Source organism: Gastrolobium bilobum, unplaced genomic scaffold (genome assembly GCF_033153095.1).
Source record: "Gastrolobium bilobum isolate Gb01-03AN ecotype WA unplaced genomic scaffold, APGP_CSIRO_Gbil_v1 utg33915, whole genome shotgun sequence".
Classification (NCBI taxonomy): Eukaryota; Viridiplantae; Streptophyta; class Magnoliopsida; order Fabales; family Fabaceae; genus Gastrolobium; species Gastrolobium bilobum.
Window position 1 is genome coordinate 73553 of NW_026900060.1, and position 61067 is coordinate 134619.

Consider the following 61067-nt stretch of genomic DNA (forward strand, 5'->3'; position numbering starts at 1 on the left):
GTATACCTTCCATGTAACTAGAATTCTAAAGATACTCGTTATATTCAGTTTTGAAACAGAATCAAAGCTTCAAAATTAATAATTGTGATTACTCTACTTGCGCATAACAAAATAAAGATAAGAGCTTATGTTACCATAATCTTTCAGAAATAATAATATTGATGTTGCCATTGATCTTAGGTTATGATATATGTTCTTATAAATTACTCTAAAAAAAGAACTTGTTAATTCTCTTTTAATTAGTTGGACTTTTGGTACCATGATTTGGTATTGGCGAAGTCTTTGATTCGAAAGTCCAGAATAGCCTAATTGCGCCAAGGACATTCTTATATTATTTTTAGGGGATTACAGTTTTTTTTTTTAAAAAAAAAATAAACAAAAATAAATATGACCTGTTTAATTATGTTCTGTTTTTTATTCTTCTTAAAATTATTTTATAGAGTAGTTAATAAAATAAGTATTTTCTGTGTTTTTTTTTAAAAAAAAATACAAGACAGAAACAATTGAAATATAATCTATAAATTTGATTCTAGAAACTAAAATGTAGATATAATTTTTAGAATTATTTTTACAAAACAAACTTTATCAAACAAGTTTTTTTATTTTTTTATTCTGAAAATTAAAGAATTATTTTTAAAAATAAAATTCAAACATACCCTATTACTTAAATAATATGGAGGAGTCACAAGTTCGCATTTAGCTTAAGAGGAATACCCTAAAAATGTATTTAACATAAAAAGCAATACAAGCACAATTTCACCAATGTATTTAACATAAAAATGGAATACCCTAAGCTGCTCTAGAAGTTGTCATATCATTATTTTAATTTCAATGGAAAAATGATCTCAACCTCTACAAAATCTAGACCTATCTTTTTTAGAACTTGACAGAAAATTACTTGATGAAAGCTTAAGCTTCCACTCTCATAAAAAGAGAGATCCTTAGGTGCTTCTAAAACAAGAATTTTTTCTGGATCATTAAATATGTATCATATTAACTATAACATTTAAAATGTAGTTCAAGTAAAGTAAGAGATAGTAATGGGCCACATCTAAAATGCATGAAGCAATGCACCCCACAAAAGGCCAAGAAAGAATGGTTCACTTACATGGAATTTGTAGTGCCTCACTCTGCACTCTACCAAAGCCGGAAAAATGCAAGCAATCAGAAGTAGAACTCGAACCCAAGAATCCATTTCACTCACTCACTTTCTTTTAGCACCTATCTTTTTTTTATCGTACAACTTATGTATTTATGTTGCATTCATAAATGACTGGCCAACGCACGCTTTTATAGGCTGAAACAGGCATTGCTACCACGTCGTTTTAACTTGGTTAGGTGAGTGATGGAGGCATTCTTGGAAATTAAGCCTAAGTAGGGGGAGAAAAGGACAAATTAAACCAGGTTATCTCATTATATCTTGCATGTCACATAAAGTCGTACATAATGGGAATAGGTGTATTTTGGAATTGAAGTTATTAACCTCCTTAATTAGACACATTTGTTTGATAATCACTACTTTGAGATAAGCTTACTGGCTGTGTTCTGCCTTTTAAATATTTCTCTATACCCCACTAAGTAAGTTTAACATAGAAAGTTAACCACGTGGTCTAGTTTCAAAAATTAAGGTTTTTGGTCATTCATTAGATTTTTTTTTACTTTTTATTGTTATTATTTGTAAAAAACAATTTCAACACAAAAGTCTAAGCTTATAAGTGAAAGCTTATTAATAATTTTTATATTATATATCTCTAACATATTTCTTCGTACAAGAGCCACACACCCATTTTTTTATATATTCTATTTTATGCTGACTTAATTTCACTAGAAAGTAGAGACGGTGAAGATCAAACTTGTGATCCCAAAATCATCGATCAAATAAAATAATCATTTCAACCCAAAAATTTACGCTTGCAAGTAATAGACCTTTAAAGATTTTTATATTATATCTCGCTAACATTGTTCTTCTCCTTTTTAAATCACTATTTCTGTTTTAGAGAAACTGAGATTTCGTATCTCTGAATTAGGTATGAAAAGCAATCAGTGGTTAATTAATGTGCCAAATTCGTTAAAAAAAGACATAATCTCAATCTTTAGATCATTTAATGGTAAGGATAGATGTTTATAATTATAGTGATAGGAAAAATATAAATTTTCAGTCAAATATATATGTAGAATAATGGTAAAGGGTAAGTAACTAGAAGCTGCTTATTGCTTAGCTCACAAAACAAAATATGGTTGAGAAATGGCTTTCAGTTTCAGGTCATTTATCAGGTAGCAAACCATAGAGGTTGTGTACATCATGGTTGGTTTGAAAGCCAATATTAAACCAACGTTGGGTAAGTAACATCTCTGTCACGTTCCTGTCTCTTCTCTGTTCCATCTGCTTCTTTATATATATATATATATATATATATATATACGAGGTAGGATCCTTTGACACCGATGTCAAATTTTAATTTTAACACCTCATCCGAGAGCCGTTAGATAAAAAAAGATCAATGGTGTCACATGCTTGCAAATCAGAGTCGTTGATCTTTTTTGATCTAACGGCTCTCAGATGAAGTGTCAAAATTGAAATTTCACACCGGTGTCAAAGGATCCTACCTCTACACCTCATCCGAGAGCCGTTAGATAAAAAAAGATCAATGGTGTCACATGCTTGCAAATCAGAGTCGTTGATCTTTTTTGATCTAACGGCTCTCAGATGAAGTGTCAAAATTGAAATTTCACACCGGTGTCAAAGGATCCTACCTATATATATATATATATATATATATATATATATATATATATATATATATATATGAGGCAGGATCATTTGACACCGGTGTCAAATTTAAAGTTTGACACCTGACCTGAGAGCCGTTAGATCAAAAAATATCAATGGTGTCACATGCTTACGAATCAGAGTCGTTGATATTTTTTGATCTAACGGCTCTCAGATGAGGTGTCAAACTTTAGGATCCTGCCTCTATATATATATATATATATATATATATATATATATATATATATATATATATATATATCTCTCTCTCTCTTTGGTTAGGTAACGGACTAACACATAAATGACTAGTTAAAACCATAAAATGCGAAATATTGATGAAACAAAACAATTATAATCTTTAGGTTTAGTGGTCTACAGTCAACCTAGTAAGAAATGAGCCTACATCGTGCAATTTGTTGATGATGATTGATGGCACGACGGTGGTACTTTTTTTTTAATCTTACCAATCTGAGATAGATTGAGGTTAAAGTATAAACCAACAACTGGAGAAAGACATCTATAACAAAATTGAGTTCTTACCAATTTACAACTAAATAACTAGGGTGATATGTTGCAACTGCATAATCATATTTTCTAGAATGAATACAGTTCAATGAATGATATTGTAACAGTTTATTACCTGACACCTTATTTTGTTTTTGTTTTTGGAAGGAATGAGGGGGTGAAAGAGGCAAATTGCAACACTTCAACATTTTATCTTCTGTCATATTTTTTATTTTAACTTCGGAGAGCCCCTAACGATCAATTGTCTATTCTATTTTAATCTATCCTATGATATTGGATCATTTGCACTCGACTGGATGAAAAGGGAAAGAAATGGAAATACAGGATTAGAAAGATGTTTCTAATTTATTTAACAGCTTGATGTTTGTGATTTAAAATGACATAAGTTATGTCATTTTAGGAGAAAGATAGACACAAGAAATAAAAATCATGGGAGAGAAAGTGGGTGAATTTTTTTTTAATTTAAATTTTAAATAAAAAAATATTATCTTATGTCTATCTCTCTTAAAATGACATAATTTTATGTCATTTAAAATAACAAACACTCCTTCCTTTATTTAAATGCAGTTGCTACAATTTAAACTTAAATATTATCTAAAACTTTACTCTCCCCAATCTTCTTAAGTTCAAATGCTATTTTAATTTCAAAATTTTTTGCTTATATCATTGCTGCAATTTTATTTTCAGTTCTTGAATGTACTTATATATGATTAATAAGGTTTGATTTCCACACCAAAAGAAAATAAGGTTTGATTTTTAGACCATTTAGTTATAGAGATTCTAATATTATATCTTGAACCAATTCTCCTTGAAATTTAAGTTATTAGATAAAGACATATGAATGAATTTTTATATTATATTTTTAACATATTTACAAATATTGGGTAAAGGAATCTCCTTCGCTGAGTTATTTTTGAGGCATTAGCATTTCCTTTGAAGTCCATGCTATTGTGATTGAGAAACAAAAAAGCCTTCTCCTAGTGCTCTTCCTCACTTTTGATTGAAAAATTCGAACACAAACAGAAGATAATGATCTGTGTATTAATATGGATAAATATGTAAGCTGGAATAATGGGCTGCCAAGCCCAATCTCTTTCCTCTCTTCTTATAATATTCTTTCCTATGTGTAAAGATTGTTACACTCATCAGAGAAAATTATATTGACATCTCTTAAAGGTGGTGCTTATTTGTACTCAATATATTTCTTATTGGGAAAACGACTCGTATCACTTTATATAATTTTGAATTTTGAACAGAAAAAAAAAAAAAAAACTATATACGTATACGTAGGGATAAAAAAATTTAAAAGTATTGACCATTTGTAGAAAAAAGACTGTAATGATTCTGTGCAAAAATATGACACGGCTTTCATTTTAATTATTTTACAGGAGTTTCAGAAAATAATTGTTTTAACTTTGTGTTTATTGTTGAACAGCAGATCTTAAGCATTTCGCACTGTCATAATAATTAGCTAACTGTATGAATAGTTTAAATTTCAGAGTCAATAATGCTTTCACTATCTTAATAATCTTTTGTTAGAAGCATAATTTTATATAATGTTGTGATTATTGATTAATACTCTCCAAGGAAAAGACAGAACATAAGACAGATTTATCTGGCCAGCTCATCTATGTCCCGTCTCCTCTTACCCTTAGAAAATTTGATTTAATGATAAAACATAAAAGATTAATGTGTTGTCAAAAAAATTTAAACATAGGATGATAACATCAGGTACAGTTATAATCTCACTCGTATAAATTAGGTCTAATCACACATAATTGAGTTTGATTCAAATTAGAGAAGTTTGATACTACTACTTGCAAGTATTGGGACTCTTGGTATATTTGCAAGATGATATCCCAAATTGGGGATGATGAGCTTTAGACCTAATGATTTGACTTGAACGAAAGGGGATCAATATATACCAAGACATCTCATGATGGGCTACATGATTGAGGCTTAGATGAGAGCTTGTTAATGTCATTGCATCTGGCTGGATGAAGTAGGAAAAAATTTAACATGTTCCAGACCCACCATTTATTCAGTGGTCCCTTTTTTATAAATGGAAATTTCTCTTCCATTTCTACCCTTTTTTTTTTATTTTTCCCCCCTCCGTCCCTCTTTTTTTTCTATTTTTGGAAGGGACCACCATGGTCTCGCCCCACAAAAAATCTTCTCATGAAGTAGTGGTTAATTCTGAGCCAATGATTTAATCTGGTTAGATAATATGTATCCACATCCTATCCATTTCTTACTCAGCGGCTGTTTAAGAGGTTTTTATTTTATCTTCTCTTCTCATAGTAGAAGTTATGTCAAATAAATTTTTACAAAAGCTCTTATAATAAAAAGAGCATTTTTGTATAATGAAGAAAAAAATCAATAGTCAAAATTTCATAGGAGGAGTTTTTTTTTTTAAATTGTATCAGCTTTATTTAAAATGCATGTTTTTTTTAATAAATAATTTTTAAGCAATTTTCAAGCTAAAAATTTTATATAATCATCAAACAACTTGTAATTTTATTTTTGAAGCTCTTTTCTTAACTTTAACTTAAAAATATTTTTTAACTTAAAATGTCAAACAAGCTCTAATTAAGAATACTTTGACCTGGATCATCTCATGAGCTTTTCCTGAGTTGAATAAGTTTCTAATTTGGGCATGAATTATTGATCCATATATACTTAAAAAATAAATTGTACCAAATCTGTATCCGACCCAAGCTCTCAAAACATTGTTTAGGCAAGAGTATTTTGTGCTTAAAAAACATATTTATGTATGTAACATTATGAAATACAATAATTAAGAAATTGATTCTGGACATTCTATGTAACGTTCCCGTCTCGAGCCGGTTCAATTAGCATACATATGATACAAACAGAAACATGCATCAGCGGAAGACTTAACTTAATATCTTGCATTAGCTTACTAAATTACAAGCTAACTTTTTCCCTTATTCTTCATTTCGTTTCACATGATATATATACTACATACTTCTTCTAGTGTACTTTTCATTTGACGGAGACGAAAATCGGACAAATGAAGATTAAATCCCACTCTCTTAATCTATACCTGATATTTGGTCCAACAGCGAACCTAATACCCATCCATGGGCGCAAGCATAACTGGCTCTGTGCCACTATGTCTAACAGCATACATAACTCAGCACGTGCATATATCTGAACCTTCTAGCCATGGTAATGTCCTTGCCCCGTAAGGCTCTCCAGTTAACTGTTTCCTGAAATCATATTCCCCAAACGGGGTTAGAGATGAATCTCTAGTAAGCTCCAAGTTTATAGAGAACTCTCCATACCCTATGCTCACTTTCTGCATGACAGTCAGATACATAAAATATAAAACATCATATATCATACTATACTGAACATATCTCATATAACATATCATGTAATCCAATATCATAACTAAACAAAGCATATACACAAATCTTATCAGAGACGTACGTAGTCATTCTCAAGGGATGACCCCAAGCGGAAATCAACGCACGTAACAAATATCTTTTACAAAAATCATCACAATACTCACATCAGAACAAAACATGTATCTCAGAACGTACGCAATCATTCCCAAGGGATGACCCCAAGTGGAAATCAACGTACGTAATAAATGTCCTTTACAAAAACATTACAATAATCAAATCGGAACAAAACAAATCATATCAAAGGTGTACATAGTAATTCCCAAGGGATTACCCTAAACGGAAATCCACGTACGTGTTCCCAAGGGTGAACCCCAAGCAGAACCAGAACATATCAGAGGCGTACACCGTCAATCTCAGGGGAAACCCTAAGAAGACATCAGTGCACATAGGATCAATGGCCAGATATCATCACATAACAGAGTGTACACAATCAATCCCAAGGGAAGACCCCAAGCGGAAATCAGTGCACATGTTCCCAAGGGAGGACCCCAAGCGGAACTCAACATATAACAAACATATACACAGTCAGTCCCAAGAGAGGACCCCAAGCAGACATCAGTGCATAAACAAATCAATGTTCAGAAATCATATCGAAACATATCAAAGTAAACACATCAAAACATATCAAAGTAAACACATCAAAACATATCAAATTAAACACATCAAAACATATCATATCGCATCATCATATAGCTCTATATGAATGCATCTATATCATATATCTCATACATATCATACAACCTGACCACAACTCGTACACTATGGCGGAACACAAAGTAGGAGCGAACCCTATAAACATAAAGCTTACCTTATAGAAGCTTTACCAAATGCTTACTTATTTAGCAAGAAAGCTAAAACTCCCCTTCCAATCTTTGATCCACAATCACAGAGTCTCTAGATATAGACCTAGAGAAGGAATCAATATCAAATATTTATTTAATAGATCAATCGTCAAGTATAATTTCAAGATATTCACACTTGTATGATTCCTTTACTTTACATATATGACATACCAATTAGTTTAATGTCATTTCACCTTATCATAATCTTACTTCACATATTCATATACCAATTACATGTTAATAAAAAGTCCTTACTAATCCTTTCAAAACTTAATATATAGGACTATAGCTAGGTAATTATTTGTGGAACAAGCAACCACATGGTTTCACTTACATACCTACACTAAGAGTGACCCAAGGGTGTATCCTAGGTACCAATTGATAATTAACAAAGTCTCTAAGCCCGTAAATGCCTATGTATGGCCGAAGCCATAGGCCTAGGCACCATTTTCCTTTCACACCTCAATTCATCATATCTTAACCTATTAGCTTAGACAATGTGCAAGGACACACCTTACAACTTACATAATCTCAAAATAACCTAGGGCTATCGTTAGCCCGTGCCACTAGTTATGTACTTCATTTACTTGATTCACAAACAATTATCCAACTAGTAACCATAAAGGTCCATCTAGGGTTCAAAATCTTCAAACACCCCATAGGTTATTCAAATCACTTAATTAAGCCCATATATCAAACTTATAGTTCAAACAACCCTAATACCCAATTATGTCTTCATTAAGCCCGAGGCCCATGTACTTAGGGTTGAACTGTACTACTTTAACTTAGCCCACAATTAGTTGCTATAGCAGTTAAATAATTAACACTCATCTCTTGTCTTATTTTCCCATACAAGACCATGTCATGCCTATAGGAGGGCCAAGGTCCATTTCATACTTTATTATGTTCTAATTACATTGAAGAATGTTTATTATTTATAACTCCCTAACCGTACTCACAATTATAGTCATTATACTTTTATCAAATATTAATCCCACAACTTAACCTTTAGGCACTTAGCACTTTTCTTTGGCATTCCATGATTAATAATTAATGGGATCCTCAATTCACATAGCATTTAACTTTTTAACTCTTAGCATTAATCATTATCATAATATTCATAGTTATGATCATTAAGCCCACTTTCATATATAAGTCTAAAGGATAACACTAGGCATATTACATAGTTAAAAAAAAACAAATATAATCAAAGTATTATCTCATATATATATATATATATATATATATATATATATATATATATATATATATCACAAGACACCAAGGTACCACCAAAATCTCATTCAATCCAAAAAATACAATTTTTCCCTACAAAAGGGCCAAGAAGGCCGAGAGCATGCAATAGGCATATCAAGGGATTTTCCAACAAGTGTCAGTGGATTCTTACATTGAACTTCAACAACCAATATGGTATTCGTCCTTCCATCAATCAATGAAGATTAACACAATCCCAAGTCTCTTTTTCACTATATAGGCCGAGGCACACCTAGGCAAGTCAATAAGGATTTTCAAACTTTCATGCAATATTGACATGATTTATCCCATCTAAATCAATTTCACAACACACCATAAGTCTATTATATTCATCATGTGAATTTAACATAACAAACCCCTAAAATCAAAGGTTAGCCCTAAATCATATATAGTGTTTCCAAATTATTTTCAAATTTCCAACACATCCAAACTTGCATTCATACTCTTTGACTATAATCTTTCATAAACACACCACTACACTATCAAATTCAATTTTCACAATCCATAGCTTTCCCCCCAATATATTCATGAACGAAGAATCATGGAACCAAGCATTAAAATCATAGGAATTAAGCTATCTTACCTTGAATGGCTTCTATATAACCAATGCTTCAAGTTTCAAGCTTCAAATCATTCAAAACCATGAAATATTTCTCACTTTATGAACACTAATTCGTGACTGTTCAAGGAGGATATCTCACTCAATGTTGAATCCCAAGGTGAAAGGTTACATGGGTTTTGTTCCTAAGAGGAAGGCCTACAACTTTCATGTTCAACACTTTTGGATTTGATGATTGGAAGATGATGAAAAAAGAAGGAGAAGGAAAGCAACCCTAAGACCCTTTTTATCGATGCAGCCACGGGTTGGAGGAGAAGCAAGAGAGAGATAGAGTCTTTAAATTGTATTTTTTCTTTCTTACTATGTCACCTTGAGTGGTCTCCAATTTTTCTTTTCTTTTAAACTACTACTAATTTAGCCCACTTAAAACTTAATCCCACAAACATAATCTTATTAATGGTACATCTTTTACATACACTAAAATTCTCTAATGAACCATATTAGCATATTATAATTGAGTTTGGGCATATTTTTCAAGAAAATACATTGTGGTTTACTAACTATGTCACAATTTCATGTTAATCCGTAAAACTTATCAAAATAATCCTTGTTCATATTATCATATTCATTCCATGATCTACTTGTCACCAATACCCATTAAATCACTTAATAGTGTGCGTTTTTGCATAACTGCTGCAGGAACTAACTACCTGCGATAACATATTTTTGTTTTTACTTGATTCTTGTACTCTTGACTTATTATTACTTGCCTTGACAGTGTGGGTTGTTATATTCTAACTATAAATAACTTTTCATTAACCGTGCGTAAAAATTAAACTCATATTTTAATGAGTTTCACTATGATGCAAAATCTAAAATTTTAAAATGTATATAATTATTGTTGGGGTCCAAAACTAATAAAGCAAGTGAAAATTGAAGTAAATAATTTAGAAATCAAATAAGAACAGTAGCAACAAATAAATGGCACCAAGACTTTCTATGTGGAAAGAAAAATCACGGAACCTTTATCGGAGTCCACCCAAACTTCCACTATCATCAATCAATAATAATGGGTACACATATATAATGTTATCTTAACAATAGAGGGATCCAACAACATCATCAAATAGATAGAAATTAAAAGATATAATAAGGAAAAAAATCACAAAATAAGTTTTGAAGGGAAAAACCAGATCTGTGGCTCTAAAGATCTCCAAACCACAAAATGACCAGTGGATGTGAAGCAATAGATGCCACGAACACTCCTCTGAAATTTGAACTCGTTCCAACAAACTCTCATTATTGGATCTGCTGGAGAAAACATTTTCTTCTTTCCTTTTCTTTCTTCTCTCCCTACGCGCTTATGCTTTCTCTCTCTCTCTCTCTCTCTCTCTCTCTCTGTTTTTCTTCCTTTTCTTTTCTTTCGCAACTTCTGTCGTTGCTCTCCTTCTTCTTTTTTTCAAAGCTACAAATGGGCCATAGGCCCACCACTAATTTAGAGAGGGGTCACAGACCCAACAAATCTCCCCCTATGTGACCATGATGGATAAAACCATGAGCTAACTCTTCACTTGGTGCCCATGTGTGCAAACTTTTTGCACAACTTAAACTTCTCTCGAGTGACAGCTTTAGTCAACATATTTGAGACATTTTTGTCAGTGTCGATCTTCTTAATCTTCAACAGTTCATCCTCCACTCATCACGTAGCCAATGGTATTTCACATTAATATGCTTTGTGCGAGAATGAAAACTTGAATTCTAGCTCAAGTCAATAGTACTATGACTATTACAGTAGATCACATATTCATCTTGCTTGAAACCCAAATCCTGGAAAAATCTTTTCAGGCATAACGTCTCTTTTCTAGCTTTTGTAGCGATGATGTACTCAGACTCAATTATAGATAATGCAACACATTTCTACAATTTGGATTGCCAAGACACAGCTCCACTTGCAAAAGTAAACAAGTACCCGGAGGTAGACTTTTTACAATCAAGGTTACCTGCTATATCAGAATCTGTGTACCCTTCCAAGATTGGATTTGCTCCTCCAAAACATAAGCATTCCTTAAAGCTTCCTTTCAAATATCTAAAGATTCATTTCACAAATTCCCAATGATCTTTACCTGGATTATCAAGAAACCTGTTCACCACACTAACATCTTGTACTATTTCAGGTCGTGTACAAACCATAACATACATAAGAGTACCAATTATAGATAAGTATGGGATAGATGACATGTCTACTTTTCTTCCTTGGTAGATGGGCATGACTTCTTACTCAGATTAAAATGATTAGCAAGAGGTTGCTAACTGGTTTATCATTCTTGATGTTGAACCTTTCAAGAACCTGCTCAACATATTTTTCATGTGACAACCACAACTTCCTAGCTTTCATGTCACGAGAAATTTCCATCCACAAAATTTGCCTAGCTGGACCTAAGTCCTTTATATCAAAGGACTTTAATAACTGCTCTTTCAATTTCGAAATCATATTGGCATCTTGTCTAATAATCAGCATATTATCAACATGCAATAGAAGAATAATGAATTTACCACCAGGGAACTTGTTGAAATATACACAACGATCTACATGAGTTCTTTTATATCCAAGCTCCGCCATGAGTGAATCAAAGTTCTTGTACCACTATCGCGGTGCTTGCTTCAGGCCATAAATTCTCTTTTCAATCTATAAACCATGTGCTCTTCTCCTTTGACTTCAAAACCTTCAAGTTACATCATATAGATTTCTTCATCTAGATCACCATGAAGAAATGCAGTCTTCATATCTAACTGTTCATCCTTAAGATCCAAGCTAGCTGCCAAACCCAAAATTGCTGAAATGGATGTCATCTTCACAACTAGAGACAAGATCTCATCAAAGTCAATATCTTTCTTCTGTCCTAAACCTTTTAACACCAACTGAGCCTTGTATTTCAATAGCTTGCCATTAACATCTCTTTTAATCTTGTACACCCATTTATTCTTCAATGCTTATTTACCCTTGGGAAGTTTTACCAAATCATAAATGTAGTTCTTATGTAGGGAATTCATCTCCTCCTGCATAGCATGCATCCAATTGTCTTTATCATTGTGGATAACTGCTTTCTAAAAGAACTCATGCTCCCCCTCATCAGTAAAGAGGATATATTTATAAGTGGGATACCTTTGCGATGTTTGATGCTCTCTCATGGATCGTTTGACCTGTGGTTTCACAACCTCTGTGTGTGAGGGCTGCTTGTTGTGCAATTTGCAATCAATTAAATCAATCACACAAATACGCAAGTGCACGTTTCACAAGTAATAAAGGGATGTGTGAGTCCAAGTATCGTTCCCACGGAGATGATTTATAAAGCAATAATTATTTAAGTAAAGAAACTAGAAACGTATTATTTTTTATGGTTGGGTTTGTAAATTAAAAGATAATTAAACTAAGAAAACAATAAGCTAATTATAAGATATTAAAATGATGGATGAGATATAGGTCAGATCCAATTTCCCTGATACAGCAATACTGAAACGATGCTTTAACAATGCTTAATTAGTAACCGAACACTAAGGTATGCTGGGGCTTTTGGCCAACCTAACATATATACCCAATAACTAATTCCCACATCTTTATGGCCAAACTAATCACTGAATTGTTCAAGTTCAAGTTCAAGGCTATGTGGTGTGAATGATCTCTCTACCCACAACATAATCAAGTTATAATTAACCTAATTAATCCACACAATTCAACAAGGGTCTGGATTCGGAAACCTCTCGGTCCCAACCTCCTCAATATCACATATGTATCTCTCGACATGCACACATGAATAAGAATAAGCAAACTCGTTGAATAACTAATTAAACATTAATAAAAACAAAGTTTAGGCATGCATCTCAATGTTACAGCATAGGTACTTTATCACCTAACCTATAGAGCAATTTAGCTCATAATGGAATTAAATAAAACAGAGAAAAGAAAGAAAGAACTCATTGGAAAACAGAAAAGAAGATGAAAACGAATGTTGTAGGAAAACGTCGTCACTGCTTTGCTCCAGCACTGCTCCAGCAGCTCTTCCTCCTCCAAGAACCTTACTTTCTCTCTCTAAAATGTGGGAGGGGTACTACATTCTTCCCCTCCCTTCTTTCTTGCCTTTCTGACCTCTCTCTCGCTTTTTGAATCTGTGGGGGAACTCCTCTTTAAATAGGAAAAGTGGTTGGATAATTGGGCTTTAGGGTTAGGAGTGAAAATCCATGAATCTTATTACTGCAGCCTTATCGTATCCCTAGATTCTTGGGCTGTTGGCACTTGCTTGGATAAGATCTTGATCTTCTTGATTTTCTTGTGCTGTTGGTACTTGATTGGATAAGATCTTGATCTTCTTGGATTTCTTGTGCCAATGTTATTGTTGACCGAAGAAGAGTTTGTTGTCCTTGTTCTTTGGGATTTTGGGATAAGACTCAATCTTTGAAATCGTCCTTGATCCTTGCTTGCTGGTGTTTTATCCATTTGTTGGGAATTAACTAACTTTTGAAATTCAAAAGTTTGGTTGTTCCTTTATCCACGCTGTCATGCTGTAGCGCTTGCTATATCATTACTTCGTCAGCTTCTCTGCTACAGCATTCCTACGTCAATTTTTCTTGCAAAGACAAACACTCAACAAGTCATCTTTTCTTACACAAAATCAAGGGATATTGTCTTATTTTCCATACTTAGTCATCTCAAAGCACTTAATCATAAATATACAATATTTAGCTCAATTATCATGCAAAGAGGTCAACTTATATGGAATTTATGCAACAAATTCATCATAGAAATACTAAATTAACTCTCATTTGGGAGAGTTATCACTGCTTCCCTTGCTTAGTAATCTCTTGATCAACATCATCCACTACTTCTAAACTATCATGATTATCTTGATCAATATTCTCTTCATGAATATCTTCTCCTCTAGTGGCACCATGTGAAGAAGAATGAATTGATATAGGATCAAACATGGCTTTTTCCCTCTAAGTAGGCTTCTTAGTCTTCTCTTAGTCTGTAATATTCTCAATCTCACGGAATACTACATCTATGCTTATGAAAATCTTCTTCTTTTTGGGATCCCATAGTTTGTAGCCGAAATCTTCATTTCCATATCCCAGGAATATACAAGCAATAGCCTTGTCATTAAACTTCAACCGTTGCTCCTCTGACACATGTGTAAAAACCTTGCCACCAAACACCTTCAGATAGGAGTAGAAGGCATTTTTCCCTCTTTGTAACCTTTTTGGAATATCTGAGCCTAACGGAGTTGAGGGAGATATGTTTATCAAATAATAGGCAATGTTAGTAGTTTTTCCCCAAAAGAATTTTGACAATTCAGCCACTTCAACACGCATATGATTTTCTCAACAACTATGTGTTTCTACCTCTATGCTACCCCAATGTGCTAAGGGGTTTCAGGAACTGTCTTCTCATATCTGATGCCATAGTTAGAGCAGTGATATGCCTCCAATATATATATGATTTTAAGCCAAAAAAAGAAAGAATATTGATCAATATTGAATAAAAGGGGCTATGATTGCTATTAAATTGATAAACCCCAATCAGATATCTTGTCACTTATTTTCTTATATTTTTGTAGGAAGACAGACAAGAAAGAAGCCCAACTGAGTAGTACAATGAGTCACAATATCTGATCACCGCGCTACTAGTGCGGATTTGGCGCAGTCAGCGCCAGCAATACGTTTTGACACAAATCCACCACACTACTAGTGTGGCACTGGCGTTATCAGCACCAGAAACTTTTGCCAATCACGCTATAAATGTGGGACTCATGCTAATAGCGCGAAGCTACTATATGGAAGGCAACACTCCTATGCTATCAGTGCCAGTCTGGCGCTAGTAGCACCGGAGGCACATGATAATTTTTAATCTTATCTCAGACTATATCAGGAGGATTGGAATCAAGATATACAATGAAGATACGATCAAGATTTCTAGACAAAAGGGCACAACGTCTATAAATGGAGACTCAGATCCCAGAGGAAACCATCTTTTGGCTGGAGAGAAATGTGAGAATCAGAGAATTGAGAGATTTCTTGGAGACTCACGCTGGAGATCAGGATTTCGATGGAGTTGAGGACCGAAGATCATTGATCTTCCATCTTCTTCTTCTTTTTCTTCTTTTCTTTTTCTTCCATGAACAATTTTTATTATATGAATTTGTTTAAGTCAGACATGAATATGTCTGGCTAATTTCTTTTTGTAGTTGGGATCACGGACTCAATGTGAATCCTTTATATTTTCTATATTATTTTTATAATTAATGTAGTTTATGTAGCTTTATTCTTCATGTATTAATTTTTTTATAACCTTGATAGAATTGATTGCTTTATTATAGGGTTTTGAGGGTTAGGGCTCACAATAGACATATTGAGATTTTAATCTGGACACGAGTAGAATAACAATTCGTGCATGACCTAGACATAGGCTTACATAAATTGCAGACTTTTAATTCATTTGCTTAATGCTTAATTGAAGAGAAATTACTAGGACACTAGGATTCTAATTGGATTAAAGGGTTGAAATCACTAAGACATTAGGGTTCAACTATTTAATAGGGAAATAATGAATTGTCTAAGTTACTAAATTACAATCCAGGAATATAAGGGAGGATCGGAGGTGAAGTGCATCCTGGCTAGAGTTCTTTTACAAATTTTCATAACTCATATTTTCTTTGACATTCTTGATTAATTCTTACATGCTTTTGAATTTTATTATTTTTAAATTTCTGTTCTTAAATTACATTCACAAATATTTTAACAATCAAACTGATTTCTTTTCCAATTAAAAAAAGAATAGTTAAAATTATCCATTGGTGCATTAATCCTCGTGGGATGATATCTTACTTATCATTTTATTACTTGAAACAAACGGTATACTTGCCGATTTCGCAACAAGTTTTTGGCGCCGTTTCCAGGGATTAATTACGCCAATATTAGTTTTAACTTTCGATATTTGAGATTGGAATTTTTATTTTTATTTTATTACTAATTTATTTTTCTCTTTTATTTAAGGTAAAGTTCACCGTGAAACTTTACAGTTTGATCCAAAAATTGAGAAGACTTCAAAGAAGAACCAGAAGCAAACCAAGTTAAGGAAGCAAAAGGAATCCTCGAGTTCAGAGCCAAACCTAGAACCCGAGATGGCAGCTCATAATCCACCGCCACCGGAGGATGAATTGATGGAGTCAATCCTTGCTCCTCTTTTCACAAGGCCAAATTCTAGCATCGTCCGATTGCAAATCAATGCCAACTATTCTGAAATCCATCTGTCACTGATAGGATTGGTGGAGAAAACCTCATTCGACGAGGAAGATTATGAAGACCCCCATGATTTCATGGACAGATTTCTAAGAATCTGTGACACTACCAAGCATCATGGGGTATCAGATGATGCCAATTGACCGAGGTTATTCCCTTTTGCTGTAACAAGAAAAACTCTCAGATGGTTGGATAGACAAGTTCCCAACAGTATAAGAAGATGGGATGAACTGGCGGCTAAGTTCTTCGCTGAGCACTTTTTCATGGAGAAATACAACAAGTTAGTTAATGAAATTACCAACTTCACTCAACAACCAGGAGAAACTTTATGTGCAGCTTAGGCCAGATTCCAAGAACTAATCAGAAAGTGCCCCCAGTATGATTTGCCAGACGGAAAGAAAGTCAGAGTCTTCTACAATGGAATGACACCAGACTCCAGAATGAATGTCAATGGTTCAGCTGGTGGAACTATAGGAAAGAAGACAACAGCTCAAACTTTGGAGCTGATTAACTACATGGCAAGGAACGAGAACACATCAATGGCAGATCAACCAGTTCAACCAAGAAAGGGACTTCTGCAATTGGGAAGTAATGATGCGACATTAGCTGAAAATAAGATCATATCTCAACAACTCGCCAGTTTGAATGCTAAGTTGGACAAGATGCAGATTTCTACAGCTCAAGTTAATTCAGATAACTGTGAGTATTGCAAAGGAGAACATGAGACCAACGAATGCCCAACACTGGTAGGATCAGATGTGTTCCAAGTCAATGGAGTCTGGTATGATCCAAGACCACCGCAGTACTTCCAGAGGAACCAGAACAATGCTCTAGGGAACAATTTTCAAAGGAGAGTTCAAGGGGGAGGTTTGGATTACAAATCCAACCATTACTTACAACCTCCTCCCATTCTACATAAGGAGCCATCTGAATTGGAGAAAGCAATGCTGCAAAAAAATAAAGCAAAAACCCTAGATCTCAAACAACAAAAATGGCCAAAACAAATTAAATTTAAAAAAGAATAAGAAATTGAGAGAGAGAGAAAGAAAATGCACACATGTCATTCTGCTCGCAATATTTAGTGTCACTTAGGGGGCGTTTGGTAGATGAGAAATTTTTTTTTTATTTGAGAATCATGATTTTCAGTCATATGATTGGAAAATGAGTTTTCTGGGAATGTTACCAAAAAGTTGTTTGGTAGGTTAAAATATTCCCAAGAATGTTGGGTTAATTTTCTTGATACTATGTTTGGTTGTATTTAATTTTCTCTTGCCATGGAAATCCTAGAATACCACCCCCTAGATGGTATTCTTGGATGGTATTTTCAAAAAAAATTACACACAAAATAAAATCCCGGGAAAGTTAGATTCCCGAAAAAATTTAAAAATAATGTACCAAACGATGCATTCATATTTACCCAGCCAAGGAATTCCAGGAAAACAAAAAAATCCTACTACCAAACGGGCCCTAAGCATAATTTAGAGAGAGAAGAAAAATAACGCATGTGAGAAAGAGGAAAGAGAGAATGTTAACATTGTGATGTTTGATAAAAAGATGGATTGAGCCTAAATTATTTTCAAATGGCTAACAGGAAATGAATGCTGTGAGAGATTGGCTTATTATGGCATCAACACAAATCTCATTAATTATCTAAAGTTCCAGCTGAACCAGCGCAATGTTGTGGCTGTCAATAATGTCACAAATTGGTCAGGCATATGCTATGTCACACCATTGCTTGGAGCTTTTCTAGCTAATGCATACTTAGGAAGATATTGGAAAATTGCTTGCTTATCAATTATATATGTCTTTGTGAGTATGTTTCTTTTATAATTCTAATTTTTTCTTTGAATCTTTCTTATGAATTTATCTCACATATCTAACCATTGTGCAGGGCATGACACTTTTAACATTATCTGCTTCAGTTAGTGGTCTAAAACCACAATGTGATGCAAAAAATGCTTGTCACACTACAGGGCTACATAGTGCAGTTTTCTTTGTAGGACTTTATTTAATAGCATTAGGGAATAGAGTGATAAAGCCTTGTTTGTCATCTTTTGGTGCGGATCAATTTGATGATAGAGATGAGGCTGAAAAGAAAAAGAAGAGCTCTTTCTTCAATTGGTTTTATTTTTCAATTAATCAACATTGGAGCTCTTGTTACTTTTTCTGTTCTTGTTTGGATCCAAGCTAATGTAGGTTGGGCTTGGGGATTTGGCATACCACTACCAGCAGTAGCCATGTCAATTGCTGTTGTGGGTTTCTTCTCAGGTACATGGTTCAGGTACCAAGTGATAGGTGTAAGCAACCAATTTAATCCAAAATTTGAAGGTGTTTGGCGAGAACTTTTTAATAGTTTATATTATTCTCTATCATATCCCCTCAAGCAAGAGCCTTTTGGGCTTGAAGTGTAAATATTGCACAAGTCCAATTTTTGGTTTACCTTGTGTTTTTATTTTTAAATCCACTAGAAAGTAGGGAGGGATAAGAATCGAATTCCTGACCTTGGGGTCATTGAAGCTCTGTGATGTGCCTCTGGCAAGTGTTGTTTTTCTATGTTAAAATTGATAAAGATTGAGTCATAAGAGAGCAATTTAAATACATATTTGCTATTTATATTGATTCTTTCTATGTCAATAATATTCACCTTTTGGTTGTATTTTTACAGGTAAAAGGAGTGAAAATTACAAATTATAAAAAGCCTGTTAACGCGACTCCACACACAGGAAAGTTCCATGTTGCATAATACAAAGTCCAGAGAATTGGCGCTAGTTGGCGCCAAAATGGCGCAAACTAGCGCCACCATGCCAACCAGCGCCCAAGTGAAGCAAAGTGGCGCCACACTTTGTTGAAGAAATTGAAATAGCGCCAAGTGGCACCAAGGTTGAACAAGATGGCGCCAACTGGCGCCAAGTTACGTAGAAGTTGTTCCGATTTTTCGCAATTTGACAGTAACTCCGCAATTTGACAGTAGAAGGTTGAACAAGATGGCGCCACACCGGCGCCAACTGGCGCCGGTTTACGGGAAAGAAGTACCGTGTTTTCGGAAGGGTATTTTTGGAAGAATAAAAGAGGCTTATAAATATATCCTCTTAATAGAACCCTGGATATATCGCATTCCATTCAAAAGGAGGCCGACGGCAGAGCTCAGGAGGATTCTTCCACAATTCTTCTTCTTCATCTATTTAACTTTAATTTTATGCTTCCATTGAATATTGGAATTTTAGCCATGATTATGCTTGGCTAGTTATTTTTATTGTAGTTAGGGTCACGAGCCCTATGTGAACCCTTGTTACGATGGATTGATTTAGTTTTACTCATTTATATAATTATCTTTGTCTCTACCCTGTGCGTATTTTCTATTTTCTTTATTAGAACTGATCAATCTGATAGTGGAGAATAGTTTGAGGGTTAGAACCCTAGATAGGAATATTGAGGTTTTGATCTTGAAAGGGGGTAGGATAACAATTGGTATGCATGCTAGGAATAGATGTGTATTTAATTGCAGATGCTTAAATTATTGCATTCATTGCTTAATACCATGAGGTACATTGCAAGGAATTGGGGTTCTAATTGGGGATTAAAGGGTTAACCTTGCAAGGAATTGAGGGTTAACTAATAAATATTCCTAGATAATAATTTATCCGAGTAATTATATGAATAAGTATTGTGAATCAATCCAAAGTAAGAAGTGGGAATCATAAGGTGAGTGCGCTCTAGCTACAATGCTTTCCTCATATTTTTAAAATCAATTCTCATTGTTATTGTTTTATTTCTCTTAAATAAAAATTCAAAAACAAGTCTTCACTTTTATTTCTTATTGTTACTCAAAATCAATTCGCAATTTTTTCCAAACAACAAACCGAGTTTTCCAACTTAAGGGGACTGGTTATTGTAGTACTTGATTTACAATCCACGTGGAGACGATACTCTACTTACTTTCTATATTACTTGTGCGATCGGTATACTTGCCGGAAAGCAACAAGTTTTTGGCGCCGTTGCCGGGGATTGTTAATTCCAATATTATAAATAACCGTTGATCTTTGAGATTGGATTTTTATTTTTATTTTATCTTGTTTTATCTTGTTCTGTGTTCTGCAGGTGCTACTAACATATTTTTCTGAGTTTTATGCGAGGTAGACTTGCTCCTAAAGACTTTGTATTTTATCCTGAAATTACAAGGATTGAGAGGAGACTGAGGAAAGTTGCCAAGCAGTTAATTTGGGAAGATTTCAATAGAGAACCTGTACAACCAGTACAAGAGATGGCGGGTAACAACTAGGGGTGTTCGCGGTCTGGATTGGATCGGTTTTGGAAGCAAAAATCATCTGATCCAATCCCTTCGGTTTGATCATATAATCATCCATTCGGTTTGGATTTTTTATCAAATCCGATCTGATCCAATCCAATTTTTTTCGGTTTGGATTGGATCGGTTTTCAGTTTTTTAAAAATCCTAAAATTTATTTCGTAATTATTATGCAAATAACATCTTTTGTATATATTGGCTTTGTAAATTATTATTTTTTTAGATACAAAAGCATTAGTAAACTATAATATAGTTTTTTTTTGGGCAATGAGATATGAAACTCTACAAAGATAAAATTGTTGATGAGATGTGACTAGATTTTTTCTTGGGTTTAGTTGATAGTTTGATACCCAATGAGTCTTGAGTTTAAAAAATTTTGGGCTATGATTGGGGAAAGATCCAAGTAGGTAGAGGGGAATTAATATTTTTGATCGGTTTGGATAGGATCGATTTTCATCAACCCATCCAAAAACCGATCCAATCCAATTAAAATTTACGGTTTTTTTTCGGTTTTTGATTTTTCGGTTTTCGGTTATTGGTTTTTCGGTTCGGTCACCGCGGTTTGAATCGGTTTGGATCGGTTGATGAACACCCCTAGTAACAACAATGCAAATAACCCACCTCCACGATTTTTGGACACCATTCTGACTCCGGTGTTCAATAGGCCAAATTCAAGTATAATCAGGCTGACGGTAGAGGCAAACAATTTTGAGCTGAAGCCATTTTTGATTACTTTGGTGGAAAGGGTTTAGTTTTCTAGTGCTGAGGAGGAAGATCGTCATGAGTTCATAGATCGATTTCTGATGATCTGTGACACTACCAAGCACAATGGAGTGTCTGCCGATGCTATCAGGCTTCGATTATTCCCTTTTGCTGTTAAGGGAAAAGCTCTCATATGGATAGAAAGGCAGCCAGCTAATAGTATCACGACATGGGAAGACTTGTCATCAAAGTTCTTTGCCCATTTCTTTTCTATGGAAAAGTACAACCAGCTGGTGAATGAAATCACAAACTTCCGCCAACTTGAAGGAGAATCACTGTGTGCAACCTGGAATAGATTCCAGGAACTCATCCGGAAGTGTCCGCACTATGAAGGAGACGATGATAGAAAGGTTGTAATCTTCTTTAATGGCATCTCTCCTTAAACAAGGTTGGTGATTAATAGTGCAGCTGGAGGTTCTATTTGGCAAAGTACATCTGAACAAGCCATTGACTTGATAAAGAAACTGGCATGGAATGAGAATGAGAGCATACCAGCTCAAATAAAAAGAGGAGAGATAAAGCTGGAAAGCAATGATGGTATGCTTGCTGAACAAAAGCTGTTGTCCAAGAAGTTTGACAGCTTGAATGAGAAGTTTGAAAAATTTCAAGTGTCCAAGGTTCAATCAACTCTTGTGGTTTGTGAATATTGTAAGGAAGCTCATGAGTCTAATGAGTGTCCCACTCTAATGGGTGATAATCCACAGCAGCTGCAAGTGAATGGGGTTTGGTATGAGTAGAAGCCCCAACAAAATTTTCAAAGAAATCAGAATTCTCCTGGCAGAAATAATTTTCAGAGGAGAGGTCAAGGAAGTGGTCTAGATTATAGTTTAAACAACTTTCTGCAACCTCCTTCTATTCAATAGCAGGAACCTTCAGATTTGGAGAGGTTAGTTGGAAAAATGGCTCAACACTCTAATGCTTTTATGGAGGAGACTAGAGCCAATACCAAAAACACAAATGCTTTCATGGAAGAGACTAGGGCTAATACCAGAAACATGAGTGCTTCGATCTGAAATCTGGAGAATCAAATTGGCCAGCTGGCCAAGCAAGTTGCTGATAGAACTCCAGGTAATTTTCCTAGTAACACAGTCACCAATCCAAGGGAGGATTGTATGTTTGTCACCACTAAAAGTGGTAAAGTGGTAGCAGCTCCAGAAAAGCCGAGCATAAATGTGGAAGCTGAAAAGAAGCTGGATATTGCAGGTGAGCCAGAAAAAGAAAAAGAAATTGAAAAACCTGCTGAATTGGAAAAGCCAGTTGCAAAGAAGAAGTTTGAACTGAAACCAGAATATGTGAGGGAAATGTCACCTTATTCAGAAAGGTTTAAGAAAGATGCTCAAAAACAGCATTATGAAAGATTTCTGGATATATTCAAGAAATTGCATATCAACATTCCCTTTGCTGAAGCTCTGGCTTGCATGCCCAATTATGCCAAGTTCATGAAGGACTTGTTATCAAGAAAGCATAAGCTGCAGGAATGCCAAACTGTAACACTCACTGAGGAGTGTAGTGCCATCATACAGAAGAAGTTCCCACCCAAACTCAGTGATCCAGGGAGTTTCAAAATTCCTATTGAAATTGGGGACACAAAAATTGGTAGAGCATTATGCGATCTTGGGGCTAGCATTAATTTGATGCCACTTTTTGTTTGTAAATCCTTGGGGATCACCGAGTTGAAGCTCACTTTGGCATCTCTTCAACTTGCTGATAAGTCTTTGAGGAAGCCTAGTGGTATTATTGAAGATGTTCTTGTAAAGGTGGACAAGTTCATCTTTCCTGCTGATTTTGTAGTGTTGGACATGGAAGGGGGAGCCGAGATGCCTCTTATGCTGGGTAGACCTTTCTTGGCCACTGCTCAGGCCATGATTGATGTTGAAAATGGAAAGCTTGAGTTAAGGATGAATGATGAGACAATTACCATCAACGTCTTTGACTCTATGAAACAATCTTATGAAAAAGGCGATTGTTTTAAACTTGATGTTTTAGAGCAAGTGGGGAAAGAAGATGGTGCCCCAAAAATAGAGTTTAAGGAGCTTCCTGAAACTCTTCAACATACCTTCTTGGGTAATAAGGAGGCAGTGATTGAAGTACTGAAGGAACATGAGACTGCCATAGGGTGGTCTACTTCAGATTTGAAAGATAAAGATCCCTCTTTCCGTACCCACAAAATTCTCAATGAAGATGATGACAAACATGGGAGAAAACCCCAAGGGAGGCGTCATCCTATACGGAAGAAGGTACTGAGAAAGGAAGTGGTGAAACTCTTTGATACGAGTTGGAAGAGACACCGGGAGCTAAAGTTTGACAAGAGACACCGAGACTCTATCTCTCAGAAAAACCAAAGCTTCAAAGAGTTCTTAACATGGCTTCATGGTTTGGATTAAATCTGGGAATGGTGGTCTCATACACCAAGGCATCCAGCACCACCAGATCCTCCATTTGCTGAGTCATCCCACGCTGCTGAGGGGGATGACATGGAGGGTTGAGTATATCTCCTTGCTGATGGAGATCTTGTATATTAGTTTATTTTTTTGTTTTGTATTTTTTTAGTTACTTTGTGTTAGTATATTTTTCTCTGATGTTTTAATGTGCGCATTATAGTTTCTTCTATATGCCACTGTTTGTTCTATTGTGCAGGTTTTTCTTCCTTCTTGTGGTCTAATTATTACTGAGGACAGCAATTCTCTAAATCGGGGAATGGTAGGCTTGCACCTTAGAACTGCAATTCTTCTATCAGGGGAGATATTCTAACTCTTTTAATTTTCTTAGTTATTTTTATAGTTATTTTGTGTGCTATATCTCAAAAAAAAAATTGTTTCAAGGAATTCTCAGGTTTAAATGTGCTTATATAGTTAATGTGCTTGACTGAATTCTTGGAATATATTGTATGACTTTCTGGCATTGACATTGCATAGGCATAATTGGATTACATGATTGCTCGTTTGTCTAAATTAATATTATGAAATTCTAATAATGTCTGAGGTCAATTTTCTTGAGTCTGCATTGATACTATAACTGTGAGGTTTGAGCCTAAACACTGAAATTTTTGTTGAGAGGCCTCACTATTGTAATACTCTAGAACTTGATCTGTTTCTCTGTTATGCATGCATTGATTGATATGATAAAGGCATTTTGTTCTTATTAGCTTATGGCCAAAATAGCCCATCTGTATGAAATTTTCCCTTACTAGCCCTTTTGAGCCTGAACTTATTTGTTGATAAATGACCTGTGCCTGATTTATGGCTTAGCCTATGTCCATGTGACTTACCTTGATTGAGATTGAATCACTGAATATGTTAAAAATAAAATAAAGAAATTGAGGTAAGCTCTACAAAGGTCAAGTAATTAAGGAATGAAAAATTCATATATGCCCTTATAAAAAAAAAGGAAAAATTAGAAAGGAGAAAAAGAAAAGAAAGCAAGAAAAAGGAAAAGAGTAAAAGATGGCTGGAAGGAATTAATTCCCGAAATTCTGTGGGAATGTTAGTGGAGCAAAATCATTGAGTTGAATGTGTTAAAGTGAAATAAATTTAGTTTTTCAATCTCATTGTTGTTTGAGCTACTATCTATATTTTTCTACCTGTTACCCCGGCCAAGTTACAACCTGTGAAGTCCTTTTGATCAATTGATGCATGTGTTTGATTCTTCATTTTTAAGAATTTTTGAGAATATGATCAAGCCTATGGTAGTGTTATAGCTTTGAGTAACTGAGTGCTCATGATACCCTTAAACACTAAGTGTTGAGTGAATATTATTATTATCTGTGTGAGGGGTAATCAATGTAAACTTGCATCTTTAAGAAGCTGATGACATTATTGGGAGTTTATGATGATGAGTCAGGCATGCATAGCATATTGTGTCTGAGAGTATCTCTGGAATGTTATGTTGGATTAATTAAATATCTCCTAGATTGAGTCTTTTACATTGCTGGGGACAACAACGTTTAAATCTGGGAATGATTTGATGTGCCTCTAGCAAGTGTGGTTTTTCTGTGTTAAAATTGATAAAGATTGAGTCATAAGAGAGCAATTTAAATACATATTTGCTATTTATATTGATTCTTTGTATGTCAATAATATTCACCTTTTGGTTGTATTTTTATAGGTAAAAGGAGTGAAAATTACAAATTATAAAAAGCCTGTTAACGCGACTCCACACACAGGAAAGTTCCATGTTGCATCATGTTGCATAGTACAAAGTCCAGAGAATTGGCGCTAGTTGGCGCCGGTTTACGGGAAAGAAATACCGTGTTTTCAGAAGGGTATTTTTGGAAGAATAAAAGAGGCTTATAAATATATCCTCTTAATAGAACCCTGGATATATCGCATTCCATTCAGAAGGAGGCCGACGGCAGAGTTCAGGAGGATTCTTCCACAGTTCTTCTTCTTCATCTATTTAACTTCAATTTTATGCTTCCATTGAATATTGGATTTTTAGCCATGATTATGCTTGGCTAGTTATTTTTATTGAAGTTAGGGTCACGAGCCCTATGTGAACCCTTGTTACGATGGATTGATTTAGTTTTACTCATTTATATAATTATCATTGTCCTACCCTATGCGTATTTTCTATTTTCTTTATTAGAACTGATCAATCTGATAGTGGAGAATAGTTTGAGGGTTAGAACCCTAGATAGGAATATTGGGGTTTTGATCTTGAAAGGGGGTAGGATAACAATTGGTATGCATGCTAGGAATAGATGTGTATTTAATTGCGGATGCTTAAATTATTGCGTTCATTGCTTAATACCATGAGGAACATTGCAAGGAATTGGGGTTTTAATTGGGGATTAAAGGGTTAACCTTGCAAGGAATTGAAAGTTAACTAATAAATATTCCTCGATAATAATTTATCCGAGTAATTATATGAATAAGAATTGTGAATCAATCTAAAGTAAGAAGTGGGAATCATAAGGTGAGTGCGCTCTAGCTACAATATTTTCCTCATATTTTTTAAATCAATTCTCATTGTTATTGTTTTATTTCTCTTAAATAAAAATTCAAAAACAAGTCTTTACTTTTATTTCTTATTGTTACTCAAAATCAATTCGCAAATTTTTCCAAACAACAAATTGAGTTTTCCAACTTAAGGGGACTGGTTATTGTAGTACTTGGTTTACAATCCCTGTGGAGACGATACTCTACTTACTTTCTATATTACTTGTGCGATCGGTATACTTGCCGGAGAGCAACACTCTGATACCATACAAAGAACCATTCAATCCAATATCTTAAAATATTGGGTAAGGACTTTTTTAATAGTTTATATTATTGTGCAATAATAGGTCTCTTCTGTACGAGACTAGAGATGTTTCTGCTGCCAAAGTTAGTCACAAACTTGACCATTCAAAACAACTCAGGTAATTGTCTACAATACATGTTAGCACTAGGCATGCTGGTTGGATACCTGATGATTTGAATTATGGTTATCTTCACTATTTTTTCTGGTTATTGGCTGTGTTAAGTGCTTTGAATTTAGGATTTTTTATTTTGGTGGTTAGGTGGTACTCATACAAGAAAGCAGTGGTACAAGGGCAATGATAACATTCATGGAAAATTCTTGCATTAAATTAATGTACCTTGTCATCTGCTCACTAGCTATAAATGGTTAGTGAAACCAAATGTCTAATGCTTATTGGTTGAAATTTTCTTAGAATAATTTAAGGGATTATAGATCCAATTGTTTGTTTCTTCTTGTTTTGTGTTTAATGGGGATTAGTCATTGACAACTTACTATATGTCCTGTAATCTCTAAAGCACGGACACAGGATATTTGGGAAAAAATGCGTGATGGACACGTTCCGACACGCGGTCAATTTTTTGGGACATGTTGATTAAGGGGACACGCGATTTTGACCAAATTCCAACGTATATGTGGACACGTTTTGACATTTTTTGTAAAAAGAAATAAAATTATAATTAAAAAAATTAAAAAATATTTAATAAAAATTAAAAAGTAAACAAAAGAGAACCCTATCATATCTCGTTCACTGGACACTGCCTCATCTCTTCTTCGTCGTCGGATCTCTGCTTCTCGTCTCTTCTTCCTACCCTAAACCACAAATGCTCAACATAAGCACAAGCACTCCTAGTAACGAAGCGACGCAACACAACACAACTTCTTAACATTTTCTCTAACTACTTAATCCTTCTTCGTAAGTTTTGCAACTTGTTATTATGATTCTTGGGCTTCCTCCAATTCATTTTTGTTTCTTTGTTTCTCTTTAACCCATGTTTTTATTCTATTGAACTAAGAAATTTGAATGATGCAGTATTGTTCTTGCTGCTTAAATAGAATAAAAATGGTGCCTTTTCTTTTCAAAGAAGAAAATAAAAAGTAAAAACAAAAACCCTCTTCAGAGATATATGTAATTCATTTATAGTTTTGTTCTTACTAATCGATTGCCAATAAGAGTTGTTAGAATTTTAGTTATTGATGTTTGCATGTTGATTGACCATCTGCTTCTTTTAGCTTTATTGAGAAATATATACAATATTAAAGAATTTCATATTCCTATGTAACTGATACACTCTATCTCAGTCAGGGAAAATGAAATTTTGGGTCTTGTTGGATGGATCTGTGCAACTATTAAGGTGCTTTGTTGATCGATGTTTGAAGGGAGTGTCTTTAATGGGTAAATTCAGGGGCATTGGAGACCCTTACTGAATGGATTTTTTTCATTTGGTTACCTAGGAGGCTTTGCCCATGGATCAAACTTATGACATGCATCTCGATACCTTGTGTCTTTTGTATTTCTAGAGTTCTGTTATAATCATTTAGGAGGGAGAATATGTCATCGTCTTAGCTTGTATTACATTCTTTCTCTTTGTGAATGGAATTGATTTGATTAACCCCCTCCTTTCTTTTTAAAATAATTTTTGGGGTAAGATCTTATTGTTAAGCTGTTAGCTATGTAGCTTGGTTGAACTGATCAAACAAAAGAATTATATACTAGAGATATTGCTGGAGATACATTCGATTCAGTTGATGATGTTGAAGATCTTCAATTTGCTAGCCTTTCACTTGATGAGCCAGAGATAGAGGCCATGATTATTCAAGATGGAGATGAAAATAATTGAACTTGTGAGTGGTCTACACTCTACACTCTTGGGATGTTCTAGTATTTTTGCATTATTGCCTGTAATTTCAAACTCATATACTCGATCCTTCGGCTTTTTTACCGTAATAAAGTATATTTATAAATTAATTACCAAATTAGTTTGGTTAAAAAATTAATCACTATTGTACTAAAAAAAAACTAATCACTAGTTTGGAGTAATTTTTGTTGTGCTACAACCCATCTCACTTTTTTGTGCCATGTCATGCAAAATGCAAGCTCATATAAGGTGCCACATGGATTTGTGCTTTAAATGAAAAAAATTGTTGTAACTTAATTCTCATGTGGCTATGAAAGTCATAAGTCCATGTGGTGTCTTCTAAGAGCAATGGTGGCCTCTCATGTCAACCCTGATAAAATAGTTTAAACATAAATATTTCTATAGTTACTGCAGATAAGTTATTTGTATGTACTCCCAAAATAATGTCATTTTGGGATTGAAATATTAAAAAATTATAATTATAAAAACTATAATAACCGTGAAATAAATTAAAATTACAAAAGCACCATGATTTTCGCCCCAAAACGACATCGTATTGGGCTTACTGCAGATAACTTATCTGCAATAACTGTAGAAAAAGCGAACACTAGTTTAAATTCAACATTGGGTGTTATAGGTGATAGTAGGGTTGGCAAAACAGGCCAACCTGGCCCGGCCCAACCCGCATTCAACTCGAAAAAAACGAGCTGGGTTAGGGTTTGCTCGGAAAAAAACGAGCCAGAAAATCCAACTCGACCCGAGTCGGGTTAGGGTTGGCTCAAAAATATAGCTCGTGGGTTGGCTTGAAAAAATAGCTCGCGAGTTGGCTCGAAAATTGGCTCGCGGGTTAACTTGTTTTCAGCGTATTTAAATGAACCTGTAGTATTAATGCACCAGTCATGTGGCTTCCATTAGCTTAAACAAAGGGTTACAAAATGAGAAATAAAAGAAAAATATTTTAGTTTCAAATTTTCTTCACAACAAATTTGCATAAACATCAAGAAACAATCAGAACCACTTGCAACCATGTGGGTAAGATATTTGAACCAAACAGAGCCAGCACAGCCTAACAATATAAAAATGGCAAGGATGTGAGAAGATTAAAGACTTAGGTTTAGAGAAGGAAGAAAAATGATGACAGCATGTGTGAGTTTTGTCCATTTTTGTATATTATATTTTTTATTTTAAAAAAAAAACTCAACCCGCAAGCTGGCTCGTTTGACCGGCGGGTTGACTCATTTTTTCACGAGCTGGCTCGGGTCGGATTGACAGGTCATTTATGCCAATCCAACCCGGCTCATTTTTTGCAGGTTACGAGCCAACCCGATAGATTAGCTCGTTCTTGCCAACCCTAGGTGATAGCTTATTTTAAAGTTATTCCCCACACTACAAAAATTTTCAAATTGGCCTTTATATGTGATATTATTTTCAAACCACTCCTTCCCCCTAAAATTATGATAACATCATCATTTACTTGTAGTACGTGACTATGTGATTAGGGAAAATATATTCAGCACAACTACACTACGGAAGATTTAATACATTTTTTATTAAATTCGAAAAAAATAAAATAATTTAACCAGCTTTTTATATTTCATCCATTCTTTTATGATTATTGTTATCTAATTAAGTCTCACTTTTTTCTATTTTTAGTAAATAAATACATATTCTTATAGTACCAAAGATGCGCACGTGATTAGGATTATGACTTGGGACTAGCTAACTACGTTAAATTAAAATTTTGGTCCCTATATATGACACTCATTTTTAATTTAGTTCTTATAGTAAACTAAAATTTTCAAATTGGTCCCTATACGTAAAATTATTCACTCTATTGTCTATAGTTATGCTAAGCTAAAAGAAAACTCTGATGCTTTCTTCCCAATTTTGCAATAGAAAGTCGAAAGAAGTAAACATAGAAGTAATAAGCTAAGTAAAAAAATCCAATGCTTTCTCCCTATTTGTTGCAATGTTAAGCAATAAGTTGACGATGAGCAACATTTAGTTTAGTAAGTTAGAAAATTAAAGTTAAGTTTTGGCAATGCAGCACAGAGCTTTAGACTAGTGAATAATACATTTTGAAGGCATTAAAATTAAATGGAGGTGTTATAATCATATATGTGAATTAATTACACTATATTTTCAATATAGGTAAGAATATTGGATATATTAAACAATATTGAAACTAGTTAGAAAGTTTGGAAAAAATTTATTAAGAATTTCAGCAATTTTTTAATCAGCTAAGAGTAAATAATGAATTAAAAATTTATTATGTTTTGCGTTTTTACTTTAAAATTCTAATTTAATTTGATCATATTCTAAATTTAGCGAACCATCTCACCATTTGGTATTTGATTTTCATTGTAGGTAGACAATGTGTACTATAACATGTTATTATAATTATTGGTAATTCGATTCTTTATTTTAAATAGAATATGTATACAAATATATATATATATATATATATATATATATATATATATATATATATAAGTTAATTTGTTTAAATAAATTGCTTTATTTATTTAAGTGATACACGAAAATGAGGTTTTCCCTTTAAAACTTATATATATATATATATATATATATATATATATATATATATATATATATATATATATATGAAAAAACTATTTCTCAAACAGCGTGAGATAAATTTATCTCCGGCTACCCTAAAACTACGTCATTTTATTTATTTATTTCTTTATATTAATTGATTCACCTTTTAATGATTATGATTCCCTTTTTCTCTCTTCCTTTATCACCATTGATCCATCTTTGTATGGTTATGATTTACTAGCCGGAGGTAAGATTATCTCAAGCAGTTTGAGAAACGATAAGACCTATATATATATATATATATATATATATATATATATATATATAAAGTCTATTTGTTTAAATAAATTGCTTTATTTATTTAAGTGATACACGAAAATGAGGTTTTCCCTTTACAATTTATCACATGCATCTCCATGTCGCTGTTGCATGTAATATGTTGCGTGTCGTATACGTCCTTCTTAAGTAATAATTAAGTTTTCCTCATATCTAGTTTTAAAGCTTTTTCATGGGTATTTCCTAAAAAAATTATCTTAAGCAATGCGTACTTACAAATATTGTTTTTCATTGTTGCATCACATAATTTATCTCATGTAATATATACAAAAATAAGTGACATTCACTAAAAATGAGATAATTTTTCTAATGTAACACATAAAAAAATAGATAAGATCCAAAAAAGAGAGAGAATAAATAAATAAAAAATCTCTTCAATTTTTTATGTGTTGGATGAAACAATTCATCTCATTCCTTTAAAACATTAACAGATCTGAGGCGCCTTGAATGAGAGGACATTGGTTTCACGAAATGATTTTTCCCATGATGCACTGCATTTCACCATTAACCAAATTTTTTTAGAAAACTTTGTAAATGAAAAATGTGCATAACTTATTGGTCTTATTTGAGACATAAATGGTAAATTTTTAATATTTTTGAAAAGAGAGCAATAATCGTATGATTGACATTATTCAGTTTTAAGTTTGGAATTAATGTTTTTCATATTTTAGGAGATAATTTAATTTCTTATATACACATAAAAATATATGGGACTATGTAAAGAAAAGACAGAGAAAAAAAAAATATCTCACACGCTTTTATGAGTGTAAGAGATAAATAATTTTACTTTTTACATAAAAAACATTAATCCCTTTAAGTTTCTAGAAAGCTTGTTCTAGCTATCGAATTTCTAGAGGTGTAAATAGGTTAGGTTAGGCTTTGTCTTAAATATGTTAGGTCCGTGTAAGAAACCTTAGGTCTGACCTGACATGTTAGCCTGTGTAGGCTCAAAGTACAAGTCTGGCATGATATATATTTAAAAAATAAAAGCCTTAACCTAGGTCTATTAGTTTGTTTAAATATATTAAACATTCAATAATTAAAAAATAACTAAAATAATATTACTTTATTATTCAAAATAATTAAAATAATAATTTTATTTATTAATTTAACATAAATAATATGATATAGGCCAGTCTGTAGGCTTATAGGTTTGACATGTACAAAAAAGCCTATGACCTACTTTCTAAATAGGTTTTTTAGAAAATCTAGGCATGTTCTATTTGACTATTTATAATAGGCTAAGCCTAACCTAATATAGATAAGGCCGTAGGTTCCTGTAAGCCGTCCTAGCCCATTTACACCCTATGAATTTCATTACTCTTTATATCCCAATAATTGCATATTTATTACGAGGGGTGGTCTTACTAACAATCTATTCATTCTATTTGTAAGTCTCCTTTGAATCTGAAAGATTGCAGCAGTAATGAAACAATACAATGGAAATATGGAATCAGTAAAATTGGAATTTCTATTACCAACGACAATTTGAGGATGCCGACAACTCCAAAATTACAAGGGGGAAAGATGAAATTCAAGAGAGAAGAAGAGAATTGTTCAATCAAAATCGCGATGCCTTTTCCCTAAGCAAAAGACTCCTTATAACTACCTCTGAAGGGAGTAACCAATCAGAGAGGACCATATGTCCAAGACCTAATGACACTACTTTTATTGAAACACAAATGACCCGTTCTGACCAACACGACCCACACATATTCATATGGTAAGTGACCCAATTAGCCTTAATGCTTCCACGTGTCCTTGAATGGACTCTCTTCTTATTCACAATTCACAACTAGTTCATAGTCTTTCAACCACTTTGATTGGATCTTGGCTCTTCTCTGCTCTCTCTCTCTCTCTCTCTCCTGCTATCCTTCCTTCTCCAAATTTCGAGGTTCGTGAGCCCCTTTACAAGTCTTCTATTCCAGTCAGTGGTGCTTCTTTGCCTCTTGATTCTGGCGGTGGGTGTTTACCCAGCCCCTTGTCAAACTCCTCCCCTCTTAAAGACTTGATCTTGCCCTCAAGATCATAACTTAGGTATGCCTTGTAACACCCCGTATGCATCCGGTTTGTTAATATTACATCGTATTAAGCTGGGCTTAATAAAAATTGCGGAATATCTTTTTCTTTTCCAATTATGACGTCATATACTTAGCCAAATTGATTACTTAATCAATTTCATAAAAACATCGCCTGTATGTAAGTTGCAATAAGACATCTACTGATATACCTCAATATATAAATAAAGTGTGTATCTAAAATCACGGATCTATAACTCGTAGTCCGGACCATAATCCTGATACATTATTACAACTCCAAATAAAACAAGACAAAAACAAGACTATATGTCATGGACAATCCCCATGCTCACCAAATCAACAGCGTCTCAACAAGATGATATACAATCATAAACTGAAGCTAAAAGCATAAAGCAGCATGCATAACCAGCATCCAACAAGTCAGCATAATATAACAGCAATATCTAACTCAGCTCCGGCCTCCTGCCGCCTGAGGTCTCGACATTACCTGAACCTGAAATAAGCGCCCCAAACGTGGGGTGAGATCTCTAACAGAAATCTCAGTAAGACAAGGGGTCCTCAAGGATCTTCCACCCCAAGCTCACTTACATGTGCAATATAAGTTCAAAAGCAATTTAACAATATAATTTCCAAAATAGTGCAATGCAGCAGATAATCATGTCATGTGGGTTATAACTATTCTACTGATCAGAGAAATGCAGGAATACGTCTATTACCCACACAGTACCAGCCCATGCTGTACCCACCCCCAAAGGGCCACCCCATGGTTTCCCTTTAAGGCAAACACCACATAAATATCATACAGCAATTGCACTTAACAGCTCCATAGCATTTCAATAAAACAGTACATGAAGACAACATCATGCATATAACCATACCCCCATGGAACATGGTGGAACCACAACATGGCTAAACCGAGGACACGAAAGCTTACCTCTAAGCTAGCTATCCAAAGCCACAAGTTCAAAGTCCAACACGCAGCAGATCACAATCTGATTTAGGACCAGCAAGTATATCAACATTCATAGCTCAAAAGCGTAAACATAAAGACTATGTTTTCATATTACGAATTATGTCTTAAGGCTTCTCAAAAGCCATAAGCCCTTAATCACATGATTCTGACTTAGTTCAATTAAAACAGAAGTTCAACTTCATCAATCTAGGGTCCACAAACCCCCAATAGCCTACTGTACACACAACACAGCTACTGTTCTACGAAATCCTAGAATATCCGGATATTCAATATCCGTATATCCAATTCACCATATCCGGATATCCAATATCCGGATATTTCACGACAGAATGCAGAAACTGCATTTCATGAAGATATCCTTCCAAGGTTGGGTTTTTACCGATTATAAACACTGAAACATGCATTTCTAGGTGTGTTTGACATTACCCAACGTTAAGTTATCATCTTTTAGCCTTTAGATGCATCAAGGTTCCATTTTTAAACATAAAAACTCATGATCATGGGTTCAACCACTTACCCAAGCTTCAAACAGAAAAGAGGGATGCTCTTGGAGCTCTCAAAGGCTCCTCACAATTCTGACCTCCAGGAAAAACGAAAATGGAGCAACAAGTTTGGTTCTTGCACTCAAAGATGGCTCCTTGACACCCAAAAATGCCAAGAAAAGGTGCACACTCTCCCCCAAACCAAAGACAGCAACAACAATCCACCTCACAGCAACTCCAAGCCAGAAAGAAGCACCCTTTACCCTCTCACTCACACCACCAAGTGTTTACTCAAGAGAAGAGGAAGAAAAATCAAAGGGAAAGCTTCAAGGTTTACTCAAGAGAATAGTTTGCGCCATTCTGGCGCCAACTAGCGCCAATTTCCTGGACTTTGTACTATGCAACATAGCGCAACATGGAACTTTCCTATGTGTGGAGTCGCGTCCACAGGCTTTTTATAATTTGTAATTTTCACTCCTCTTTTTCTTGTAAAAACACAACCAAAAGGTGAATATTATTGACATAGAAAGAATCAATATAAATAGAAAATATGTATTTAAATGGCTCTCTTTTGACCCAATTCTTATCAATTTTAATACTAAAAAACCATACTTGCTAGAGGCACATCATTGACACCAAAACCACTTAAACTTTTATTGGATTTCTTTCGATTATTTATCCATACGAACAATAAATTCCAAAGAAACATAGCCATAAAACCTCTCCAACCATACCCACCAAAATACACATCATATTATGTATAAAATTTCGATAGATAAGAAAGACTAGGTGAAATTGAGAAATTTTACAACCAATGAGTTCATAGGCTTCAAGAGATTAATATACAAGCTTCCAAGCAACAAAAATCGCCAACAATGGCTAATCTCACCTTACAAAATTGCCATCTTCAAGCTCACAGATCTCCTCACACACTCACTTTTTCAAGGAATTCTTTTAGGATTTTTGATCACTAAGTTATTCCGGATATTTTTTCTGATGTAACTTTCTTGATTCGGTGTCAAAATAAAAAGTTGCAAACCTAAGCTATTCCTTCCATGGTGGTTTGGCCAAGACACTTAGGAAGAGGAAGAAAATGAGTTTATAAGGTTGATTTCATGCTTAAATAAGCCTAGCCACTTTATTTGACTTTTTAGAGAAAATTAGAAAATATCTAAATTCAATTTATTTAATTAATCTTCTTGAACTCTTAATTAATTTCAAGACTTAGGTATTTTTCTAAATACAAGATACGCAATTATAATTTAATAATGTCACAATACACTTTTTAAAAGCTTCGGGCAATTTTTGCATAATTTTATTTTTGCCCCTATACTCAAACTAACTATATTTTCCTCAAAAACATCAAAATTTCTCAAATAATTCAAATAATTATTTTTCTTTATTCTAAATACCCTTTTCAACATATATACAAACCCAGAACAATAATTTCATTTCTGAGTTTTTATGTAAAATTATACTGCGGTATTTCATTCGCTAAAAATCACTATTCATCAATTTTACAGAAAGTGTCTATCCACTTCCAAATTTTGTTTTGAATCTGTGAACACCCAATTTTGTCCCTAATATTTAAAAATGACAAAAAAATTAAAAAAAATAAAAAAATAAGAAAAGAAAAAAAAATTAAGTTATGAACACATATTTTTGCTCTTCAATAAGGAAAAAAGGAAGAGAGCAATCAAAAAGTTAGAAAAGGGAAGGATGACCATTTCAGAAAAAATAACAACTTTGAGTAGGACCTATTCCAACCGCGATATCTCTTTCATCCACCGTCTGATCGAGCTAAAAGTTTTTTAGCAAGATCTTGACTCATTGACCTTTGTATCGACCGGTGAATTTTTTGATTCGTGGTCTATATCATTCCCAGAAAATTCAAAACAAGAACAGTTCTACTGGACGTTTCTACAACAAGTAGCGATTTTGTGAGGGTCATTTCTCCTAAATGAACTGTTGGATAGTCCTCAAATTTTGTCAGCAAGTTCCTCTCATGTAATACTACAATCTAACCGGACAGATTTATGAATTGAGTTTTGTGGTGTGAGATATAAATGTCGAAATAGGGCTGTTCATTTTTTACACCACCATACCGTTTTGGGTAGAAATTTTTCGAGAGCTATTTCTCTCAATTGAACTGTTGGATCATCCTCAAATTTAGTCGGCATATTCCTCTCATATGATACTTCAATCATACTAGACTGATTTTCAATCTAAGCCCTATAGTGTGAGATATGATTGTCAAAAAATGGATGTCGACATTGAATAAAAATAGTTTTCCTAAGAAGTCCAACATTGTCCACTTCTTATTCCTTCCTCCTCTCTTCCCTCTATATAAAGAGCTCATTCCCCTTCCTTCCAAAACACAAACACTTGTAGAGAACCTAACAAAAAAAACACAAAAAAGACTCTTCCAAGAGTTAAAAAGACACTTGGGCTTTATATTAAAGCTTGTGTCATAGTAATATTTTTTAAGGATACTTCGGCTTGGGATTGAAACCAAGCTAGTATTATAGTAAAAATGTTATTTTTGAGTAGAATTAGAGGGGTTTTTTAATCTAGCTGTAATGGCTTGTTAACTTAGTTATCTATGAGGATTAATTTAGCTGTGACGACTTGTTAACCTCATAGTACATTTTTGGAGTATCAAGCTTGTTGAGTTAAGGCAATTCTTCATAAGTTGGCACCGTCACCAAGTTTTATTATCTTTGAAGTAAGTTTGCTTACCTTCTCCTTTAATTAATAATTATCTATTTTTGTGTGCTTTTTCATGCTCTATATTTGCTTTATTAGTTTATAATTGTTTATTTTTTATGCTCTTTATTTTTTTTAATTTAAAATTATCTATTTTTTGCATGCTTTTTTATGCTCTTTATCTGCTTTATTAGAAATTTTCTTATAATTGTTTATTACTTTTGTATGTTTTTGTGCCCTTTATTTGTTTTATTAGAATTTTTCTTATGTAGTTTACAAACTTAATTAGGGATTAATTTTGTCGTGACGGCTTGTAAATATTATAGTTTTTTAGGTCATTTTGGTTGTGATAGCTTGATGATCCAAGCCAGTTTTAAATTATTATTTTATATTAATTTATTTATTTTTTCTAGTTAAGGATTAATTTAGTTGTGACGTCTTGTTAATCTCGTAGTATTTTTTGGGTTATTTTAGTTGTGACAACTTAATAACCTGAAGCCTTTAAAATGAATTTCTTTAAAATTATTTTCAAAAATTAAAACCAACTAGTACACAAATATTTTTTAAGAACGACGTAACTTTGAATTTCTCACCGCACTTGATGATACGTTAGAGCGGAACTCTTTCCGTCAAACTAAAATAAAATTTAATAAATTATTTCTCTTCTTCCTAAATAATCATATTTATATTTTAAGGGACAAAACAAATATTTTAAAAGCTATTAATAATTCGCACAATTAATTTAACGTAACTATTTTTAAATGGATATGTCAGAGGTGCAGTGAGATTAAATTTCCACCATTCTCTGCGCATAATTAGACTCCTGAACCTTTGATCTATAATTTTAAAGACCAGTTTGCAATAAAAGGTTTTCCAATTTTTTAAAGTAAATAAAATTGGTGGCAACTCCATTGGTTTAAATTTTAATTTCGGGTTGCTACAAAATCCAAATCTAACATTATTTTCACCAAATAATGTCTAATTATATCATTTCATAATTTTGGGGTTCAATAATTTTCAAATTACCATTTTGCCCTTTGAGAGCATTTTCTCTCAAAATTTAGAATTTTCACTAATTAAACCCTCTAATCAACAATTTAATCATAATCATGCATTTTCAATTATGTGAGGTGTTATAACCACCATTATCGCTGTCTTCCCTTTTGATTTGGGTATGCCTATTATGAAGTCCATTGTTAATTCCTCCCATACAACCTTTGGAATTGGTAATGGTTGTAATAACCCTACAAATGACATCGGTTGGTTCTTGGTGACTTGACAAATGGGGCAAGATCGCACAAATACCTGAACATCTACTCTTATATTGGGCCAAAAAAATTGTGTGGCTAGGCGGTGAAGAGTCCTCTTAACCCTTTTGTGTCCCTCAATCGGTGAGGAGTGGAATTCATAGAACAGTATAGTCTTCAGCTCTGATGTTGATGCAAGAACTAATCGTCCTTTGAAGAAAACTAACCTATCCTTCACCCCATAGCGTTCAAACCCATTTTTATTTTGAGTTACTCCTCAGCAATGTGAATCAATTCTGGTTGGCTTTGCACCTCTTCACGTAGTTGGTCTAGCAATGGATTTACCACACTGGTCATAGTTAAGATAGTGCTCCCACTCTCCTTTTTTCCTTCATGCACCCTAGACAAGCGTTATCTACCTTGTTGATTGAGCCAGGTGGTATTTGATGGTGTAATCAAAACCCAATAGCTTTACCAAGAATCTCTGTTGTTCAGGTGTTTGGATGGTTTGTGCCATCAGCTCCTTAATGTTGCATTGGTCCGTTCTAATGGTGAACTTGGCTCCAAGAAGGTATTGCCTCCATTTGGCTACAACCTCAATGACAACAAACAGATCTCTGACATAAGTGGAGGCTTGTTGCATTTGCGGGTTCAACTTCTTGCTAAAAAATGTAATTGGTCGACGATTTTGGCTTAACACCACTCCTATTCCGATGCCTAAAGCATTTGTATCCACCACAAAGGGTTGCCCAAAATTTGGCAAGGCCAATACTGGGTAATTGGACAACGCATCTTCAACTCATTCATGGCTTTAATTGTTGCTGAACTCCATTCGAAGGCATCCTTTTGTAATAAGGCTATCAGTGGTGCAGCAATCTAAGAGAATCTTTTAACAAATTTGCAGTAGTAGCCCGCCAGCCTAAGAAATCCTCTGAGTTACTTTACAATGGTGGTTTCTTTCCACGAAATAATGGCTTCAATCTTTCCTTCGTCTGGTGTTACCCCTTCTACATCCACCACATGTCCCAAGTACTCTACACTCGATTGGGCAAATGAACACTTGGTCATCCTAGCAAACAAATTATTCTCCTTTAGACAGCTGAGAATGGTTCGAAGGTGGAACTTATGTTCTTCCCAGTTCCTACTATAAACAAGGATATCGTCAAGAAAAAAAATGATTACAAATTTTCTGAGATATGCCTTCAACATAGAAGTCATAATTGCTTGAAAGGTGGCTGGGGCGTTGGTTAGCTCGAATAACATAACGACAAACTCATGATGCCCTTCATGAGTTCGAAATGCAGTCTTGTGGATATCCTCCTCAACCATCCTTATTTGGTGATATCCTGCTCTTAGGTTCGTCTTTGAGAAAATAGTAGCCCTATGGAGTTCGTCTAACATCTCCTCAATAGTGGGAATTGGGAATCTATTTGGAATGTTCACTTGGTTCAAGGTATGGTAGTCTATACAGAACCTCCATGTTCCATCTTTCTTTTTAACCAGCAGTACTAGAGAAGAGAAAAGGGCTCAAACTAGGGCAGATCACTACTGTTTCTAGCATCTCCTTGACCATCTTTGATTTATGTGGAATGGTGTTGAAATACTGAATAATTCTCTAAAATAACTGCTGTATCAAAACTAAAGTTATTCATAATTATGGATTTAACTTAATTTAAATAAGTTTAAATAAGATTACAGGTAATGTAACAAGTTGCTTAGTTTACAACGAATTTTGACCTAGTCAATGGCAAAATTTCTGGTTAGCAAAACAAAAATAAAGGTGCTTCTTAGGGCTAAATATGCCCACGATTTTTATTGTGTCGCCAATTCACACTACTGGCTACTGTCAATACTCAAAATATCTCAAAAAAATTCTACGAAAAGTCCAAATTCGAATTCGTGAATCACAAATTTTTTTCATTTACGCCCTAAAGCGCGTGTTGCTTTCTACGGCTCACCCCAACCTGAATACAACTTGGCATTGATTAATTTTCACTGGTCATTTTTTTTTTCTTGTAAGAAAAATCACTTTCTTTTCAACAAGGATTCTATAAATGCTTCCCTTTAAATTAGTAAATTGACTAATTTTCAACGGAAGTGGAAACCTGATTTTAGGAAATTCATTTTCCTTTGTATCTTGCCAATAAAGTTATCTCTATACAATAGTGCCCACGGAGTTGTCTAGATACAAAGTTTTATACAATTTCGTTGTTCATTTTTATTAAAAAGGACACAAATTTACATTATTTCTTCTAACAGCAAAAAGAAAAAAAAAAAGATTTGAAAATTTTTATGTACATTTTGCTTGGAAATCCCATTATTTCACCTGAATTTTTTTTAGAGCCTTTTAAGTAACGGTGAAAGTGGGCTGGACTGAGTCAAGCTTTGCCTCGAAAAGCTCAAGTCTATGCTAAAAAAATTTAATTTGACCTGGTCCAAGTCTAGTACGAGTCTAACTTTTAGTCTTACTTGACCCGTTTATAAAAAAATAAATGGCCTAGCTTAGCTTGTTAGCCTGTTAATTTTTAACTTCTAAGCAAAATCATGAATCAACTTTACAAAATACTTAAATTATGTTACTAAACCAAAAATCATAATTTCAACGTCCAAACAGAATCATGAATCACAACAAAACTCATACAATCTGAATTTAAGTCACTTTCGAAAGCAAAATGCTCAAACTAAATAACATATATTTCATCAGATCCAACAAACAAATCTATGCTATGTAAATTAAAATAACTAATTGAATCCAACAAACACATCATGATGCTTGTAATAAGTATAACCTCTCCCAAAAATCTTTTAATATATTCATATAGACAATCTAACATGTTGATTCCTCCTTCATAAGAAATAAAGTCAGATTTCTATTAAAATATAATCGAATATAATTAAGTTATAAATAATTGTAATTGATTAAATTTATATCTTTTATTTTTTCTTCAAGGCATACTTATTCTATTTTATTTTATTTTAAATAAATAGTACAATATAGGCTGATCTGTAGACTTATAGGTCATACCTTGTGAAAGTGGGCCTACGACCTTTTTATTAAACAAGCTTTGTCAAGGCCCAAGCCCGACCTATTTTACGAAATATATTATGTCAAGTCTGACCTAACGTAAACCGAATCGTAGGCCCCTGTAGGCCGGCTCGACCTAATTTCACTGCTACTTTTAAGTTTAAACACATAACACGTCAATACATTAAAAAAAGCCAAATAAAGAAATGTGCCACAAGAAAAATAAGGCAAATTTTAATAACTATCATTAATTACTTTGAATTAAAGGGCACATTTGCAAAGAGAACAAGACAACAAACGTACCACGAACGTAGGACGATCACACATCACATGAGTGAGTCAGAGAACAAAAGGGCAAAGCTTCCTATTTATTCCTCTGCGATCCTCTTCCTATGTTGATGGTAAGATCCATCTTAAGTTCTTATGTTTACTTGTTTTGTTTACGTTCAAGATTCCACATTTCCTCAAAATAAATAAGGTTCCAACTCAACCTCCACTACACAACTTCACAAAAACTCCACAACATTTGCATGCATTGTTCAGAGGTTCTTTTTCTTCTTTGTGTTTGTGTGTGTGTGTGTTTCTTTTTTATATTTCCCATCATTCTGTTTTGCTTAAAACTGTGTCCAATTTGTGTTTTTTTTGTTAATATTGAATAATTATGTGACCCTTAACTTATTCTCTCTCTACCTTTTGGCTCATGGCATAAAAAAAAATTGTCACTTTGCTTTTACTTAAAATCTTTATATGCTTTTTGATCTTTCTCTCTCTTTTGTATAGTGTTTTTGTTATTTTGAGAAAGTGGATTCTGGATTCCACACGTATGGGTATCTGTTGTTTCTGTTTGATGTTGCTATCATGCGGTTGGTTTTATATTTTGGATGCTTGTGATATCATTACCCGCGTTCTGAAGGAACAAATTTTCTCAAATTGTGACCACATGCCAATACTAATTGAAGTTTGAAATTAAAGAGACCATTGTCATTACACTTTATATATATGCCAATAATATAAAGTTGAGTTCATTTTAGAATTTTTTGATATCATTACTGGTTTTGTATCTTTGAATAGTTCTGCATTTCCTGTTTTCTTTCTAATGAAAGTAATATCAAATTGATGGGGTTTCTTAGGCTTCTTTGTTGTATTTATCTAGGACTACATTATTTCATTATGATTTTGACTATTACGTAACTCACAAGATAAGTACCACCAATAATTACAATGTTGCCATTACATAAGTTTACCCATGATTGTGATTGGAGCTTCATGAGCTCACAACTTCATTGCTTTGCTCATCCTCCCTCTCCAATTCCTACTTTATAAGCAAACTCAACTTAAGCATTTGTAATATGAAATCCATGATAGTAACTTAAATAATTTTTCTGTATGTTTATTTGTTTTCTCTGATTTAAGTTGTATCCATGATTGTGATTGGAGCTTCATGAGCTCACAACTTCATTGCTTTGCTCATCCTCCCTCTCCAATTCCTACTTTATAAGCAAACTCAACTTAAGCATTTGTAATATGAAATCCATGATAGTAACTTAAATAATTTTTCTGTATGTTTATTTGTTTTCTCTGATTTAAGTTGTATCCATGATTGTGATTGGAGCTTCATGAGCTCACAACTTCATTGCTTTGCTAATCCTCCCTCTCCAATTCCTACTTTATAAGCAAACTCAACTTAAGCATTTGTAATATGAAATCCATGATAGTAACTTAAATAATTTTTCTGTATGTTTATTTGTTGTCTCTGATTTAAGTTGTATCTCTGATTATATGTTTACTTATTTTCAGAAACCTTCAAACAGATCTTTATAGGTAACTAAAAGAACAAGAACGAGGAAATAGGAAATTAGCTGTGATACTATGGCAGATGTCCAAAAAACACATGATGAGGAAGAAGATGGCATATATACAGAAGATGGGACAATCGACATTTACAAAAAACCTGCCAACAAAAAAAGGACTGGAAATTGGAAAGCATGCCGCTTTATTCTTGGTATTGGACTTTTTCCCTCTTTATATCTGATGCACATTCATGTATTAGAATAACCTAAATACCACCACCCTTGAAACCCCAACTAGTGAGGGTAGAGGTGACATAAAAACTAGTCCCTATTAAATCCCGACTAGCGACGGTGGGGTGAGAGTAATCCTTGTACCAGCCTTACTTTTGTATATTTGCAAAGAAACTGTTTCTCAAATTCGAACTCTAACCTGAAGGAGTAGCCTGAACCTAAAATGATGGAAATTAAATTCTGGCAGGAAATGAATGTTGTGAAAGATTGGCATACTATGGCATGAGTACAAACCTAGTGAACTATCTCCAGGAACGTTTCAACCAAGGAAATGCAACTGCTGCAAATAATGTCACAACCTGGTCAGGGACATGCTACCTGACGCCATTGCTTGGAGCCTTTTTAGCTGATTCATACTTGGGAAGATACTGGACAATTGCAAGTTTCTCAACTATCTACGTCATTGTAAGTTCATTTGAAGAGAAAACTTCTTTGTTTGTTGCAGTCCATGTGTAGAAAATTAGAATTCAAACATGTTTCCGTTTTTATTTCCTATTAATTAGGATTGATTATGATTGATTAGGATTGATTATGATTGATTAGGATTAATTGTGATTGATTAGAATTGATTGTGATTAGGATTGTGATAGGATTGATTAGTCATCGCTTAGTCATTCTTAGCGATTCTTTCTTGTATAAATACTCACTCATGTAATTTATTCAATATCAATATACAAAAACTTCTTTTCAATATGGTATCAGAGCGGGTTCGTTCCTACCCTAATTCAAATCTGAAATAACCATCCAAACACTTCCATCACCGTCAAACACCTCCTAAACACCGCCTTGAATCTGTCCAACACAGAAACCTAGTTTACTGACCTCCGATCAAAAAAGTGAGGTGACCATTCGACTCAGAAGGATCCGACGAGTCGACCGCCGCTGGACCCATCGCCGTCAGCCGCTGCACGCGCCACCACGCGCCGCCTTCCAGACGTTTTTTTTCCGTCGCGACTTGCACAGACCTTCTCGCCGGCTTCTCCCCTTCCTGTTCCAGAGGTCAGATCAAAAGTTTACAAAACTTGATTTTTCATCAACGGTCAACCCTTCTCTTTTTATTCATGGCTTCCTCAAAACACTCTTTTTATTACCACGAGCAACCTCCTAAGGCCACTAGTCATGTGGTCCAGCAAGGTACAACTTTCCATGTTGATAGTCAAAATCATTGGATCCTTGATTCTGGAGCCTCTGATCATATGACAGGTAATCTTGGCTTGTTTTGTTCATACACTCCATATTCTGAACCTTCTCGGGTCAAGATCGCCGATGGCAGTTTTTCCCAGATTGCGGGACACGGAACCATTAAACTTTCTGAGCTGATTACTTTGACATCAGTTCTTTATGTTCCTTCTCTGACTTGTAATCTCATTTCCATTAGCAAGCTCACCTCTGAGTTGCATTGCTTTGCTAAATTCTTTCCACATGGTTGTGTTTTTCAGGAACAGGACTCGGAGAGGATGATTGGCAGTGCTAGAGAGGATGGTGGACTTTACTACTTTGAGGAGGATGTGACTCATGAAGCTGTTTTCGTAGAAAAAAACTCTATGTTTCCTTTTGATTCATGTAATGATGTTATGCTGTGGCATCGTAGGCTAGGCCATCCAAATTTTATTTATCTTCAGAAGTTGTTGCCAAACTTATTTATTAATAAAAGTCCAAGTTTGTTTTCTTGTGATATTTGTCAACTTGCCAAGCATACTCGTGCTCATTATCCTTCTAAAGTTCACCATGACTCTTCCCCATTTTCCTTAATTCATAGCGACATATGGGGTCCAGCCCGTGTTAAAAATATTTCAGGTACTCGATGGTTCATTACCTTCATTGATGACCATTCTCGAGTTTGTTGGGTGTATCTTCTAAAGGATAAGTCCGATGCTGCATCCGTGTTTAAAAAATTTCATGCCATGGTTCAAACCCAATTCCAAGTTGCTATACAAATTCTTCGTACAGATAATGGCAAAGAGTATTTTAACTCTATTCTTGGAGAATATCTTTCCCAACATGGCATCCTTCACCAAAGCTCGTGTCCTGACACACCCCAACAAAACGGAGTTGCGGAAAGAAAAAACCGACATCTCATTGAAGTTGCTCGGGCTCTTATGTTTACCACGAGTGTTCCTAAATATCTTTGGGGAGAGGCAGTTCTCACTGCCTCGTATCTGATAAATCGAATGCCATCTCGCATTCTGAAATTTCAGTATCCTCTTTCTAGTCTTGTTCGTATCTTCCCTTCCTTCCGAGGTATCTCCTCCTTACCTCTCAAGTTATTTGGTTGTGTTGTATTTGTCCATATTCCCTCCCATCAACGGTCTAAGCTTGATCCTAAGTCTCTCCAGTGTGTCTTTATTGGTTATTCTCCTACTCAACGTGGCTATAAGTGTTATTCACCCTCTCTTCGTAAGGTCTTTGTCTCTATGGATGTCACTTTTTCTGAGAATGACCCTTTCTTCCCCTCGACTTCTCTTCAGGGGGAGTCTATAGGAGTAGATGAAGATCAGTCATGGGAACCTATTAATGCCACAGTATTACCTCTACTTTTGGAAACAGGGGGAGCTACAGAATCCTCACCATCAGGAGCCTCCTCAAAATGGGGACAAGTTTATAGCAGGCGAAAGCCTCCTCAAAGTGTGAATAACCCAGAGCCTCTACACTGCCAGGATTCTGAACCATGTTCTAGTTCCAGCACCCCAATACTTGAGTGTCATGGTGAAAATGATCTACACTTGCCCATTGCTCTCAGAAAAGGTACTCGATCTTGTACTACTCATCCTATTTCTAATCATATTTCATATGGAAAGTTGTCCCCAGGGTTTCGTGCTTTCAATACTATGTTGGATAGTACAAAGATACCGAGAAATATACATGAGGCTCTCAATGATAAAAAATGGAGGGATGCTGTCTTTGAAGAAATGAATGCTTTAGAAAGAAATGGAACTTGGGAGATAGTGACCCTACCCAAAGGAAAAAAGGCAGTAGGATGCAAATGGGTGTTTACAATAAAATTCAATGCAGATAATAGCATCAACAGATACAAGGCAAGATTGGTTGCAAAGGGTTTCACTCAGACTCATGGGATAGATTATCATGAGACTTTTGCTCCGGTTGCTAAAGTCAATACCATCCGAGTTCTCTTATCTCTTGCTGCCAATCTAGATTGGCCTCTGCAACAGTTAGATGTGAAGAATGCATTCCTAAATGGTGACTTACATGAAGAAGTCTATATGGATCCTCCACCTGGTTTTGAAAGGGGAAATGAATCAGTGTGTAAACTAAAAAAGTCTCTATATGGATTGAAACAGTCTCCCAGAGAATGGTTCGACAAATTCACACAAGCAGTCAAAAGAAGAGGCTTCATTCAAGCACAGACTGATCATACTCTCTTCCACAAACACTCTAAGGATGGTAAAATTGCTATTCTTATTGTATATGTAGATGATATAATTCTTACAGGTGATGATATTGAGGAATTGAACACCTTGAAGAAATTTCTAGCAGCTCAATTTGAACTCAAAGACCTTGGCACTCTCAAATATTTCCTTGGTATGGAAGTTGCTAGGAGCAAAACAGGCATCACTCTAACACAAAAGAAATATGTTCTAGATCTTTTGTTGGAAACAGGAATGTTAGGGTGTAAACCTGCTGAGACACCTGTGGAACCTAATACCAAGTTAGGTATTGAAGATGGGAATGAGGTGGATAAAGAACAATATCAGCGATTGGTTGGTAAACTAATCTACTTATCTCATACGCGTCCTGACATTGCCTTTGCGGTGAGTATGATTAGTCAATTCATGCACTCACCCAAGGAGAAGCATCTTAGTGCAGTCTATAGGGTGCTTAGATACCTCAAGAATACTCCAGGAAGAGGATTATTCTTTAAAAAGGGGTATAAAAGGACAATTGAAATCTACACTGATGCAGATTGGGCAGGCTCATCAGTAGACAGAAGATCTACCTCAGGCTATTGCACCTATGTGTGGGGAAATCTTGTTACTTGGAGAAGCAAAAAGCAAACAGTGGTTGCAAGAAGTAGTGCTGAAGCAGAATTTCGAGCTTTAGCTCATGGAGTTTGTGAAGGAATCTGGTTAAGAAGACTTCTTCAAGAGTTGAAGATCTCATATTCCCTACCAATAAAACTATATTGTGACAACAAGGCAGCTGTTAGCATTGCTCAAAATCCTGTGCATCATGATCGAACAAAGCACGTGGAAGTTGATCGTCACTTCATCAAAGAAAAATTAGATGATGGAAGTGTGCATTTGATATATGTTCCAACCAAAGAGCAAACGGCAGATGTCCTTACCAAGGGCCTACACCGTCCAGCATTCGAAGACTTGATTGGCAAGTTGGGAATGATCAATATTTACCTCCCAACTTGAGGGGGAGTGTAGAAAATTAGAATTCAAACATGTTTCCGTTTTTATTTCCTATTAATTAGGATTGATTATAATTGATTAGGATTGATTATGATTGATTAGGATTAATTGTGATTGATTAGAATTGATTGTGATTAGGATTGTGATAGGATTGATTAGTCATCGCTTAGTCATTCTTAGCGATTCTTTCTTGTATAAATACTCACTCATGTAATTTATTCAATATCAATATACAAAAACTTCTTTTCAATACCATGTTATGATAAAGGCATTTAATCCGCTATCTGAATTCACTTTGCAAATTGTGTTATTTTTATGTTATAATCTTCATTTTATCTTTTTTCACCATACATTGTGCACCAGTAAGATTGCTCCCTTTGACCGGAAGGTCATGGATTTAAGTTTAGGAAATAGCCTTTTTGTAAAAATATAAAGATAAGGTCGCGTACAATTGACCTTCATCCCAATCCTAGTAAATCTGGGAGTTTTGTGCACCGGGGGTTCGCCCTGTTAATTCAACTCAAGTTATGCTTAAACTCTGTTTCAGAACATTATTCTGAGGAATAAAAGGATAAACTAATAGGAGGGTAATCCTTGCTAATTATGGATGTTTGTTTACTTTGTAGGGAATGGCACTTTTAACATTTTCTGCTGTTGCACCTGGACTAAAGCCTTCATGTGATGATAATGGTTGCCATCCAACAACAGGACAAACTGCAGCTTGCTTTATAGCACTCTACTTGGTTGCTCTTGGAACTGGTGGTATTAAACCATGTGTCTCATCATTTGGTGCTGACCAATTTGATGAAAATGATGAAACTGAGAGGATAAAGAAGAGCTCTTTCTTCAATTGGTTTTACTTCTCAATTAATATTGGTGCAATGATTGCTTCCTCAGTGTTAGTTTGGATACAGATGAATGTGGGTTGGGGATGGGGTTTTGGAGTACCTGCAGTTGCAATGGTCATTGCAATTATATTTTTCTTCATTGGTAGTCAATGGTACAGACTTCAAATACCAGGTGGCAGTCCCCTTACAAGGATTTGTCAAGTTTTAGTTGCAGCATCTAGGAAAGTTATGCTACAGGTGCCAGATGATAAGTCTCTTCTTTATGAGACTGAAGATGCAGAATCAAATATCAAAGGGAGCCGCAAACTTGAACACACTAATAAATTAAAGTGAGTAATCAAAACCATGTTCGCATTTATTTTGATAAACATCAGTTGTGAAAATGAAATCTTCATATGCTATTCTGACTTAGTGTATCATACAAAATATTAGAATACCAAAATTTTATCTCATTGTCATGTTTATACCTTTTTAAAATAATTTAGATTATCTTAAATGATTTCTTAGAAGTAATTTTTATATTTTATTACATTTCTTGAAATGTTTCCTTGTTCAATTATAATTAGAAGTTTAGTACGAATGAAAATAGGGGTTAATACTCTTTATTTTGTACCGAGAGAACCTAGAGTAGAGGTAAAACTGCTCTTTGTAACTAAAGGTGGGTTCAAATCCAGGAAAATGTTACCTATAAGTGGGGATTTTAGTGGAAGTGGTTTTTTTTTTACTCTTTATTTTGTATCATTCCAATATAATTTATAGCATCTTTTTTCTTTCTTTCCTTATTTTCTACTTGAATCTTTATAATTTTAACGGAAAGGGACCCTTTCATGTGTCATGAGGTTATGTGAGATGATTTGATAGGCCTAAAAGTGGTGAGTGGGTTAATTAATTAGTTAGAGAATTCTTCTAAATATTATGGGAGTAGGATAAAAGGAGGGGGAATTTGTAGAGTGAGATATGCATGTATTGAGTGAATATTGAGGAATTGGGGATCTCTTGGAATCAAGGTTTATTGGTTCTAGGGGTGAGCTAGGGGTCTTTTGGTATATTATTCTGCCATTAGTGTCTGTAAGGAGTTTGTCTCCATTTATGTTTCCTTCAATTTACAATAAATAAAATTGGGTTCCATTATGATCTTTGTGGTTTATAGTTAAATCAACGGTTATGGAGAGTACATTAATTAGATAGAGAGCGAAAAAATAATAACTGCTAATTTGTCTATGAGTGACTGAGATCATCATGTGTGAACTCATCTCACATGAGAGGATCCATTCTAAAGTTTGGTTAATATTCTCATCTTTTTTACTTCAAAAAAATGCTGACTCCAGGTGTTTGGATAAGGCTGCAATAGAGGTAGCATCTGATCGCATTAAGGATTTGCCAAATCCATGGAGACTCTCCACAGTAACACAAGTTGAGGAGCTCAAGTCAATAGTCCATTTGCTCCCAGTTTGGGCATCACTGATTGCTTTTGCAACTGTATACAGTCAAATGAGCACTATGTTTGTATTACAAGGCAACACAATGGACCAACACATTGGCCCTCACTTCAAAATTCCATCAGCATCTCTCTCCCTTTTTGACACTCTAAGTGTCATCTTCTGGGCCCCAGTTTATGACCGCATCATTGTCCCATATGCAAGAAAGTTCACTGGTCATGAACAAGGATTCACACAGCTTCAAAGAATAGGCATTGGCCTTGTCATTTCCATTATTTCCATGATTGTTGCTGGCATTTTAGAGGTTGTTAGACTTGACATGGTGAGAAAAAACAACTACTATGATCTTGAAACTATCCCCATGTCAATCTTCTGGCAAGTGCCTCAGTATTTTCTTGTGGGGGCTGCAGAAGTTTTCACTAACATTGGTCAAATGGAGTTCTTTTATGGTCAAGCACCTGATGCCATGAGAAGCCTTTGTGCTGCTCTATCACTCACAACTAATGCATTGGGAAATTATGTGAGCACTTTGCTTGTTATTATTGTGACAAAAGTCACCACAAGCAATGGAAGGCTTGGTTGGATTCCTGACAATCTGAATAGGGGCCATCTTGATTACTTCTATTGGCTTTTGACCATTCTTAGCTTGCTCAACTTTCTTGTTTATCTTTGGATTGCTAAGAGGTATACTTACAAAAAGGTGATAGGAAATACTCATTGAGATGTTGTAGTGATGTTTCAGTTTCACAACTTCATTTGCTCCACTATTGTAATTTGCTATTGGTCTTTTGGTCCTGTTGTATATTGGCATTTGCGTCTTTCTGGACGATATTTAATTTTAGAGAAATATTACTCTTATTTTATATGAGAGCAGTTCTCTCATGTTATCTTACTTCGAAAATCTCACTCATTTTTTTTCTTTTTTCTTTTTTATCCTTTAATGGTGGGTCCCACATGATTTCTCTCTATAACATAAAAGAACTACTCTCATGTAAAATGAGAGTAGCATTCCCCTTAATTTTATCTATGCTCTTTGGAGTGTTTTGAATTAAATATTGTACTATTCGTGGTTCCTTCGTGATTTTGTCTAGTTCATGTTCTTGCTTGATCTTGAGATTTGATTCAGCCTAAGAGTATGTTTCACCTCTCTTTTTTTCTTCATAAAACCTATTTAAAAATAAAGCTAAAAATAAATTCTTATAAAACTAAGCTAAAATAAAACTAAAGACATTTGGTGTTTGATCTTGTAAATTGTTAATTTCACAAACTATTTGTCGAAGCTCTTGGCTTAGAAAATGTTCAAGTTACCTTTGAAGCAGCTCACAAATTAAATTTATGTGAATAAATGTCACATACTGAGTTAATGAAAATCCTTCTATTTCACTAAACAACTCATAAGTTTGATTAATTTTTCACCAAAAAATTAATGGTGGAGATTAATGAAGTTATCAATGGAGAATGTTGGAAAATCGTTTTTAGAGCAAGAGATTGTCAGTTAGAGCCCTGAATGGCTGAAGATTGGTCTTTGTTTGAGAAGAGTTTAAGATGCTACTTGTTTTTATTCTCTAAACAATGTTTTGTCTGACTTCCCCTTTCAAAAAGGAAAGAAGCTACATCGAATACTAATACTATAAAAATCTTTTGAGAGATTGGGTAAGTACTGCCCTCCGAATGGTTAATCGGAGGTAAAGAAAGCCTTCAACGCGAATTGGATATTTTTATGTAAATCAACCAGGCTGATACGCAAGATTGGATGTTAATTTGCTCTTCAAAACCTACACATTTATGGATAGAGGCCCAATAGATAAAATATGCATCTATACTTACAAAGGGCGAACTAGTGTATATCATCTCTGAAATTTTTTTGATAAATTTTTACAAATTACATTATCTTCTCCCGGAACAACACAGCGAAATCTAGTATTTTCTTGAAAGAAGATAGTGTAGTTTGTAAGAGTTTGTAAAAAAAAAATTTATAAACATTTTTTTTGTAAATATAACCTGCTCCAAGCAAATAATATAAAACAACCTGCCAAAAGTCACTCAAATCCAAACTTCAATCATATAATACCCAACTACTTTTGGGACTGTGGTTATGCGAAAAACTTACCCAGTAATTTGTTCTACACCATTTAGCAATTCAACGAAAGGCTGTTGTCCTCTGCATTCTACTAGCTTATTGTTAAAAGGGGAAATTCTACTTATCAGAATATGTAACTGTTCTGACTATCATGCTCATATATGATAGTTTATACCTTGTTACCGTATACCCACAATGAATGTTTGAACACATTTTTTAACTGCTGACTTTATAAATGAGATATCCCATAAATACATAAAATGAGATAACGGGACTATAGTCCCAAAGAAGAAAAAGTAAACAGAAGTCACACACAGAACAAGAGCTACCATAACATTAACCAGCAGACATAGATGAGCTCTTCTTGAAGCAAACTGCGATTGCCAAGTTAGTCAGCATATTGAATGACTTCACGAGGCTGATTTCCACTTGCCAATTCTGTTTAAGCATACTTTTCATTTGCTTGATCAATTGTCATGTATCCTTGTTACCCATAACTTTTTCCCCTTAAAGCATTTAGATCAGGGCTTCAGAATCAAGCTCAAGTTCGACTCTTCTGATGTCAAGATCACATAAGCAACTTGACCTTCCCAAGCACCCAAATCTTCAACAACCTGAGCAATAGTGGCCACCAATCTTCGCATAAAACAATCAGCACCACCAATTTAAACTTTACAGGCACCATAAGAATTAATTCTGACCCTGCCATTCTTTCACAGTTTTTTTATCTTTACTCGAATTTTCTTCTTTTCTGTTTTTGTTCAAAGTCATCCGTCGACTCCACCTGAGGAGAGATCTGGTAGAGGAAACAATGGCATTCTTATCAGGTGCATGGCTATAATAGCTCATCTTAATTAATTAGTAAATCAAGTGTAATTAATTAATTAAGCATGTTTTACTGAGTGAAATTAAGTATAAGGCTTAATTAAATGAATCTGAGTCACTTTGGAGTTAAAAAGTGTATTCAGTGAAAATTAAGGGGTATAAATGGGTACTGGTGAAAGTGCCCAAAATAAAAAAAAAATAAAAATAGCAATATTCCTAGAATAATATTCCAGACTTTTGGGTAAAGTTTGGTAATTATTGGAGTTGAATAGATAGATGAACCAATACCCACTTAAAGACATTTAACATATGTTAAGTGACTAAAAGCCAAAAGAATCCCCATTTTCCCCCCCATTGCCCGTCGACTGCAACAGAAAGGAGGAGAAAAGAAGAGAGGGAGAAGAGAGGGAAGAAGAAAGGGGAGATCATAGAGTGAGCAAATCTCAACCAAATCCATCCGTTCAAAAGCCTAAATCGCTTAGAATCTCGCCCTCTTTCATAATCCTTGCTTAGTTCTTAGTGGGGAGCTTTGTGGAGGGAGATTTTGGCTCTCAAAAATTCGGCCATTTGAGAGATTTTGGGGTTTTTGGAAGTTCAACCTCCATGGGAGCTTGAGGAACACTCCTTGCTTGGTTGTGTGACCATTGGTGGTAAGATTCTAACCCTTGAACCTCATGATTCCTTGAAATTTGCATGAGTTAGGGTTTATGAATAGTGTTTTAGGGATTTTGATGAAATGTTGTTAAATTAGCTATGTTCTAGGAAGAATGGAGCTTAGAGCATGTAACACCCCGTTCTAGAACCGGTTTGTTAACATCGCATTATGATATTAAGCGCAGTTACAATCACATGGGTTCAATTAAAATCCGGATAAATTTTTCATTTTAAAACATGCCGAATTTATAATACCCAATTTCGTGATCATAACCGTATTACCTTGCGGAATCAGATAAACCAAGCTTAACATCATGTTCTTATTCAATTTTTAAACCATTAATTTACTTCTTATTTATTTCACAATTTCTACTATATTGTAGATCTCTTCGTTAGCTACGCGTGGTTTCAAACCGCTCCTTATTTGGAGCTCTGTAGCTCAAGTTATGACAATTTTACTAACTCAGGTGTATGCTGAAAAACTACGCGGGTAGGGCGCTTAAGCTCGCTCCAGGGCGCTTAAGCACCCACAGACAGAGGGAATTCACATTTTTGGCCACCAAGGGCGCTTAAGCGCGCTCCAGGGCGCTTAAGCGCGCTACCTGGGCGCTTAAGCCCCCATTTTGGGCGCTAAAGCTCCAGGCGGCAGAAAACTTTTGTTCTTCACAGGTGCATCAGGGCGCTTAAGCCCCCTCATGGGCGCTTAAGCCCCCTGAGCAGGCTTAAGCCTCCATTTGCAGGCTTAAGCCCCCTCTTCTGGGCAATTTCCTATACTCATATTTTTCATGCATCTTTCTTGGGGAATCAATCCTACACATTTTACAACCTATTTAACAAACTTGTGATATCCCTATATCATTGCTTAACTCTCATCCTCTCATCATTGATTTAACGGAAATTGGGCAGCATAATCTTTGTTTTCTCAACGTTTCCCAACTTAGCACAAGGTACCTAATTGACTTTCCAGCTCAACATATCCAATACATAAAAATACATTCATGCATTTAACTTACAATAATCATCATACACAAATATCTTCATTACTTACAATATTACATCATGTCTTAATTACAAATCTCATATACATGCCAAAGGACTTAGCTACAAAATGAACATGATCAAAGCAAGTAACCATGTATCATATACCCATTACTACTACAATGATCATGCACTAAGTCCTCCAAAATACATCATATGACATCAAAATATACATATAGCAATGCTAAATGGCATGCAACTCAACATGTCCAGCTATCAGGTACAGTCTACTCACGCTTCTTGCCTCGATCAACCTCACCTCTATCAGTACCTGAAATGATGCCCCACAACACGGGGTGAGATATACGAATATATCACAGTAAACCAGAGGTCCTTGGAGATCATTCCACCCTAAGGTTCACTTTGATGTACACATAATCATAATAGCTTAACACATTCTTATCCACAAGCATCACATGGACTTCCAAGAGAGATCCACTATGGGCTGTTTCTCTTAGGCTCTTACCACATGGAGATCCACATAGGGCTGTTTCCAAGGGAAGTCCTTTCCTCAATCTAGGAACCTCCAAGAGGGATCCACATAGGGCTGTTCCTCTTAGGCTCTAACCACATGGAGATCCACATAGGGCTGTTTCCAAGGGAAGTCCTTTCCTCAATCTAGGAACCTCCAAGAGGGATCCACATAGGGCTGTTCCTCTTAGGCTCTAACCACATGGAGATCCACATAGGGCTGTTTCCAAGGGAAGTTCCTACCAATCATCCTCATCATAATACTATCACTCATAACCTCAATCACAATCCTCAACCATTACCTCATTCATTATTGCTACTTCTATAATCATTCCTCAATTACTCTTAAACAATCAAACATCAACCAATAATCATCAATCAATCATAACATGTATCAATGCATGAATCAATGCATGAGCATACAATCACTATCATAATTACATATCACATCTCATAAACCATTTCTCCTCAACGGAGTATGGTGGAACACTCAATGGGATCAACCACAAGGTCCAAAGGTTTACCTTGCTCTTGAGCCTTCCTCAATTGCACACAACCCCAAGGGTTGGTCACTCCACTTGGTCCTCTTGCCCCAATCCTATCAACACAAGGAATACAATCAAACAATGCTAACAATGCAAGGAAATCCATAGTTCCAAGCCTAGATTTCTCCAAACATCAAAGCATACTAAAATAACACTATAAACTCATTTCTACCGATTAAATGTCATTCCTAGCATTTTTCACAACATACTCTAAGCCTCATTCTTCCTTGAACATAGCCAATCTACTCAACATTTCATAAAAACCCTAAAACACTTCATTAACCCTAAACTCATGCAAATCTCCAAGAATCATGTGAAAGAGAGTGGAAACTTACCACCAATGATCACACAATAGAGGAATGAGTGTTCCTCAAGCTTCCATGGAGGTTGAAACCCCCAAAACCCCAAAATCTCACAAAGGGCCGAATTTTTGAGGGGCAATATCCCTCTCCACAATGCTCCCCACTCAAAACTAAGCTTGGATTATGAAAGAGGGGAAGATTTAGAGTAGTTTAGGCTTTTGAATCACCCAAAACGGTTAAGATTTGCTCTCACTCTCTCTTCCTCCCTCCTTTCCCTTCTTCTTCTTTCTCCTTCTTCCTTTCCTCTTCTCTGATGCTCGACGGGTTGCTTGGGGGGGTTTGGGTTCTTTTGTGTTCTTTATCACTTAACATTGGTTAAGTGAAATAATGCGGGTATTAGTTCGTCTATCTATTCAACTCCATTAATTACCAAACTTTACCCAAAAGTCTGGAATATTATTCTAGGAATATTTGTAATTTTATTTTTATATTTTGGGCACTTTTGCCAGTACCCATTTATACCCCTTAATTTTCACTGAGTACACTTTTTAACTCCAAAGTGACTCAGATTCATTTAATTAAGTCTTGTACTTAATTTTATTCACTAAAACATGCTTAATTATTTAATTAAATTTAATCAATTAAATGCTTAAGTTTGGGATATTATATTCACCCCACCTTTTTAACGATTTTGTCCTCAAAATCGACAAAACCACTCATTCAATCATCTATGGATTTATCGGAGAACTCTTCTTATGTTCCCGAAGTTACCCTATTAATAGGTTCCTCTTTCCCTCATCATCTTATCATAAGATGAAATGTTTCATTCATGATTCAATCTATGTTTTATAATTAGGTGATACTAATATGTTCAAGCACTTTTATCTTTCGTTTTCCTCCAGGGTCATACCTATTCACTTGATATTTAACCCTGACCTTCTGCGGTCCTACTAATAACCTCATACATAAAATCTCATCTGATGGAACTTCCAAGAGAGATCCGCTATGGGCTGTTTCTCTTAGGTATCTGACCACAAGGAGGTCCCGAAGGCTAACTCCAAGGGAAGTTCCCCTCAATCTGGACCTTTAATGAGAATTCTCTATCTCATAGGATACTATCCTCATGGAGGTAATACCACTACATCCATGGAAAGGTCATTGCATACAATTTACCATCTTTTAGCAATCAATACATAGTCTAGTCTTTAATTACTAGACATAACGAATCACACAATCATAATTGAGTCCATAGTCTAAGCATGTGTGGCTCCAACCTCAATAAACTATGCATGTCATATTAATCTACATGCGTCATACCTCCCGTCAAGCGTGGGAACCTCTCTAGCTGGGGTTGGGTCGAAGTGCTAACATTTGCCGCTGCTGAAGGGTCATAGACCACTTGCACATGAGCAACTCGTCCCACGATCTGGGGACAATCCCTCGCATAGTGACCAGGTCTAGCACACTTGAAACATACGTTTTGACCCATCAAACAAACGCCCTTGTGATGCCTCCCACAGTTGTCACACTGGGGCACAAGAGGTCTTTCATTGTCCCAACTCTGTTGACTCCCGCTTCTCTTAAACTTTTCCTCAGACTGTCTAGCTTGTAATTTTTCTTTAATATTCCAGTCATCCATCTTCTTACCCTTTTCTGAAGTAGAGCCAATTGCTCCACTAGCACCAGATGCTTGTGCCTCGGAAGACTTCTTACTTTTCGGCACACCATAAACTTCTTCCACCTTCCGGCATTGGTTCACGAATCTACTAAACTCTCGGATGTCACAATTTGACATCTTCCGAGACATCTTCTCATTTAGACCCCATTGAAATTTAGAGGTCATCTCGGCCGGAATGGGTAAGGCTCTCCCATAGTTAGCATATTTCACCAATTCATTGAACTTGGCAAAATATTGGTCAATTGACATTGACCCCTGCTTCAAATCATTGTACTCATTCTGCTTCTGTTCCCTAGCCTCTCTAGGGAAATAATTATCCAAGAACAATGTCTCGAACAACCGCCAGGTGATTTCCCGGCCTTCAGCTTCTAGGGGCTGTACGGTATTAGTCCACCAATCCTCCGCTTCTTCTTCCAGCATATAAACAGAGTAGATTAACTTCATTGCATCAGGGCATCTCATCACCCTAAATATCTTCTCCATAGCTTGGAGCCATTTTGCAGCCGCCATTGGCTCATAACCTCCCTTAAAAGAAGGAGGTTTGTGTTTTCGGAAAGCCATCAATCTTCTTTCTTCAGCTTCATGCTCGTCAACACGCTCAACACGTGGTTGACGAACCTCAGTGTGATGGCTATGACTATCAGAATGGTGGCTAGCCTCACCTTCATTGTTACCCGCTACACCCTCTTCCTGTGAAGGAGGTGGAGAAGGCGTAGCAGTGTGAGGAGGAGGAGTGGGTTGCCGGTTCACGGGCCTAGGACCCCTCAACGTCCTCAACTCGGTCATCATCGCGGCCATAGCAGTCCGCGAGTCTTCATTTGTCTTTAACAAATTTTCATTGGCTTGCCTGCTAGCAGCCAACTCCCTCTGAACGGCTGCAAGAGCTTCAGCCACGGGATCAGGCGGTACGCCCGTTGCCCCACGGCCACTTCTGGGCCTCACAAGAGCAGCCAAAACAGGTTCTGGCTGAGCATTGGTGTTTGATGGTCCGGGGTTGTTTCGGTGCCTCGTCATGTCATTACACATGTTACACAAAGAAGTGAGTTGATCAGGCCCACACTTAGTGATCACAAATGCAATAATCATCAAGAGTACTAAAACAACTATAAAGCATCAAACACTAAGCATACTCAACAATAGCTAACAGTTATTCCCAACGAAACTGCTCTGATACCACAAAATGTAACACCCCGTTCTAGAACCGGTTTGTTAACATCGCATTATGATATTAAGCGCAGTTACAATCACATGGGTTCAATTAAAATCCGGATAAATTTTTCATTTTAAAACATGCCGAATTTATAATACCCAATTTCGTGATCATAACCGTATTACCTTGCGGAATCAGATAAACCAAGCTTAACAACATGTTCTTATTCAATTTTTAAACCATTAATTTACTTCTTATTTATTTCACAATTTCTACTATATTGTAGATCTTTTCGTTAGCTACGCGTGGTTTCAAACCGCTCCTTATTTGGAGCTCTGTAGCTCAAGTTATGACAATTTTACTAACTCAGGTGTATGCTGAAAAACTACGCGGGTAGGGCGCTTAAGCTCGCTCCAGGGCGCTTAAGCACCCACAGACAGAGGGAATTCACATTTTTGGCCACCAAGGGCGCTTAAGCGCGCTCCAGGGCGCTTAAGCGCGCTACCTGGGCGCTTAAGCCCCCATTTTGGGCGCTAAAGCTCCAGGCGGCAGAAAACTTTTGTTCTTCACAGGTGCATCAGGGCGCTTAAGCCCCCTCATGGGCGCTTAAGCCCCCTGAGCAGGCTTAAGCCTCCATTTGCAGGCTTAAGCCCCCTCTTCTGGGCAATTTCCTATACTCATATTTTTCATGCATCTTTCTTGGGGAATCAATCCTACACATTTTACAACCTATTTAACAAACTTGTGATATCCCTATATCATTGCTTAACTCTCATCCTCTCATCATTGATTTAACGGAAATTGGGCAGCATAATCTTTGTTTTCTCAACGTTTCCCAACTTAGCACAAGGTACCTAATTGACTTTCCAGCTCAACATATCCAATACATAAAAATACATTCATGCATTTAACTTACAATAATCATCATACACAAATATCTTCATTACTTACAATATTACATCATGTCTTAATTACAAATCTCATATACATGCCAAAGGACTTAGCTACAAAATGAACATGATCAAAGCAAGTAACCATGTATCATATACCCATTACTACTACAATGATCATGCACTAAGTCCTCCAAAATACATCATATGACATCAAAATATACATATAGCAATGCTAAATGGCATGCAACTCAACATGTCCAGCTATCAGGTACAGTCTACTCACGCTTCTTGCCTCGATCAACCTCACCTCTATCAGTACCTGAAATGATGCCCCACAACACGGGGTGAGATATACGAATATATCACAGTAAACCAGAGGTCCTTGGAGATCATTCCACCCTAAGGTTCACTTTGATGTACACATAATCATAATAGCTTAACACATTCTTATCCACAAGCATC

The 61067-nt window shown here is 35.2% G+C and overlaps 2 protein-coding genes across 3 annotated transcripts in view; one reads left to right on the forward strand and one right to left on the reverse strand.

Annotated features, from left to right (window-relative positions):
• Positions 1-1219, reverse strand: part of LOC133295151 (laccase-4-like) — a 4442-nt gene extending 3223 nt beyond the window's left edge. For both annotated transcript variants that reach the window (XM_061493946.1, XM_061493945.1), the window contains exon 1: positions 1109-1219. In XM_061493946.1, coding sequence (XP_061349930.1) covers positions 1109-1195 — 87 coding nt within the window. In that variant the 5' untranslated portion in view covers positions 1196-1219. The remainder of the gene's footprint in view (positions 1-1108) is intronic.
• A 42875-nt stretch (positions 1220-44094) lies between these two features.
• LOC133295153 (protein NRT1/ PTR FAMILY 8.1-like) lies at positions 44095-51690 on the forward strand. The gene is made up of 4 exons (XM_061493949.1): positions 44095-44227; positions 44494-44711; positions 49309-49859; positions 50859-51690. Exons 1-4 carry the CDS (start codon positions 44095-44097, stop codon positions 51688-51690), a joined length of 1734 nt encoding a protein of 577 aa, XP_061349933.1.
• The last annotated feature ends 9377 nt before the right edge of the window (positions 51691-61067 follow it).

Bases quoted from the DNA above. Each gene is read 5' to 3' on its own strand.
- LOC133295153 (XM_061493949.1), top strand. From the start codon at position 44,095: ATGGCAGATGTCCAAAAAACACATGATGAGGAAGAAGATGGCATATAT. The intron at 44,228-44,493 runs GTATTGGACTTT...AAATTCTGGCAG, and splicing joins AGCATGCCGCTTTATTCTTG to GAAATGAATGTTGTGAAAGA. The intron at 49,860-50,858 runs GTGAGTAATCAA...TGCTGACTCCAG, and splicing joins GAACACACTAATAAATTAAA to GTGTTTGGATAAGGCTGCAA.